We start from the raw sequence: 72,089 nt of genomic DNA on the forward strand, positions 1-72,089 counted from the left end.
TGATGTAGGTTTTTCTAAATAGTCAATGTTGTTAAAGGGGGAGCTTTTTATTTTTATTAAAAATTTGAACACTTATGCTACTGTGGAATGTTAAAACAAGTTTCTATCATCAGTTGGTGATGATTTCAATGCTCTTTATTTTTCAGATGTCAATTTTATTGCAATTTAAGACTTCTTAGGAGCAGCTACATCAACCACAACTTCCTGCTAGTTGTAGTGATGACTTTGCTGTTAACAACCACAACTCTTCTTCCTACCCGGTAAGAATGGCGAGGTAAGCCCATTTAATACTGCTATGGTAGATGTTGCTACTGCCATTTTTCTCGTACTGTTGATTGACCCAGTCACTCCTCATTAACCTAGTAACTCGGGCTGCATGATTGGTTTTTCTGAAAGAGTATATCTAATATCAAGAATTGCTAATTCTGTCCACATCAATATTAATTTCTTCAAGACCTAATCGTTCCTTCAAGAAATTGAAATAATAAAAGGCAAGAGAGAATTGACAATCTGCCAGTCATGGATCAATACTCTTATGTTTATTTTCTTTTACTATCTTTCAATAATGTAGGAGTAGTGGACTTGGATTGTTTTAGATGAGATACAACGTGCTATAAACCACTTTTATTTCATGTGATAGATTAGCCTCAATGTCCTCCTTTTATTTTAATAAAGCGAGAATATTGACAACTGTTAGTTTCTATTTTTACAGTCTTGTTACTACTGTCTACTGCTGTCACGGCTCTTACTGATGCCTACTGCTAGCACTGCTGTCTGCTGGCCTAGTACTATTGTATGTTGTTATTGCTACCTGCTGCTATCTGTTGTTACTACGTTTACTAATGCCTACTGCTGTTTGCTGGCCTGGTACTGCTGTCTGTTGACCTGATACTGCTGTCTGCTGGCCTGTAGCTGCTGCTATTTGCGCGCTGTTACTACTAGCTGCTGCTATTGCTGCTGTCTCTTTGCTACTGTGTTGACTTATGTTGCCTTTAGAGACCGAAGTTGATTTTCTTTTTGTTTTGATTATTAGATTGTTTAGCCAAACAAACAAATTGGTTTTTATGGATTATTTTCTTAAAAAAAATTATGAAATTGTATCAATTCAAATTATGGTCTATCGTATATTTTAGTTTCATATTCTTGGTTGTTGTACATGTTAATATTATTTTTATATTTAAAAAATAAAAAGTGTTGCATATTTTAAATAATGATAGTAGTACTTGTTGTTGTAATAATAATATGTTATTTATTAATTAATAATGTGTTACATTAGTTTATAAAAAGTGATACAAATGTCAAACAAAGTGTTATTATATGTCAAAAGATGATTTAAAAATGTTACCTAATAATCAATAAGGTGATACATTAGTTTGGAAAAGTGATACACGATGTCAGATAAAGTGTTACTATATGATTAAAAAATGATACTAAAGGTAAGTAAGTGTTACATAAGATATAATAAGTAACACTTTAAAAATGATACTAATAATATAAAAAGTGTTACATAAGAAGGTTTATAGTAACACTTTAAAAAGTGTTACCATATGTTACCCAAAGTGTTACATAAGATCTTAGGTAACATGGGCGGATGTATCACTCACTAAAGTGTTACCTATTGTCTATAATAACACTTTTACCATTTTATGTAACACTTTTTGGATGTTACTTAAGGTTAGTTATGTACTAGTGAAGTTATAGGTTGACTTTGTTTGACTTTACTTTCGTTTGATTTGACTTTTTAAGTTGACTTGTTTTGAATGGTTTGAAATTAGTCTTCCGCTATGTGTCTTTGATATTTGTCTTAGCCGTTTTCACGGTGGCGGTAATGTCTTAAAATTTCCTATTTTGTATTTTAGAAGGGAAAAACAAGTATTGTAAAGGAAAGAAATTTCTAGGGTGTTACAAAGTGGTATCTGGGAGTTTTAGTTGAGATTTTTATTACCACTAAAGCCAAAAACGTGTTTTAAAATATTTCGTTTTAAATTTGGCCAAGTGTTTATTTAATCAATAGTTTTAAAAAGTGAGTTATTTTATTTTATTTTTACTTTAAAGGACCGAAATTTTATTTTTAAAGAGGGGGTCCGAATTTCTTTTTTATTTTGAGAAAAATCCGAACTTTTTTTTTATTATTTTGGAGAAATCTGAATTTTTTTTTTAGTTAAGGAAATCCGAATTTTTTTTTTAAATAGGGTGTCGGAAATTTTTTTAATAGTGGCCGAATATTTTGGTCTTTTTCGGAAATTATTTTCGAGATTTAATTTAAAGGAGAAGTTAAAATTTTTTTTAGTTTGTTCATGTTGCAGGAAAGCGAGGATTAAGGTAAGAATTATGCGTTAAAAACCATGTTGGTGAACTTGGGTAGGAAAGAATTTGGGCATATAAGTAAGAAATAATCATGTTCTTGTATGCATTAATATTTAGGTTGTGATGTTTGATCATGTGAATTCATTGATTGGAAGCATGTAATTATGTGATTAGAAATAAGTGAGATTGTTTGATTGAACATTGAACCTAATTCATGCAAGAACTGTATTATTTTATTTTCTTTGGGAAGGGAATTCTTTTCTAAGTCTTTTCTCTTACAAGATGCAGATCTTCCCTAGCAAAAACCCCCAAATTGGTACTCTAATCAAGAAAGAATATGAACATCCTTTTGACTATGTCAAGAAAATTCGTTTATATTATTCCCATTTGAGCGATGTCCTAGGAAACAAGCATTATGACCTTCCTGATCGAGTTTCAGCTATGATTATTCATTTGTCTTCCAGATGAACCCCCATATCTTACTGTCAAAGCAAAGTTCTCTGATTTTTACTTACCTGGAACATCCCAAACTACTCCAAATACAAAGATTATTATGGACAGTGGTACCCTGACTATAGATACTTGATTTCTTACCTCGTTAGAGTTAAGAAATATCATTGCGAGCGCTTACACATTCCATATCCCAATTACTACTATGATAATCTAGCAGGGAATAATTCCCCTTCCACTAGCAATCAATCAGGAAATTCTTCTCCACCACAGGGTAATCAAGCAGGAACAAATGAAAGGCAAGAGGAAGGAGAGCTGATGGATGAGAGTAACCATATTGTTGATAGTTCCATTATGGAAATTCCAAATCCAAATCCACCCCTAACTCGAATCATAATTGATATTTCATCTAACGATGTGGAAGATGAATATTTCCTCCAAGTAGAATAAAATCCAGAGACACCTGAACCAATGGAGGAGGAAGATGACCCTGAATTCGATCCTGGAAGCTACAAACAATCGAAGGACAAGAGAACAATGTTCGAAAGGACTAGATTTTTGTAGTTTCATCTCTCTCTTAGGATTCTTAGTTTCATTTCCGTAGTTTTAAGTAATTCCTTTGTCAATATAGTAATAAGTAATATGTCCACAAGAGTCTATAACCCTATTGAGTTGCGTAGGTTATTCGAACTCATTTCATTTCAGTTTTCCATTCATTTTCTTACTCAGCAATAAAATTGTATTTATTTTCTTAACTCTGGAATTTATGGGAATTATTTTTATATATTATTGTGATGCTTTATTAAATGTATGGTTGGTTAGCAATCAATATTTGGTTGATCAAGCTGCAAATTCTGAAAATTGTAATTTTGCAATCTCAATTTGTTAGCTTAAAATTAAATGTGTATATATAAAGGGTATAAGTTGGTTAGATGGGTGTCTAACTTGAGAGCTAACCATGACCATAATTTATAAAGACCCCTTGTTGTAATTCAGGCGAAGAAAGATGGCAGGAGGAAGTGGTAACAACAATGATGGAGGAGAGCTGAGTGAGGTTGTGAGGCAGTTGGCAATGGTCGCCCAACAGTTAGCAAGAAACTCGACCAACAATGGAGATGTTCAGGGAGAGCTATTCAAGAAGGTGGCACAAAGCAAGCCACCGACCTATCAAGGAGAGCCTGATACAACAGTGCTGGAAAACTAGTTAAGGGAATTTGAGAAACTGTTTGGGGCAGTTGGGTGCCCAGAGAATTCGAAAGTGGGTTGTGCTACCTATTACCTCAGGGGTGAAGCTGACATTTGGTGGCAACAAAATGAGGCTACAATTAAGGAGCTACCCGGTTTAATAGGACTATGTTTCAGGAGAACGTTAGGGACAAGTTTTATCCTAGCTTTTTACAAAAACAAAAGGCTGAGGAATTTGCTAACTTAGCAATGGGAGAAATGTCAGTAACTGAGTATTACACCAAGTTCATTGAGCTGTCACGATTTGCCAAAAAGTCTGTTGCTACAGAAAATTCAAAGGCTAGGAAGTTTGAGAGTGGATTGACTACTGATTTACAACTAAAGCCGCGTGGACAAGAGTTAGAAACCTTGGATGAAGTGTATGGGAGAGCTGCACACCTTTATGCTTTGGAGTTGAAGAAAAAGAAAGAGTTAGCTGAGGTGGAAGGGAAGGAAAAGAGAAAGGAGGTGGGGCAAAACTCTAGGAACCCGTAAGGTAACCAAAAGAATTTTAAGAAGCAGAAGTACCACCATAACAACAACAACAACAACTTCCACAACAACAACAATTTCCAAGGTAACAATCGCCAAGGTGGGCGAAACTTTAATGGTGGAGCTAGGAACTCTAACCAAGGAAATAACAAAGGACCAAGGAATTTCTACTACAAGAGGTGTAGGAACGACCACCCTGGTAAGGACTGTGAGGGAAATCTGGTTACTTATCCCGCATGCAACAAGTTGGGACATAGGGAGTATGAGTGCTTCTCCAAAGATCTTAGTCGAAACAAGCAGGGAAATAATCAAGGAGGGGTTCAAAGGAACTTTTAAGGAAACAACAACTATTCAGGGTATAAGGGGGCATAGCAGAATGGAGGAAAAGCAACAACAATGGGAATAATCAGGCGAAGAGTGGAGCTCTAGGAAAACTGAATGTGATAAGTAGGCATGAGGCTGATTCCACGAAGGATGTTATCACTGATACCTTTTCTATTAACTCTACTCCTGTCAAAGTTTTGTTTGATTCTGGTGCAACTTTTTCTTTTATTTCAAAGGCCATTGTTTCAAAACTATCACAATGTTTGAAAACCGTAGATGTTATAGATTTACCTATAGTTATTCCTACGGGAGGGGTAGTACAGTGTACCAAAACTTTTAAGGATGTACCATTAGAAATCAAGGGAAAAGTGTTTCTGTCTGACCTCATCGAGTTTGGGTTAAGTGACTTCGATGCCATTTTGGGAATGGATTAGTTGAGTAAGTACAGTGCAGAGATTAGTTGTCGATCGCAGAAAGTAAAAATGAGTACAACTGAGAATGAGTTGGTAACATATTGAAAACATGGTGAAACAAAGTGCCCAAGGATCATATCTGTGTTGAAGTTGGCAAAGTATATTAAGAAGGGGCACCCAGTATATTTTTGTAGTGTGAGGAACTTAGAACATGAAGAGGCAGCCAAGCTTAAGGACATAGAAGTGGAGAATGAGTTTCTGGATGTATTCCCTGACAAAATTCTAGGAATGCCACCCAAGAGGGCAATTGATTTCACAATAGAGTTGGTCCCAAGAACAACACCAATTTCAAAGGCACCATATCGAATGGCACCTGCAGAAATGAGTGAGTTAAAGGAACAGTTGCAGGATTTGCTGAAAAAGGGGTAAATTAGACCAAGTGCATCGCCTTAGGGTGCACCAGTGTTATTTGTCAAGAAGAACGATGGAAGTATGAGGTTATGTATTGATTATAGGGAGTTAAATAAGGTCATCATAAAGAACAAGTACCCATTACCAAGAATTGATGACCTATTTGACCAGTTGAGGGGCGCATTCGTGTTTTCAAAGATTGATTTAAGGTCTGGATACCATCAGTTAAGGATCGCAGACGGATATATTCCCAAAACTGCATTTAGAATAAGGTACGGGCATTATGAGTTCACAGTAATGCCATTTGGGTTAATGAATTCTCCAGCAATCTTTATGGACTTGATGAATAGGGTGTTCCATCCATTTATGGACAAGTTTGTTGAGGTGTTCATAGATGATATTCTGGTGTATTAAAAGAATAAGGAGGAACATGTGGATCATTTGAGAACAATTCTACAAACATTAAGGGAGAACAAGCTTTATGCGAAGTTTTCCAAATGTGAGTTTTGGTCGAAGAAAGTAGCATTTCCTTGGTCACTTTGTGTCCAAGGATAGGGTAGAAGTAGATCTAGCAATGATTGAGGCGGTGAAAGGATGGCCTAAGCCAAAGACGGTGTCTGACGTTAGGAGTTTCTTAGGTTTAGCAGGGTATTATAGGCGTTTTGTGAAGGACTTTTCTAAGATTGATAAGCCTATGACCTCTCTAATGAATAAGGACAAGAAATTTGAGTGCGATGAGAAGTGTGAGGAAGCCTTCCAGCTCTTGAAACAAAAGTTAATTACAGCACCGGTGCTTACACTGCCAAATGATAGTGGGATCTATGATGTATATAGTGACGCGTCCAAGAATGGTCTGGGATGTGTGCTTATGCAAAATGGGAAGGTGATTGCATATGCATCAAGACAATTGAAACCTCATGAAGTAAACTACCCTACTCATGACTTAGAATTAGCTGCAATCATTTTTGCACTAAAGATTTGGAGGCATTACTTGTATGGGGTAAAATGTAGGATTTACACAGACCATAAAAGTTTGAAGTACATTTTCACCCAAAAAGATCTAAACTCACGCCAAAAGAAATGGTTAGAATTTACAACGGACTACGACTTGGACATACAATACCATGAAGGGAAAGCAAATGTAGTTGCAAACGCTCTAAGTCGTAAGACCAGTCATAGACTGAACACTCTAATAGTGGTTGATGAGTTGTGTAGGGAAATGAGGAAAATGAATTTAGAAGTGGTAGAATGGGGAGTACCAACGAGTATACTTGTGGATATGAGTATTCAACCAACAATATTTGATGGGATAAGGGAGAACCAAGCAGGAGATGTTAAGTTGGATAGGATTCGTGAGAAAATAAAGCAAGGGAAGGCTACAGATTTCAAAATTCATGAAGATGGAAGTTTAAGATACAAAGGTCGATGGTTTGTACCACAAAAGTGTGAAGAAGTAAAGAGAAAATTGATGGAAGAAGGTCACAATACACCATACTCGGTACACCCAGGAGAGGACAAGCTATACAAAGACTTGAAAAAGATGTATTGGTGGCCTAGAATGAAGAATGAAGTTGCGGAATTTGTAGCAAAGTGTCTAACTTGCCAAAAAGTGAAGATAGAGCACAAGAGACTGCAAGGAACCGTGCAATCATCGGAAATTCCTGGATGGAAGTAGGATGGTATTTCAATGGACTTTGTGACTTGCCTCCCAAAGTCAAAGAATAGGAATGATACCATTTGGGTCGTGGTGGATAGACTGACTAAATCTGCGGTGTTCATACCAATAAAAGAGACCTGGAAGATGTAACAACTTGCAAAGCTTACATTAAAAATTTTGTGAGGTTACATGAAGTTCTAAAGGATATTGTGTCTGATAGAGATTCTAGGTTTCTTTCGAAGTTCTGGAAGAGTGTTCAAGAAAACTTTGGTACAACACTAAAGATGAGTACATCATTTCATCCTGCCACGTACAGATGGACAAACTGAGAGGATTATTCAAACCTTGGAAGATATGTTAAGAGTTTGTGTCATTGACTTCCAAGAGGGATGGGAAGATAGCTTGGACTTCATTGAATTTTCTTATAACAATAGTTACCATGCAAGCATTGGCATGGCTCCATTTGAGGCATTATATGAAAGGAAGTGTCGCAGTCCTGTGTGTTGGAACGACATAAGTGAAACAATGATCTTAGGGCCTCAAATGATTAAGGATACAATAAGCAAGTAAAAGAGATTCAAGCGGCGCAAGATCGCCAAAAGAGCTACGCAGATGGAAGCGTAGAGAGGAAGAGTTTGAGGTTGGTGACAAAGTATTATTGAAGGTGTCACCGATGAAAGGTGTCATGAGATTTGGGAAGAAAGGAAAGCTTAGCCCAAAATATATTGGCCCATATGAAATATTACAGAGAGTAGGCAAGGTAGCTTATAGGTTAGCCTTACCTATGGAACTAAGTAAAGTGCATGATGTATTTCATGTATCTCAGTTAAGAAGGTATATACCTGACAAGTCACATGTGCTACAACCTGAAACAATTGAGTTAGATCAAAGCTTAACTTATGAAGAAAGACCTGTCAAGATCCTTGACAGTATAGTGCGTAGTACACGCAACAAGGAAGTTAAAATTGTTAAAGTGCTATTGTCTAACCAAGAATATGAGGAAGCAACTTGGGAAGCTGAATATGAGATAAAAGAGAAATATCATGAGTTGTTTAAGGTATGTGGAGTTACGGGGACGTAACTCGTTTTCTTTAAAGGGGGTAGAATGCGGTAAAATTTCGCGTTTTTTCCCTATATTTTTAGTTATTTTTTGTGCTTTTTGCACATTTTTAACGGTTATTTCGAGTAATTTTCATTTCAAGGAGACATTAAAGGTAAAAGTATGTCAAAAGAGTACATCAATATTATACAAAGTGAGGAAAAAGTTTGATTTTCGTTACCCAAGTTTCGGGACGAAACTTCTTTTAACGGGGGTAGACAGTAATACCCCGTATTTTTATACGTATTTTAATTTAAATCATTATTTTATGAAGCATTTAGATAATTTAAAATGAATTATTTATGGTATTTTATTAATTTAAAGAGAATTATTTTAATTATAGGTCCATTTTTATTTATTTAATTGTTTTGGAAATATTTATTTTATTATTTAGAAACTTTGGGGCATATTATTTTATAAAAGGAAATTTAAAGTCAATGGTATTTAAAGAAAGTCAAAGGACTAGTTTGAATAGGAGAAGGGGTCATTAAGGGTAGAAGAGAATTTAAGCTTAGGAGAGATCTAGAGAGCGGGTATAAATACCCATCTTATGAGCAAATTAGATCTTGCCCAAGGTGGAGAATACCCAAAGGTAAACTCTCTTTCTCTCATCTTATTTTCTCTCTCCTTTAATTTCCCCCTCCACCCCTTTTAATTTACACACATCACCACACACACACACCACCACCACAACCGGCCGCCACCAGCATAGGGCCAGCAGCAGCTGCAGCAGGGAGGTGGCGCCGACCACTCTCCCCTCCCCCTTGTTGTGCGTGTGTTTTAAATAATAATAACTGCTCTGCTTTGCTCAAAAAAAATAATAATAATAATAATAATAAAACTCTTCATTTGTTTTAAAATAATTCTAGCCTTGATTCAATTATAATTTTTGGGTTGTGTGATGATTTTTATGATGTTTGATTATAATTATTATGTATATAATTATAGGATTTAGTTTTGAATTAAAAAAAAAAAGCCCCAAATTGAAAACCCTAGGTTTCTAAATTAATGTGTGTTGATGGAAATTGATTGTAGGTGATTGAAACTATTAAATTAGATGTTTGTAAACATAATTACAACAATTTTACATGTTATTATAAAGCTGGAATTTTTATATAAAGGTTAGAATTATAATTCTTGAAAGGATTTTTAATTACCCATTAATTGGGAATAAAATTAAGGGTTTTAAATTAATTTTCATCTTGTTTTAGAGGGTTTATAAGTGATTTAAGAGTGGATATATTGCTAGAAATTTATATTGAATAGGTATTAATGTCTCTTTATAATTTTGGGTTGTAGGAGATTTCCAAGTGAGTGATTTTGTGTAGTCGTGACGATTTTGAGATCATATTCAAGATACGTTCGCGTACTTGGTAATTATTTAAGTGTATAGAAGCGTGCTAGGCTTTGTATAATTAATTCCGTGGTAGTATCATGTTAGGTGTGAATTAGAATTTGTGATTGGATTGATGCTGGTGATTGATTTATGATGTATGAATTATTTATGATGGATTAATGATTGGAATTAATTATATTGGCATGTTGAATATGAACTAAAATTTTTAATATTGGCATGATTGAGAGCATGTTTGATTAAACTAAATGTTTAATATGGTTTGGAATATAAAAAGGGAATTTTATTGTATTTCCTATAATTTTTATTGATGTTTTAAGCATAAGGATTGAGCTATCAAGTGTCTTAGTACACAGGAATAAAATGTTGTGCGGTGCCTATGTGCACTTAAGGTGTTCTAAACACCGAGGGATAAGATTTGCAGTGCTTTATGCACTTAAGGTGTTATTTAACACCAAGGTAGTTTAAAAAGGATTCAACATTAAATTATGTGGTCACTAATTATTCAAGAATTAAGTTGGTATGTTTGATTGCTTGAATGATTTATTATGATTGATTGTGTTATGGTTTAAGAGTCGTCACCAAGCCTAAAAATATGTAAACAGTGTAAAGTGAAAGAAATTACGCACCAAAACTCTTGGAACGTATATATCTCAAGTATGAACATATGGGGGGAGTTATGGGGTTTTATATTTAACCATGACTTCTACTGGGAGTACATGACGCTGTATTTTCCTTTTATTTATTTTATGTGCAGGACGTCCAATCACTTCATGTGGCATTTGCCTACTCGATTAGCTCCCGGTGTAGTTTACCTCAATTTATTTGGGTCAGAGAATTGGTAGGAAACCAGTTTGATGCGTAATCAAATTAAATAAGCAATTTATTTATCCATTTCTTTGTTGGTTGTGTTGTGTGCTTAAAAACAGGTGCAGCAAGGTAAGTTGTGTGTTGATAGGATTAAAGCATGTTAGTGTATACTGATTACGCTTATGTACTCAGCATTGCTGATTGTGTGTTGTGTGTTTGTTTGACCTTGTCTTTATCTTGGCCCTACGACAACCCATTTCTAATGGCGAGTAGTGGGGACAAAGCAAAGAGGAGCTTTTCAGGTGTGGAAGCATATTCATGATGGGCATGAGTGAAGAGCGAATCATATTTAGTTTTCATGAGAATGTGATGTGATTTGTTGCTTTAATTATTATATGTTTTGCTTGTGAGACTAACGCAAAGGCTTTTAAATATTTTATCTCGGTTTTATTAAGGGCTTACAATGGTTCCAAGTTATAGGTGGACTTTGTTTGACTTTACTTTCGTTTGATTTGACTTTTTAAGTTGACTTGTTTTGAATGGTTTGAAATTAGTCTTCTGCTGTGTGTCTTTGATATTTGTCTTAGCCGTTTTCACGGTGGCGGTAATGTCTTAGAATTTCCTATTTCGTATTTTAAAAGGGCAAAACAGGTATTTTAAAAGAAAGGAATTTCTAGGGTGTTACAACAGATGACACAAATCTATTAATTCGTGTCCAATTTGTATTGTGTATCGTATTGCGGTGAACTAAAATATACGTTATCTCCCGTTAGAATAATTACGTAGTACTCCCTCTCTCTGTTATTTAACGGTCTATATTCCATTTTTGGGTAGCCAAAATTATGGGCCTATTTCTATTTAAAGAGTGTATTTTTTGACAATATTACACTCTTTTTGATGAGTTGTCATCATTTTTTTTTGTACTTTTGACAACATTTCGCCAACAATTTATATTTCCCTCTCTTCAATAATTACCAACTATCTTTTCTTTCCCTCTATCTTTCTAACCCCACGTACGTATTTGTATTCCTAATCATTAATTTTAAGTAATCTACAACTTTTGTAATTTTCGTGAAAAAATCTTAATAGACCACTGGAAAAAATCAGAAAATCACAATTATTGTGGTACATATATTTTTTGTGGCTACACAATAATACTGAGATTAGTAGTACTAATGCAGTGTTAGTGGTCGATAATTCCAGAGTTTGAATCTGCGGTTGAACAGCTGAAAGGAGAAAGCGGAGAGCTCTACTCCATCTCTGCCGATCCTCTCATTCTCTCTCTTCAGCTTTACCATGTCTGACGAACCCTTTCTCACTCGCTGGAGTTTTCAGGTTACTTCTACTTGAATTTCATTTCTGTAATTTTAATTTTAATCTGGGTTTAATTTCTCAACAATTGCTTTGATTTTGACTTTTCTTTTCATTGATTTTGGTTGTGATTTTGGAACTTTGATGTTAGTGAAAATGTGGGGTTTTAATATGATGTTTGTATTTTTATTTGTATTTGTTATGATCATCATCAATTGTTTGTTGTTTGACTCTTGGAAAAAAATGGCAAAGTTTGACTGATGTAGTTGCCTTGGATATTGGTTGTTTGGTTGGTTGGTGCTTGAATTTTTGGGAACTTGGGGTTTTTTTCACTAGGATTTTAAGTTTTTTTATGATGCGAAGTTTGGAAGGAAGAGAGAGCCGAAGCCGGAGGAGGAGGATGCTGCAATGGCTAGTCAGAGCAACGGGAATACAGCAGCGAATGGAGGGACTACGACTCAGAATGGTGGGAGAAAGCGCGAGCTTGCCGTTTACGAGCAGTATAGGAATCAGGTCATATTCTTGTTTGAAATTATGTACATTGTATTAGTATCTATAATCTTTGTTTGTGATAATGTTTGGTGTTTACATTGATTGATAAGGTGGGTATCTATAACGATTTCAAGAGCCACGGTTGATTGATATCTTCACAAAATGAGTATATTATCCCTAACAATTTGTGGTTCTTCTTAGATGTTTGATAAAGTTGATTTTGTTTCATATTGATAGGCTAGTAATGGGACACCCTCAAATGGAGTTTCGGCAAATGGTGCTCAGGATAATACTGTGTAAGATTTTCTGCTTACTTGTTTGATTATAACTCTATATTTCGTCTTAGATGTACCAGACGATTAGGCAAAATTGTTATGAATTAAGGGTTCTTGTCTACTTCTAAGAGTTCGAACGATGCCCTTATTGCTTAGAGGATGAAGTACTGTTTGGCATTGCTAACAGTGACCCATACTCATACCACATCATAATGCTAGAAATCTTGCTAATTCACTGCCCAAGTGCTACACATCTCTCTATTTTAGTGCTGTAATTGCTGTTCATGTAGCGATGCTTTGACATATTCTGATGGTTCCTTTTATCAGTTATATAGTTGTAGCAAATTATTCTAGTCATGATATTCATCATATCTATTTTGTCTAAACTTAAGCTATAATTTAAACTATGTCACTAACAAAGATGTAAGTAAATATATAGAGAAACAAAAATTTAGAAGAAGATGCGTGAACAAAATTTGGACCCAAACTTCATTAAATTAGTCACATTTAACAAATGTTATTACTATGCTTATGTGGTTGATGAAATGGGTAATGATAGTTATTCGCTCTTGGTCTTGGATTCTCCTCATGACTTGAGTTAGGGATCATTTACTTGCATTATTGAATTCAAATCTACTTGTGCACTCTTGCCATGGTAGAGATTGTTCTTTAGTCTCAAGTTGGGTATCACTTTGCGGTCGTGGGTTTAAAGAATTAAGGGACACAGTGTGTGTATTGCTCCCCTTTGCAGATGCAAACTATGCCAAGAATTGTGTACTTGTTTGTTAAACTAGTTTGTTAGTTAAATACGCATGCCCTTCAATAAAAAGAAAATACAAGATTAATAATAAACCACTTAATATTGTGCTTGTTGCCAATTTCTTTGAATACCCAATTTTATTCCCATGTCTCAAATGTTCTCAGTTTGAAGCTACACCTGTCCTTATCTGAGGTTTAAAATTATGTACCCCCTTCAACAAAGAGAATATACGTAACTAATTAATGAACTTGTTAAATTTAATTTTAATTTTGAGTTCCTCTGAGGCCCTGAATACCCAGTTTAAATTTTCTCATCTCAAATTTCCTCATTTCGAAGCTACTGTTATTATCTGAGGTTTCTTTAGGCTATTTTTATTGATCCATTATCAACCCATATGTGTTACATGATTTTAATAGTCTGAATTCTTTAAACAATCACGTCCATTCAACTTGTGTTTTATTAAAGTGTTATGTCTATTGACATCCAGAAATGTAATTGCGCTTTATTGATTTCATATTTTCTTTTTGCTCAATGTGCTTTCCGTTTTTCTTTTTCTTGCTTCCCAGGCAGAAGCCCATGCTTCCTCCATTTGAAGATGCAGAAACACGTAACCTAGCAGAAAGTCTATGCAGGTGGCATTCAATTTTCAGTTTATAAACTTTTATGCTCTCTATTTTTTTTTTTTATTTAATTTTACATATATATGCAAATTTTTGTACAAAGAATCAGGTGTTCATTTATATAACTCGACTTTAGTGTCGTAATAATGAAAATACTGTGACACTTTTCTGTCTCATATACAATGGAAGCAGCATGTATAATAGCAAAAAATAAATAAATTTTGACAAAAGCTAAAAATAAAAAAAAGTGTGTAGCTTAATGTCTTTTAAAAAATAAAATTGTTTTAGCATTATAGGCTGCTTTGCTCATTACAACCTTTACAAAATTAGATTGTCATTTACAACCTTAAAAATTAATACATTTAAATTTTATACCATGTAGTAACTATTTTCGATGGTTGATTCTAAAATATTTCATTGTTTGTATTTCTACCATTTAACTGATTGACACGATAGCATCATGAACGCCATCAATGAAGTAATTTATTGGAATTAAACTACTAAAAACTCTAACAAGTATCAAATTCAAAATGACTTTGTATAATTTATTTTTAGCAAGGTAGTAATTGACCAAGTCACTTGTACAAAAGGCTATAAGTGACAAGTTTTCCTTTAAAAAATGATATTGGGCATCTCCTGTTGTAATTTTTTTTTCTTTTTATATTATCCTGATTTCATTATTTTATAAATGAAGCCACTTGTATGACTATGGGTCAAAGGTCATGATGTAATTGTTGTGCTTGTGTACAGGGACATTATTCGCGGGAGCCAAGATGTCAATTGGGAGAGCATAAAGGGTCTTGAGACTGCTAAACGTCTTCTTAAAGAAGCAGTTGTCATGCCTATCAAATATCCTAAGTAAGTCCTGAATAACACATATGGCTTAGAGAAGTCTAAACCTTTTAATTATTTGCGCATGTATTATAGGTGTGATATTATATCCTTCAATGCTGCCTAGAATTATTGATAGGCAAATGGATGTTCTGACGTGATGATGTAATTTAGCTATAATAAGCTAAACTAAATGCTTGATCTCCACTCTTAACATGGAAATAACAGGTACTTTTGACATTTATCATTGGTAGCCATTTTTTTTTCCCGTTTAGTATTGAACTTCTACGATTTGTCAAATGTGGTATTAATGATGATTTGTGGTTGTAATTCTATTCATTCTAACTTATTTAAACCAAGGCTAACATTTCAATTATTTTAAAAAAAGATAAGAAATAATACCAATTTTTCCCCCCCTCGCTTCTCCTCCTCATCCTTTTTTCTTCTCTCTCTCTCTTTCTCTCTCCCTCGCTCTCTCGCTCTCTTCAACAACGACTCTGCAACTCTTCCCAACTTTATTAATGGAAAACCCAGCTTTCAAGAACATAAATGGCGGCAAAATTATCCAGATGAAAGCAAACTGAGTTACCTGCCCAAGACATATACTGGTCCACAATAGCAGCTATAGTCCAAGTCTAGCACCATCCATTACAATGACACATAAGAAGAGTCCATAGGTAAGTAGCTCCTTCAGTCACATCCTAGACTAGAGCACAACTCAGGGCCACGATGTTGCAAGAACAATCTCTTAGGGTTTGCATTTGTACCAGTAGTATAACCTAGGGTAATACTCTGCTACTCATCATTTGGCGGGTGCCAAGCAAATTCTGGGTGACCTGTCTCAAGAAACTTTTCATAATCAATGGTGCCTTTGCTCAATGTGTATTGTAGTCCTTTAGGATCACAACTTTCATCAGCTATGACAATTAATTGGTGGCTTAAAGTTCCCTTCGCTGTTATCAGCCACAATAATATGCTTCCTTTGCCAAAGTAATGAATTCTTGGACGACTTCTGATGCAAAATGGCCAAGCAAGAAAGCAATGGCCTATGCATTAAGAAGTATATTGACTGTGTTCAATACAATCAATTATATCTCCTGGAATGTTTGGAGTGTTTATTGATACCTATTGGTAAAAATTTGACAAATTCAAAGATATTATAAATGATAATGCATGTAAGCTGTTTGAGGATATGCCTTAGAAATTTGCTTTTGCTTACTATGCGTTGATTTCTTTTTTTATTCGCTTTGTCGGAGTTTCAGGAGAGATAATTTGGGTTTTGGAGTGGTGGTGAACTGGTGATGGTGTAATGGTGGTGGGCAGGGAGAGAGGAGAGAGAAGAGGATTGCGACTGATGGTGGGTGGAAGATTTAATGGAGGAGAGTGAAAGTGAAGGTTTGTAAATGGTGGTAAAATTGAGTTTTGAAGAGAGAGGTGGGGATGAGGAGAAGAATTAATGAGTTGACTGTGGTTAGTGTAAGTTAGGTTTAACAGAAAAATTAAACAAAAACTTTCATTACTTATTTAATGTAAAAAATCAAAAGGCTTCCTATGATAATTGGAAAAAAAAAAAAAAAGGCTAATAATGATTAAAGTCAAAAGTACAGACTATAAATGTGGAATTTTCTTTATTTACGTGCTAGTAAAATTTTTGGTCAAAGTAGGCTTATAAGTTGTGCATAGGGTGAAAAAAAAGTTGTGCATAGGGTGAAGGGAGTATAAGTGTAGATGTTATTTCCTCCGCCACGGATTTGCAGCACCACCTACCTTATTATGCTTTCCCAGATTACTTGCTAGAATTCGTAAAAGGAAAGGACCCAAAATTTTTATTCTATTATTTCTCACGTGCTTTAAACCATTTTACTTTATACTTTCTAAAAAAAACATGAGACTAAAAAAATTGTTCCTCACACTCTAAACTTTTAAATAAACCCGGTTCACATTAATTTATTGTGGACCATTTATTAGGGGACACTGTTTAAATGTTGCTATGTAAACATAAAGGTTACTATGTTAAAATAAAGATTATTTTGTTAAAATAAAAGTCATTGGGTTATAACAAAAGTCAAGAGATTAATACATTTAATAATGAAAGTTTTAATATACTAGTTAATATGAATAATAAAGGTCAATTCAATATAATTTTGGTTGGCACATTATTGTGGACCCGAGGTTCAAACAAGTTTTAATAAAGGTCACTATGTTAAATTATGGTCACTATATTCAACATAATGTCGATTGACATGTGTGGACCTCAGGTTCACAATAAACCAGGTCAAATTAGTTTTTTCCTCCTCACACCCCTTATAAAAGCTATGGCTTAATTTCCTCTAACTATAACTGAAAATTGAAAAATATTCCACTGCAAACTAACTAAATTTAATTAAATTGTCAATTGTTTTGCATAAAAATTTGTGCCTTTCAAATTGGTGTGTCCTGGAGTACGGGACAATGGGAGTATCTTATTGGTTCTTTTGCATTTAAAAAGTTGCAAAACTTTTTTCCACTGATTTTCTTTGTAATGTACCTGAATCATTGGATTATATGCTATTAATCATTGTAATTGTTGAATGTTGCGATCTGTGTATAGTTGCTACCTGCCTCTATTATTATCTAATGATGGTATTTATACAAGTCTATGTTGTAAAATCTGGCTTTCCTATGTCACTCTGTGAATTTGACGGATGCATTTCAAAATAATTCCACTTTTTTTCTGCCTAATGTAAATATACCCATTATTTCTATTTATGAACTTCACACTAACTATTATCTAATTAGAATATGTACCCCTTTGACCTTCGCCATTATCTTCAAGTTAAGTGTTGCTATTTAGAAATTTGTGCATGGGTTAAAAAATGTCTCCAAATGCAATTTTCCTACTGATAAGTTGAAGTCCATGAATATCAAATTGACTCTCTTCTGTAGCGTTAGAAAGAAAATGTTAGTCGCACATAGTTCTACATTATTAATCAAATAACCTAATTAATACTAATGCAGCTGGACCTCTCTTGATAGATGATGTTCTATTTCTGATTCATATTTCATATTTCACATATGCTGATTGTTGTTGGCTTGTTTCAAGGTATTTCACTGGACTATTATCTCCATGGAAGGGCATACTTCTGTTTGGCCCCCAGGAACAGGAAAAGTAAGAAAAACTTCTGACTGCGGTTTTCTCAGTCTGCTTGATTATATTGTATGCTTTTGACCCCTCCGCAGTCTGTGGTTTTCATGTTGCTATTGCTTAGGGAATTAACGTTAAATGCATGGTGCTCAGCTAAGTAGTTTCCCTTGTGGTTTTTAAATGAATTGCAACTTCATAATTTATTTTCATTTCTTTTATAAGATTTTTATTTTTTTTTTGATAGAATTTTATTCTCTCTCCTTGGAGCAACTTTATTGGCATACCTTTTTTTTTTTCACTTTTGCCTCTCTTCTATGTCTGATTCACCTTTCGATGTGGGCAGACTATGCTGGCAAAGGCTGTCGCTACCGAGTGCAATACCACATTTTTCAATATTTCAGCGTCATCTGTTGTGAGCAAATGGAGGGGTATGTGAGAGAACGTTTCTTGATTTATATCACATTTACGCTTTTCCTATTATACTAATTGAACTGGAGGCTAATTCTAGCTGGATAATGTAAAACCCTGTGCGGAGTATGTAAATGACATAACAGAGTCTATGTTTCCTGCTTATCATGCATCATGAAGCATCCACTATAGTATTGAGTTTGTTGTTTGACATTTTTGTATTGACACAGGTGACTCAGAGAAATTGGTGAAAGTACTTTTTGAGCTTGCCAGGCATCATGCACCATCTACTGTTTTCGTAGATGAGATTGATTCAGTTATTAGTCATCGTGGTGAAGCACGTAGTGAGCATGAAGCTAGTAGGCGTTTGAAAACTGAGCTCCTCATACAGGTGACGTTTGTATGCAGAACTGTTTTGGTTCTGTTATTTCACTCATTACAACTCTATGAGTCAGCTCATAGAGCTACTTGTATTACTTTTGTTGTTAACGCAATTTTCTTTCTGGTTTGCTTTTAGTCTACAAAATGTTATCACATAGAATAAAGTCAAAATCAAATTAATTAAGATCAACTTTTTGAAAAAGAGATAACTAGGCCTCATTTCTTTATTATAATAGCTGCAGTAACTGTCAACTTTTAATAAATTGATGTACTAAGATTTGGCTCAGAACTTTTGTTTGAAATATTTTTATTTCGAGTTTTAAAGTTAACTCTTTTACTGGATTTTCAATCCCCCAAAGGCCCAAACTTTTCTTTTTGGTTTGCTTTTATTTTTCAGAATTTTCTCTAGTCTCTGTGTACTCAAACCATATATACAGCAAAAATCTTTTTCCAATGTATCTCCCACTGTTTTCCTCGGGCAGAGTTCCTATAACAAATGAAAGATAATAAGTAAATGAAAGGAAAGGAAGGAAGAATTTCTTAGCTGTTTCATCCCACTTGTTTTCTTTATTGTTGTCTTACCTTCTCTTCTCTCTCCTTATCTTGGAACCAATTTCTCTGCTCCAACAGATCCATTTCATCATAAGCTCAGTACAAGTCTACAAACGTTTAAGGAAGTCATTTTGTGTTCAAAGAACTAGGCCATAGGATTTGGAATATAACATATATAAAAATGGCCTCTTAATAAGAAATTCACTAGGCCCATATTGTATTGTGCGTGCTGGATTTATGTTTCTTGTCACAAATGGTCAATATGGCCCCTTGCTCCTTTCAGATTTAGCAGTCCGCATAAGCCCTGTGAACATTGAAGGAGATTTCTTTTGCTGATGTGTTGTGTGAAGAATGATTGTGTCTGTTCTCTGTGATTTCTGAAACCTTTCACTGCAATTTTGCTTTGCAATACTAATGTGGGTTACAATCAGTTCTTTCCATATAAAACATGCTGAGGAATATGCTATATAGGCAATGCCTAATGTTGTCTTATACGGAAGCAGATTTCTTATCCTATATTCTCAAATAATTTTAAGATCTATTTTACTCTACCTATGGCAGATGGATGGCTTGAGCAAAAGCAACGAACTTGTTTTTGTCTTGGCTGCAACAAATCTTCCTTGGGAACTGGATGCAGCTATGCTACGGCGACTTGAGAAGAGAGTATCCTCTGTTGATTTGAATGTAGTTAATTTGTTGTTTCGGCAACTTTACTTTGTCATGAATTAGTTTAACATTGGTTTTTGGAGCTGACTTTCTGAATAGTACACAATGCTTGTCAAATATAATTAAAATATAATAATTCTGTGTAGTTGCGAATTTAGGTCGTCTAGAAATTGACAATCTACAGGTGAATGTGGATCTTCACACACTAGTAGATAGGATGTGTGGCACTTGCACCTTTTTTCATACAACTTTACATTGTCTTTTATTGAGAGTTTGAGACTAAACTGCAAAATGCCATAACAGTACCAGAGTTATTACTAAGCTTTCCTTGACAAGATTGGAAAAGATACTTGTACCCCTTCCTGACCCGGAAGCACGAAGAGGTATGTTTGAGGAACTTCTGCCATCAACACCTAATGATGATCAAGTTCCATATGATGTAATGGTGGAAAAAACCGAAGGATACTCAGGATCAGACATAAGATTGGTGTGCAAAGAGGCTGCCATGCAGCCACTTAGGCGATTGGTGACAGTCCTTGAACAGAAGACAGAAGTCATCCCTGAGGATGGTATGTAACTTTCCATACCTTTGGTCTTGATGCTCTGTTGCTTTTCAAAACAACTTGTGTTTCCTTTTTTATCTTAACAATTACTTATTGCACAAATATTAAGAAATTAGCAGTGCGAGTGTTGATTTGGTGAGTGGGTGTAAGATTAAGGAGGTTTAAGTAAGAGAGATGAAAAAAATGGGTGGGTGTAAGAAAAAAGATGTTAAGGTAAGAGTAAAAAAAATGGGTGGGTGTAAAAAAATGATGGATAAACTAAGAGAGAGCGAGTGAAAAAAAAAAAAAAAAAAAAAGTTAATACTGCAGCATAAGAGAGGTAAGGTAGTAAAAGTGATTTGTCAAAAATGGAATAAATTGATAGGAACTTTATAAACCTATCAAAATGGAAAGTTTTAAGATTATTCAGAAACAGGGATGGCATTTCTTAAAACGCATGTGTTGTGTGACCACGATTTGTAGAGAGCATTGGGTTTTCCCTAGATGTAAGAATGGTTAGTGAACAGAATTGTTTTATTTTCCCTTAATCTCCATGCGAGATAATTGAAAGGTAAAGGGAAGGAGAGTGCGTTTATTGTATCAGATCTGATAAGAGTGTCAGAATAGATATTCTTTCAATGGTAGGGCCGAACTGATATTTTTACTGTAAGCTTGCCTGAAGCTTGTGTATGGGACTTGGAGGAGGCATGATGACTCGTAAACTTGTAAAAAAATCTTATTAGAAATTGTCCTCTCTCTCCCAAATAAAATGCCTGTTTCTTTAGTGGGAAAGCAAATTTTATGTCTTCTACTCTAATCTAACGCCTAACATATCACATTTTCCAATTTGTGGAGGCAACTGGTTGGTTCAGGGTAATATCATCCATATTTACCTTATCACATTCTCCAATCTGTGGAGGCAATTGGGATCATAGTAACATAATGCAGTGGAAGAAAACCCTTTGTATAGTTTTGATGAAGCTATAGCTACTATCTTTTGAAGTCCCAAATTTGACAGAGTGGAAAATTTTGTCCATGACACTTGTCATGCTCTATGTACTCATTGATCTCCAATGCTTTTTTATGTAGAATTGCCTCCAGTTGGACCAATTGAACTCAAAGATATTGAACTGGCCTTGAAGAACACCCGACCATCAGCTCATCTACATGCACACCGTTATGAGAAGTTTAACGAAGATTATGGGAGTCACATAATCCAATAAGAGCTACAACTCAAATCATCAAAATGTTGCACATTTGATCACAGTTGTGTTTCACTAGGGGAAATTGCAGTTTGTATTTATGGCAGGTCGACTCAATATCAGCTGAATTTTATGGAGTTCCCACCTTGGTCTCAAGGTTGCGAATTGGGTCGACAATTCATTCCTTATTGTAGTTTTTGGTCCAAGATAAAGGCCGAAGGGTCCATAAATTGTTTTTTTGAACTCTTAAAAAAATCATCAATTTTATTCATGAAAATTTCTAAATTGTTTAGTGCTTATTTTTCTGATGTTGGATTCCTGTGATATCGAATCCATTTAGGTTGCATTTTGGTATTAAATGAATTTATATATAATATCAACTGTAAAAATTGGAATATTCAATTTTTTTTGTTTGGCAAGCAGTTGAAGTTGAACTTTGTAATTTGAAGTAAATGTCCACTAGTAGGAGTAGTAGGAGACAACAACTACAGGAAATCTCTTTTCTGTAACTCATTGAGGAGTAGATTTGATTGGAATTATTACACTGAGCCAAGCTTTTTTATTTTTTGTTTTTGTATTACATTATGTAATATTATCATTTATTATGGGGGTTGTTAACCACTGCCCTCGAATCTCCGATTAACGCCCACTAAATAAAATTTATTTTACGGATTTACCCTCATATATAAATAAAAATTCACCATCACAATTCACAAACATAATATCTAACCCACCCTATAAACCACCACCACCGCCACCTCATTTTACCACCCACCACCACCACCACCTCCTTTTACCACCACCACTACCTGATTTTCGCGCGGAAATCCTGAGGAGGGATAAGGGGAAGGCTGTCGTCGATGGCGTCGCCGGAGGCAAGTTTATTTTTTTTTTTTTTCCGGTATGGGCTAAAACGCCCATTTTTTTAGATTCACTATGGCGGAAACACCTGGAAATTTCGAACCACCACTGGATGTTGTGGAGATAGTGGTTGATCATTGGGTTGTATGGTACAGGGTAGACATGAAACAATTTGTCGTTTTGACTACAAATCTATTTTTTACTTGAATTTTGTTCCAGCTCACTTTGTTGCAAGTAAAGAAACAGATGTACATGTTGATGCCATATGAAGCATCAACATTTTCTATTTCCATTGCATGCATGCCAAAGGCGATTTAGCAAAGTTGTACCTGTAGAATGTGGTGAATAAGGAGCAAGAGACAATTAAGAAGGTTCAAAGTTTCAAACCTTTCAAACAAACATATTGAATGAAATGGCAAAGAAGCATTATGAAAGTAGTCTAGATACAACACAGAATCCCTACCCCAGTTCCATTTGAACCCCCCAACAAGGTCGAAGACAGCCAGAAAGCAGAGAATGTCTACAGCAAAGAGCCCAAGGATGTAATTTAGAACTATATGCAAGCAAGAATCCCAAATACTGTGACAAAAATGGATCAGACACTAACTGATGCCTATGCACTTTCTGATAGCCTACAGATCTTCAACGGTATCCCTTCAGAGAATCGGCAGTCTTCCCGGATCTTGCATCAGTCCAAGCTTTAGCAATGGTTTTCTTCATTTCCTCATCCCCTTCCTCATACATATTCTGCAAAATAGAGGAAGTACATGTTAATGCAAATATCAAAGCCTATGAACTTCAGAAATAATTCAAAGTCATTCTTGTAATCTCACTAAATCAAGCCCAGAACAACAGTATAGCTTGCAGGATTGCCCATTAATCAACACCATAATATACAACAATGTAAAGATTAGATATATACCTTCATCAGATCCATTATGCCAACCATAGGATCCTTTTCCTTGTCTAGATTTGGCTTCAGCTACATTAACCAAAACCAAATAAATAAGAAAACCACACATAACAATACTTAAATATTAAAACTTTAACATGTGATTGGAAATCATTTTCATAAAATTGATTTAAACTTTCACCACCATTGTACTTTGAGATTCTTAGTCAACAAATATCATTCACAGCCCAAATGGCATGCTATATAAAATGAGGAAAATGGTAATATGTTTACATTATAGTTTGACAAGGGAAGTCTCATGCCACCCTTTGATCAATATCCACGATCAAAGGGTTAGGGAAGTATCATGCCACCCTTTGATCCATGTATGAAGTCTCATGCCACCCTGAGCATTTCAAGTTCATCGTGGATATTGATCACCACTTAAAAAATTAAAACCACTACTAAAGTACTCCATAGTAATGAAATTATATTCATACATGGTTAGGGAAGGAGCAACATACCATGAATCGTATGATATAAATTATTTACAAAGATATACTACCTCTGTTACATATTAGTTGCAACTTTGGGGATTATTTGTGAGATATAAAATATTCCAAAGTTGCAACTAATATGTAACGAAAGTAGTAATTGATACTGTCTATTAAACAAGTCAAAAGGCTAATATGAGACAGTACAAAAGTCAGCTTCAAAACTTTAGAAAGTCGCCTATGATTTTGGAGCATAAAATTATGGCCTAACATTTTGGGATGGAGGGAGTAATTTACATCATAGTGACAGAAAATTACCTTGTCCTCTTTGTAATGCAGATCTTGCCATTTCCCTTTCGAAGCTTTGACCAAATGTACAATTATCCTTGTGGGCTTGACTATGACCTTGGTTTGGTCTGGAACAATATCTTTACTCAATTTGGGTATGGCAAATTGATAATTTTTCCCCTGAACATCATGAAACTTGAACTCAATAGAATTTGGGCTAATGTTTTTCTCCATCTTTTCTTCTTGCACTCCCTCTAGAGACAGATGTATCTGCAAGATGCAGATATGAATATCAGTATCCAGATTTAGAAAGATCTGGCTCAAATACTTGAGGGTCATATATGGAAAGTAACTCGTCAGAGATCAATAGGTGTAACAGAACTCAAAATTTGTAATTACTCTTCATCTACGAGACCTAGGTTAGGACTACTAATAAATAAAGAGCACAAAGATGGGCTATAATGAGGTGGCATAAGGTTTATAAAAAATTTCTACCTTGAGAACAAGGTGCAGATCCTCACCTTTACTTTATCATTGTCCTGTTCCCAGCTGAAAGATGAAAGAGTAGAATAAGTCTGAGTTGGAGTGTAAGGCACCTTTGTCGTCACCACAGGAATTGGAGTAGGATGCTGGGGAGCTGAAGAAGAAGCTTTTTCTTTTGACAACTATGCACGAAAAATGTCATAGACAATCAGAATCAAAACAAAGATGAATACACTAAACCTAAACTGCTCAGATTTAGCTCAAACACATCCCAAAAAAAAGCAATAAGATTAAAACAATGAGAACATAAGGTAAAAATCAGTCAAATTGTAATGACTAAACAAGGTAAAACATTAGTCAAAGTTTCCCATTCAATTCTTTGAGATTAGAACAAGGCACCTTATTCGAAAATTAATAAGTCAAGGAAGATTCACAAATAAAAACATCTTAAAAAAAAAAAAAGAAAAAGAAAAAACATAGCCAAATTGACGTACTTACATATTAATGAATTAAACCATAGCTTCTTGCCTAAAAATCACACAATCTTACTTCTTATGATTCCATGGAAAATAGATCTAATGGGTGTATAACCAACAGTAAATGAAGCAAATTACCTTAAAATGATGATTTAGCTATCAGATAATTTGAGATTTGTACTCATGATTTCCCAAGAAGGTCATTTAAACTGTGTATAAGGTAAAATATCAAGATGAAAGACATAAAATAGATAATGATAGCCCCTAAAAGCAATCTTATAATTCGGCCTTTCGAATGATACTGCCCAATCACACATTGGCCTTCAGCTACCCAAAAAATGGCTAAAATCAATACATGATAATGATAGAACAAATATACTCTTCAACAGTCAACTATTGGTCACAAGCAGCAACTAAGTTCACAACTCTAACTCCATACGCCCATACTTTGCCAATGCTTGCAACAGCGGAAAGAAAGCACTCATAGCCAAATATATTCTCAAATCTCAATTCTATATGTAGAATTCTGTAGCATACTCGGATTCTTCATATTACATCAAGTATCCATGTCGAATCATGGATATAAGTAGGAAACTTTGTTCCTTCATTTTTGACCAAAATCATGAATTCTTCACACAAAATAGTCAGACACTTGACACGTACCCATGTCAGACATGGGTACTTGAGTTTGAGCAACATTGCCCAGCCTGTAACACTATACAAATATCAAAATTAGGTTCTTATACATTATTGTGTGGACATGGATTAGCACACAGTTCGAAATAAGAGAAAGGCCCAAATGATACCATATCAACATAATGATGTTAACTGAATTCTAATTCAAATTTCAATGAAAATAAAGAAATCTATCTTTGAATAACATTTCTAAGAATGGAGGGAGTATAAAGCCCAATTAACATATTTAACAATTAAATAATCCATGATCCAAGCTTTTAGCAACCGCATGCTTCCTGCAATGACTAAGTTAATTGTCAAGGAGTCCCTACTACTATGGTCCTCTTAAGATAGTCATGGTTAGACTAACCTATTTCCCAAGGTCCTTCCAAAGCACACATCCATCCCATGGCCATGGATATCCATGGTTCCCACCAATGTAGGATCCATAGCCGGTGTATGCTCGTTCTTTCATGGGGCGGTCTCCATAGTCTCCACCACAACAGATGACAGATTTAGTATCATGAAGCACTTACTTGGCATTCAAGTAATGAAAACCCAAGGAAATAATATTCATTAACCTAATGAAAATGTCCATGTGAATAAGAAATAAAACATCTATAGGAGTATTGTTTGTTCCACTAATTCACCCAGTGATCTACCATTTAAAATTGTGAAAAGAGGATCTGACAGAGTGACACTACATGGTCTATATCCAATTCCACAAGAAAAACAGAATTGAGGGACCAAGTGGAAGGAAATGAAGAATTGATTGACTACTATAGAAATGTTTGGGTTTGCACAGCTACATACTTTTTTCCCATATACAAATATATTCTCAAGGTGTTCTAAACCAGCAGACTTTGGCACTTTCTTTGATTAAGTTGAATACATGTCACTGATGTCAGCCACCAAAGTGGTCTCGGACTTTGGTTTTAAGAAAAGCACTTATTGATCTGCAACTTAAATTATTAAAGGTGTTTTTTTTTTACATGATTTCGACATAATTTATGTGAAACTCAGTTAACAGAGCAGATATAAGACTTAAGTTTGATAACATTTATATTGTCAGAGGAAAATTGCAACGTAAAAAAGTAACATATGGTATTCCAAATTGTAGAAAAAGCAAAGTGATTATAGGAAGGAATGACCGATAGTAAATGAACAAGTGGCATTGAAAATCTATATCTAAAGCCTTTTAATATCCTAAAAACTGAAATTATTGTCACTTTAATGTACCCAATCAAATTAAGCATTCTTTATTACCAGATTATTTATTTTTGGTGCTTCATTCAACTCCACTTGTCTCCACGAATTTCTCCCAACGGCAAAAGCCGTCAATAAAACTCCGCCAGCGGATTTTTACCGCTGGTTAAAGGAGGAGGGTTTCGGTAGGCCAGTGTAAAACTTTGTCACATCCCATGATACGAGCCAAACTGATATTTTCGTTGGGGCGTTTCCTACTCAGCGACGCGCTGCACTTCCTAGACCCGAGTGTAGTGATAAGTATGTAAGGGTTGCTAGGTCGTCGCCCGGAAGCGACGCGCCACATTGTCCGAGTGTGGTGTCAAATGAGCAAGGGCGTGCCATTAGGGCGTTCCCTACTGAACGACGCGCTGCACTTCCCAGACCGGGTGCGGTGATAAGTATGCAAGGGTTGCTAGGTCGTCACCCCAAAGCGACGCGCCACATTGCCCAAATGTGGTGTCAAATGATCAAGGGCTTGTAGTTGGGAACAGGAGGCACTACAAGAAAAAGGCCAGATTCCGACGGACATCTTCCGACGGAAACAAAATTCCGTCAGAATTCCGGCGAATTTATATTCCGTCATAAATTTCCGACGGAATTCCTACGGAATAAAAATCCATCGGAATATATGGGCATGCCGACGGAATTTTCCGTCGGAAAATGCATATTCTGACGGAAATAAAATCCGTCGGAAGTTTCCGACGGAATATTCCGTCGAAACATTAATTTTCCGACAGAATTAAAATCCGTCGGAAATTTCCGACTGAATATTCCGTCGGAAAATTAAGTTATTCCGTCGGAAAATAATTAAATAATAAAAAAAAACAAAGCCTTTAAAACCTAAAAAAACCCTAAACAAACCTTATTTCTCTTTCTCTCTCCCCGCCTGCCTTCTCTTTCTCTCTCCTCTCTTCTTTCCTCTTCCCCTCTTTCTCCTTCCTTTCCGGCGTTCTCCTTGCCTCGGCGCCACTCCTCTTTCCTCTTCCCCTCTTTCTCCTTCCTCTCCTCTTCCCTGTTTCTCTTTCCTCTTCCCCTCTTTTTTTTCGTTTCGATTTCTTTGATTGGCAACTCAAGAAGATTTGAAGAGTTTCAATGAAAATCAAGGTTTTCATGTCAAATTCGACCATGAAAACTCTAGATCAAGAGTTTTCATGGTCGAATTTGACCTTATAAACCCAATTTCGGCGTTTTTTTTTTTTTGTCAAATTAAGGTATGTTTCTCTTTTTTTTCTTCTTAATTTTGATTTTAATTAAGTTGTTGATTTTTCTGATTTTTTGGAAATATATGTTGGTGAATTATGGATTTTTTTTATGTTTTTTTTGGTGTTTTCGGTGGTTGTTTTGGGTGGTGAGGTGGGTTTCAGTGGTTAGGTGGGTTTCGGTGGTGGTGAGGTGGGTTTCGGTGGTGGTGAGGTGTTGTTTTGGGTGGTTTCGATGAGGTGGGTTTTGGTGTGGGGAGGTGGGTTAAGGTGGTAGGTGGGGAGGTGGGTTTCGGTGGTGGTGAGGTGTTGTTTTGGGTGGTTTCGGCAATGGGGGCAGGTGGTTGGGGGTTAAGGTGGTAGGTGGGGAGGTGGGTCTGGTAAGGTGGTAGGTGGTGGGTCAGGTGAGGTGGTAGGTGGTGGGTGGTGGGTCAGGTGAGGTGGTAGGTGGTGGGTCAGGTGAGGTGGTAGGTGGTGGGTCAGGTGAGGTGGTGGGTTGTGGTGGGTCATGGTGGTGGGGGTGGTGGCGGCGTTTTTTTTTTATTTAATTATTGAATTTTCTGACGGAAATTTCCGTCGGAATATACCGTTTCCGACGGAAATTTCCGTCGCAATATTCCCCTTCCGACGGAATTTTCCGTCGCAATATTCCCCTTCCGACGGAATTTTCCGTCAGAATCCACTTCAACTCCGACAGAAAATTCCGTCGGAACTTTGCGACGGAATTTCGGTTATAGTCAAAACCAGCTTCAACAGAATGTATTCCGTCGGAAATTTCGTCGAAAAAGTGGCTTCCGACGGAATTTCCCTCGGAAAACGTCGAATTTCCTACAAAGGCTGTTCCGAGAGACAATTTCCGACGGACTGTTTCCGTCGGAAAACCCGTCGGAATTCAGCTGTTTTCTTGTAGTGAGGGAGCGTGGTACGAGTGCACGTGGGATGAGGGAGCGTAGGAAAAAGGACTCTAGTTTGCGGATTAGTTCTTGGAATGTGAGGTCTCTTACGGGAAATTCAACAGAAATGGTAGAAATGATGAAGAGAAGACGCGTAAATATCATGTGCCTCCAAGAGACAAGGTGAACAGGAAAAGGAGCTCGAGGCTTATTTTTGGGGTATAAGGTGTGGTACGTTGGACAAGAAGCGAGCCTCAAAACTAGAACTAGGAATGGTGGAACTAGGAACGGAGTTGGTGTGATTCTTGATGAGAGGTTGTCAAAAGAGGTAATCGAGGTCTATCGGAAGAATGATAGGTTGATAAGGGTGAAATTGCTATGTGGCAAGGAGATTGTGAATGTTATTAGTGCTTATGCTCCCCAAGTTGAAGAGAAACGACAATTTTGGGAGGATTTAGACGAGGTGGTTAAGGGTGTCCACCACTCATAGATATATATTGGAGGTGTTTAAATGGGCACGTTGGGGCAAGTCGAAATGGCTATATTGGAGGTGTTTAAATGGGCACGTTGGGGCAAGTCGAAATGGCTATGAGAGTGTCCATGGAGGCTTTGGGTATGGGCAGAGGGACGCAGGTGGTGAAGCTATTATGGATTTTGCCAAATCATATGATTTAACTTTGGCTAATACTTGGTTTAAGAAGCGGGATTCACACTTGATAACTTTTCGGAGTGGAGCAAATGCTACACAAATAAACTTCCTACTCACAAGGAGCACGAAGATGCAAAGTTGCTTAAACTGCAAGGTCATCCTAGGAGAGAGTGTGGTCACCCAACACCGGCTCTTGGTAATGACTATTCATTTAAAAGAGAAGGCGAAGAGAAAAGGAAGACAAGAGGAGCCAAGAATAAGATGGTGTACTCTAAGGGATGCAAAGGCTAAGGTTTTTACAGAAAAGGTAATTAAGGAGGCGGATTGAGATGGAGAGGTGGATCCAGACATGTCTTGGTTACGAATGAAGACCTGAGAGTGGCCAAAGAGGTCTTAGGGGAATCAAGGGGAAGATCTTTGATACAGAGAGATGAGATACCTCGTGGTGGGATGAAGAGGTGAAAGCAGTAATTAAGCAAAAAATGGATTGCTATCAAGCCTTGGGAAAATGTAGGAGTGACGAAACCTTTGCAGCGTATAAAGAGGCTAAGAGTAAGGCAAAGGCAGCTGTTCGCCAAGCAAAAGAAAAGGCTTATCAGGAGGTTTATGAAAAGTTTGACTCCAAGGAGGAAGAAAAGATCATTTATAAGATGGCAAAGAGAAGATAAGAGGCAAGAAAGGATATTGGCATGGTGAAGTGTGTCAAAGATAAGAACCAAATGGTACTAGTACAAGAGGAGGACTGGAAGGGGTACTTCGATGAATTATTTAATGGAAGCCCCTGGTGTACTAATAGAGGTGTGGAGGTGTTTGGGTAAAATTGGTATTGATTGGTTAACAAACCTTTTCAACAAGATATGGAGGGCTACAAGGATCCCGCAAGATTGGAGGCACCTCCTTCCATCGTAGAATGAAAATGAGGAAGGATGAAAAGGCGGATTACTTATCCTCCTAGACTTGGTGCCGATCTATTAAAAAAAAAGAGACGCTAAAGATTGTTCTAACTATCGAGAGATCAAGCTTATGAGCCACACAATGAAGTTGTGGGAAAGGGTGATTGGACATAGGTCGAGGGCATGCACAAGCATTTCGGAAAACCAATTTGGTTTTATGCTTGGGAGATCTATTATGGAAGCAATCTATTTGATAAGACAAATGATGGAGTTTTATAGGGTAAAGAAAAAGGATCTTCATATGGTATTTATTGATTTAGAAAAGGCATATGACAAGGTGCCAAGAGAGGTACTTTGGTAGGCAATGTTGAAGAAAGGTATCCCACGAAGATACGTGGACCTGGTTAAGGATATGTATCGGGATGTGTCAACAAATGTGAGGACATGTAGAGGGTTGACAAAAGATTTCCCTATTACAATAGGATTGCATCAAGGGTCTGCATTAAGCCTTTTTCTTTTTGTAATGGTTTTAGATGAAATAACTAGACCAATTCAAGATGAGGTTCCATGGTGTATGTTATTCACAGATGATATCGCTTTGGTAGATGAAACTAAAGATGGGGTTAATGCCAAGATGGAGCAATGGAGGCAGAGGTCGGAATCTACAGGGTTTAAGCTAAGTCGGAGTAAGACTGAATATTTGGTATGTCGTTTTGGTACCCAGTACAAGCAGAGTTTGGATGGAAAGGATTTGACCATGAGTGAATATTTTAAGTATCTTGAGTCAACAAGATGGTGACATTGATCAAGACGTGGCCAACAGGATTAAGTTAGGGTGGCTTAAATGGAGAGCGGCCACAAGAGTGTTACGTGACCGAAGCATTCCCTTACAGTTGAAGTGAAAATTTTACATGCTCTATGGCACAGAATGTTGGGCATCTAAGAAGGAGCACATTAAAAAGATGGAGGTTACGGAAATGCGCGTGTTAAGGTGGATGCATGAGAACACTCTAAGAGATAGAATCAGAAATGAAGTTATACCAAGAAAGTAGGTGTGGCAGGCATTGCAGATAAACTAAGGGAAAATCACCTGCGTTGGTTTGGGCATGTAAGACGGAGACTCGAGGGTGCACCGGTGCGGAAGTGTGGAAGAGTGGGACCATGGAGGGGTTAAACGAGGGAGAGGGAGACCGAAAATGACTTGGTTGGAAGGAGTTAGGAAGAATATGAAGTGTACGGATTTACATGACGATGAAGCATTGGATCGTAAGGGATGGGGGAGGAAGATTTATGTTGATGACTACACGGAATAAGCAAATTTGGTTCATGTTAGCCGACCCCACTTATGGGATTAAGGCTTTGATTGATTGGTTGACAAAAGCCGCAATAAGGTGTTCATGTCTAAATTTATTAAGGCCAGTGTGGTGTGGTCTATTTTTGTATTTTCTAATCTGATATGCTTAATATAGTCTGACTAAACTTTAACCGCAAGTTTACAATGATGTATAAGAAAAAACATTAATATGTGGGATCTTGATATTCAGATCAATGTGCACACTGCACAATATATAATCATCAAAAAATTATCAATATGCAATTAGAGAAATATAGTAATAAGTAAATGAATGTTAATAGTTCTTGACTGGTCAGATTAGAATATAGTAACAAGTTCTTAACCATTAGGTAAACAATCTAAACTAATCATTTATAATTGACCATTCAAATTTAGCAGTACTTCAAATCAGTAACAAGGCATTTAAACTGTTCATCTATACAAACTAAAAATTGAATATTATATCAATAACAAATCTTAATATATGAACAAAAGCATAGACAAGTTCACAATCATTTTCTTGATTTCCTCAAAAGCAAGAATTGATTCCATAACTGTTAAATCACATTTAAACTTGAAAATTAAACTGAGCTTGAATTGCATTCATCGTTGAAAACTGAAAACAAATATCAATGCAATTGTATCTTAAATACACATAAACAGCAAATCAGGAAAAAATATATGAAAATTTGAAATTGAAATTTCGAACACAAAATTCAGACACAAACAATTATTCATTTTCTTTCAAAAAAAAAAATTCATAAATTCAAACACAATAACCCTAGAAATCAAAATTTACTTCAAATAACATATAAACATCGGAAATTTGTTAAAAAAAAGGTAAAGAAGAACCTTTTCTAAGTTGTGAATTTCAGAGGAAATGAGAGAAATAACGCGAGGTCTCTTAGCAATGGATTGCAGGTTGCGAAGCTCTTCCAAGTCCAGTGAAAAATCATCCGCCATTTTTGCTTGATTCTTCTCTCAAAAATTCAGGGTTAATTTGAAATGAGAAAATTGATTGAATTTAGAAGATGATGATTGATGAGTAGAGTAGAGTAGAGAATAGTGAAGAAATTTCTAGGAGAGCCTTTAGTTTGAAGTTTAGAGTGTAGGTTCTTCTAGAGGATTCTTAAGAAAATGATACAATATTGGATTTTGGTGTATACGTGTTGCACTACTTCATTTACTGCTTAGGTGGTCAAGGCTCAAGGGTCGAGCCAGTAGCCAGTAGCCATTAAGCATTAGTCCATTAGTCTATTGTCAAACAAATAAGGATTACGTGAACACATCGTTCACATTATTAAACAAGGAAAAATAAATAGTAATAATCTAAATTTTGGCTCATTTGTTCAAAATAATCTCAACTTTAGAATCCCCTTTAATAAACCGAACTTTAATTTAATTTTTCAAACGGTCCGAAGGACTCCCAACCGATTATTTAATTTGTTATAAAAAGTTACCTGACACGTGTCGGCGTGTAATTAGCAAAAAAATAAAAAATATTAAATTAATTTTTTTTTTTTAAATAATTAACTAAAAAACCCACCAGCCCAACCACCCTCCCTGCCCCCACCACCACCGTCCAACTCTCCCCCATTCTGATCCCCGCCCCCATTGCGCCGTGCCCAGACCCACCTCCTTCCCCGCGTCGGCGCTTCCCTCCCCCTACCCCTGCTTCGCCTCTAAACTACCAAAGCACCACCACGAAACCCCCTTTCCCTCCCCCGAAAAATCCCTAAAAACCCCTCCCCTCACCGCCTAAAGCCTCCAACCGCCCCTCCCCCACCTTCGAAACCCTAGCATTAGGGGCGACGCAAGGGTAGGGGAAGGGGAAGCGCCGGCGAGGGGAAAGGGTGGGTCTGTGCACGCAGCGCAGTGGGGGCGGAGGGCAGGGGGGTGGCTAGTGGTGGTGATTTTTTTTAAAAAAAATTATTTGGTGGTTTTTTTTTAATTATTTTTTAAATAATTAGTTATATTTACTTTTTTTTTTGAAACATAGTTATATTTACTTAGTTAAGTTTTGTTTAGTAACTAATAATTTTTTTAAGTATTAATTAGTATTTTTGACCAATCACGTGGTGACACGTGTAAGTTAATTTTTATTTTTATTTTTTAAAATTTACCAATTCACCCGGTTTCTGATCACTTCGGGCCATTAAAAGAAAATTCATATTAAAGTTCGGATTATTAAAAAATAATCAAAAGTTGGGATTATTTTGAGCGAATTGAGCAAAGTTGGGATTATTTCAGTCAATTTTTCTATTAAAAAATCCAGAATTATAAGCTTATTTTTTGTTGCTAAATGTTATTAATAACGTAATAAAAAATTATGAAAATTAAAGTGTATATATGAATACGAATTACATAAGAAATCATTTGATTTTTATTCTTATATATTAACACTTACAGAATGTCAAAGTTTAGCCAAATCAAATAATCAGATCACATCTTATCAAGTACTTCAGAGTATACATTCACATAGGCTAAAAATCTCTCGCCTTTCCTCTCCTCCTCTCTTCTAGGGTTTCTTCAAAATATTGGTCGTTTAGGCCGAAAATAGTCTAATTTCTTCGGAAATTAGACTATTTTCGACCCTTTTCCCTTAATTTTCTTTAGTTTTGCAATTTAGGTTTCAATAAATCTACACGAGTAGTGTAGATATTCGTCCGTCTCCCTATGGTGGAGTCGTTAGTTTTTGTTAGTTTAGTTGTTTGTTTATGTTTAGAGTTGTTTGTGTGGTAGGGTTTATCAAAAAGGTAATCATCTTTTGCCCTATTGTAAGTTCGCTGGTAAATATTTGTTCGGAATCGCAATGGTTGTCAAGTTTTCAAATGCGTTCAAGCGAATCAGATGAAAATCATCCTTACGGCTACAACAAATGGTTAGACTGTCTCTCCGAAAGGCTGTATATTCCAGCGATGTGTGCGAGAGATGTACCACAGTGCAAGATTTTTTCAACGATCGTAGTTTTAATGAAGGAACCCTAATTTGATTCAATTTTATGTATTTATTAATTTACATTTCATTTGTAAATTCCCGATGACTTTTTATTAATGAGGTGATTTGTTTAAAAAAAAAAAATTACTTCAGAGTATTTGGTTGATAAGCAAAGATTAATAAGGTGATGACAGAATAACTTCATATCAAATTAGATATGCAAAGATATATAATAAGGTGAACTAAACATAACCTTATTGTAGGGTTTCGTAGTGACCCACACTACGCGGAATGAAACCCGCCAAGACCCGCCCCCATAATAAATGCAATTAACAAGCAAACATTAATTAAAACACAAGAAAGGATAAAAGATTATACCTTTGACACGTGCTTCGCTCAACAATGAGCTCTTACTTGAACCCCGAAAATACGAGACCTCCGACGGGATCGTACCCTCGAACCCGACCCGAGCGTCCTAAGCCTCGAAGGTTAGTCGAGGCCTAGACAAATAAAACTAAGAGTTTTACGAATTCAAGGTTTACTCAAATCAAGAGTTGCCTTTTCAATTCTACTCAAGTGTGACCTTTCCTAAATACCCAACTCTTGGTATTTATAGGGAAATGAACCCTTGATTTTCATTTCCCAACCAATGTGGGAGAATGAATAAAATTGATAATTAATTTAATTCCAAATTAAATTAATAATCAAATCAATCACAATGCAACAAGTGTCAAGGGGAGAGAGAGAGTTAAGTGAGGACCAAAAAGAGGTGGGGGGGACCATTGCCTTGCTCCCCAAGGCTTTGCCCATGCCTTGGTCCCCACCCTCACAAAACCGGCATAGGGGGCTGCTGGGCTAGCAGCCAGCTAGCATGCCAGCTAGCGCTGCCAGCTAGCACCAGCCAGCAGCCTTGCATCCCCAGCCAGGCTATGCGTGCTGGCGCTGGGTGATGCTGGCGCTGATGCTACGTGCTAGTGCTAGGCGCTGCTAGCTGCTGCACTGGCGCTGACCCTTAGCACTCCCAGGCACTCGCACACCCTTCGCATGCCTACGCACAGCCAGGCCAGCATGCACTAGCACTCGCACACGCATATGCACACGCATAGGTGTGCTGTGCTTGGTGCATGGTCTGCGATGGTGCCTACGCACACGCACACACGCAAGGATGCCTGGCATGGTGCTGCTGTGCGAGGCTGCTGTTGCGATGGTGCGAGACACACACGCACATGCACAGGCGCAAGTGCCCAGCATTGCGATGGCTGTGCTTGGTGCGTGTGGTCTGCGATGGCGCCTAGGCATCCAGCCACACATGTTGCGGTGCTGCTGTGCCATGCGAAGGCACGCACACACGCACATGGTGCTGCGATGGGCAGCCTAGTGCGCCTAGCACTCATGCCTCGCCTAGCACACCATGGTGCGCCTAGCACACACATGGTGCGCCTAGGCTTGCGATGAGCTAGCCTAGCCTAGCAGTCCACATGGCTAGGCCAGTGCGACGCTACGGCTACGCTCATACTTGTTGCTTGTGATTTTGCGACGCTCGGCCTCGACGCCCTAGGCTCGATATTCGACGTCTGTATTCGTAAAACTCCGTCGACTCATTAAATCCTTCGGATTAATTCGTCGTCTCGGATCGGTTGTTCGATTGGGTTCGACCCGAAGGGTTCAGTTAAGATTAAGCTGTAATATTAATTAAACTTAATATTACCGATCGAAAGCGGCCTCCACTTAGGCATTCCGATCACTTGACCTTACTGAAGAATTAGCTCTGTAATAATTCTGAACCCTCTATCAGAATAATACACTTGTTGGAAGGACACCATTCCTTTCAATCTCCCACTTGTCCTTCCGGACAAGTGTGCATACAGTGTATAGCCCATTTCCTATGTCACTTAATTTAATGTCTCTTCGTGAACTATAAAGTAAGATTCATCGTCATCCTTACTACGTTCAGAAGTGTTTCTCGATCTCCGAGTTCAACTGTCAATAAGCAGATAATTTCTAAAATCCATCTGAGCACGGCCATGCATTTTCACAGTCTCGCTCTTCGAGCGGCCTTATAAACAACAAAGACATATTCCCTATTGTTGATAGGGGGACATTCCCAGTCTTGTACTGTAAGTTTCTCTTAATAAGAGGACCTAATCTCCTGAGTGTTCCCGTTATGATCCCCAGTTACGACAAACGTTAAGCAACATCAAAGAGACTAGTACTCAAACAAGAAAACTTCACAATACTCATGGTCGAGGAAACGAGTTCCGATAGCTATAATGAGAAATGTACTTATAACAATTTTGAATCTCTTAAAGTACTCTCATAGGTCGATACAGTGCAGTTCCAAACTGGCACTTGTGCAAATGATTTATGACCATCATGTCCTTGCAGCACAAGAAACGGTGTTGTAAATCATACTACACACTAATCTCTGGTGGTTATCAATCGTCCATCATTTAGATGACCTTGATTAGGGATAACTTTCGATTTAAATATTCAATGTTCACTTAACAGGTGTTTCTTTATCCAAGATATGGTCTTGATACCCTGTTTTGAATATTTCCATAAATCGAATGGACTCATTATTTAATTTTAAACCACAATTAAATAGTAATGGAGTGAATGATAATTTTGCACAAAATTAATTACTCCATTAATGAATGGTTTCAATACAGTGTCTTACATTAAAACATCTAGTTTAATTAAAACACATGTATAGGGAATTTCAAAGCCAGTCTCCGATGTGCTTGATTCCCATTGCCTCAACGTATTTGTTGTGTTTCACTTGAGGCAGAGGTTTAGTCAAAGGATCGGCCACATTATCATCCATGCCGATCTTGCAAATTCTGATTTCACCTTCGGATTTCCATTCCCTTATCATGTGAAATCGCCTTTGGACATGTTTGACCTTCTGGTGCTCTCTTGGCTCTCTAGCCTGAGCGATAGCTCCATTGTTGTCACAGTAGAGATCTATTGGACCCTTGATGGAGGGTACAACACCAAGTTCACTGATGAACTTGCAAATCCAAACAGCCTCCTTAGCAGCTTCTGAAGCAGCCAAGTATTCGGCTTCAGTTGTAGAGTCTGCAGTTGTGCTCTGCTTGGCACTCTTCCAGCTAAACGCTCCTCCATTTAGACAGAATATGTATCCTGACTGTGACTTTAAGTCGTCTCTATCAGTCTGGAAGCTAGCGTCGGTGTAACCTTCAATAACCAGGTCTTTATGGCCACCATAAACCAGGAATTTATCCTTGTTCCTTTTCAGGTACTTCAGGATATTCTTGGCCGCAGTCCAATGCGCCTCTCCTAGGGTTTGATTGGTATCGACTCGTAGCACTCAAGGCATACGATACATCTGGCCTGGTACATATCATGGCATACATGATCGACCCAATTAGCGAAGCATATGGAATATGATCCATTCTCTCTTGCTCAACAGGTGTCTGTGGACACTATTTCTTGCTGAGAGTTACGCCATGGGACATGGGTAGATGCCCTCTCTTGGTATTCTCCATGTTGAATCGTGCCAATACTTTATCAATGTAAGTACTATGGCTCAATCCAATCATCCTCTTAGATCTATCCCTGTAGATCTTGATGCCCAATATGTACTGTGCCACTCCTAAGTCCTTCATTAAAAAGCACTTTCCGAACCAGCCCTTTACGGACTCCAGTAATTTTGTGCTGTTTCCAATGAGCAGTATGTCATCGACATATAGGACTAGGAATGTGATGTCACTCCCACTGACCTTCTTGTATACACAAGATTCATCTGGATTCTTAATAAAACCAAACTTGCTGATGGCTTCATCAAATCGCAGATTCCAACTCCTGCTGGCTTGCTTTAGTCCATAAATGGACTTCTTAAGCTTGCAAACCTTTCCAGCGTTGCTCGGATCGACAAAACCTTCTGGCTGTGTCATGTACACAGTTTCTTCCAAAATCCCATTTAGGAAGGCGGTTTTGACATCCATCTGCCATATTTCATAATCGTAATATGCAGCAATCGCTAGAATAATCTGGACAGACTTTAGCATTGCAACCGGTGAAAAAGTTCATCATAGTCAATCCCGTGGACTTGTCTATAACCTTTTGCCACCAGTCTAGCCTTGTATATCGATACATTTCCATCCTTGTCCGTCTTCAATATGAAGATCCATTTGCAACCAATGGGTATGTAACCCTCGTGCAAATTCACCAAGTCCCAGACTTGATTTTCAGACATGGAGTCCATCTCGGATTTCATGGCCTCTTGCCATTTAGCAGAGTCGGGGCTCGTCATAGCTTGCTTGTATGTCGTTGGCTCATCTCCATCCATAACTAGGATGTCTTGATCATCGGTTAAGACAATACCAAGGTATTTGTCTGGTTGAGATCTTTGCCGTTGTGACCTACGAAGGGTAATGGGTTGAGCATTTACATTGTCTGTTTGATTCTGACCAATCTTCTCAGCTGCTTCCAAAGCACTTATATTGTCAGTTTTATCAGGTTGACATTGTTGCTCGTCCTCTCGAACTTCATCGAGTTCGATTTTCTTCCCACTTGTCATTTTGGAAAGGTGTTCCTTCTCCAAAAGACACCATCACGAGCAACAAACACTTTGTTCTCGGATTTATTGTAGAAGTAATACCCTTTGGTTTCTTTTGGATATCCCACAAAGAAACACTTATCCGATTTGGGGTGAAGTTTATCCGAAATTAATCGTTTGACATATGCTTCGCATCCCCAAATCTTGAGAAAAGACAACCTAGGAGGTTTCTTAGTCCATAATTTATATGGAGTCTTTTCAACAGCTTTTGACGGAGCTCGGTTCAGTGTTAGTGTCGCGGTTTGTAGCGCATGTCCCCAGAAAGAGATAAGAAGTTCACTAAGACCCATCATTGATCGAACCATGTCTAACAAGGTTCGATTCCTCCGTTCGGACACTCCGTTCCATTGAGGAGTTCCGGGAGGTGTCAACTCTAAAAGAATACCATTTTCTTTCAAGTGATCATCGAATTCATGGCTCAAATATTCGCCACCTCGATCTGATCGAAGTGCTTTAATTTTCTTGCCAAGTTGATTTTCAAATTCTTTCTAAAATTCTTTGAATTTCTCAAAAGATTCAGATTTATTCGACATTAAGTAGATATAGCCATATCTACTAATGTTTGTTAACGAAGTTGAATTCTTAGTGGTCTTAGTTTAAGAAGCGGTATAAACTTTTGTCTAATCATATGTAAAAACATACAATTTCATTGAACATATATTTGCAAGACAATTTTGAAACAACTATTGTCAAAGTCTTACATTCAAAATAACTAGGTGTCCAACACCATAGATCATAGTATGTTCAAAAGCATGATGAAAACTAGGATTAGTTTAATTACATGTCATAGACAAAATAGTGCATGCAAGCACGACCGAAAAACCATCTTCGTCGTTTACTTGTCCTTGCACCAACACTTGATAAGCTTCTCACTTGGTCCTTGAAAAGGCAACATAAAGTGAGTCATACTTGGTATCTAATACCTATGATAAGCTTAATTCACAAGTGTTTAGGAAGATACCTGAGGCAGATGCTCCATTCCTCTCCTCCTCTTCCCGAAAGAGCTTGCATTCTCTCTTGTAGTGGCCTTGCCCACCACAATAGAAGCAACGCATCTTTGCCTTGACCTTCTTGAACTCCCTTCTCCTTGCTCTTAAGGGCCTCTCGGTCATTTCACATGCGGTGGCTCGGCTGAGTAGTTGCACCACCTCCATTAAGGAGCGTGTCTCCTTTCCTACAGCTATATGCACTCTAAGTGCATCATAGCCCGAGTGGAGTGAAGCAAGCAAAATATGACCAGCCATTCCATCTTCTAATGGAATTCCGAGGAGTTCCATGTGCTTGAAGAGCCTAGTCATTCTTGCCACATGGGGTCGGAGGGGCATGCCGGGTCTCAATTTGGCATTGTAGACCTTGGTCCAAAGCCTATGCCTTTCCTTAGCAAGACATCCCACGTTTGGTGGCTTTATCCTCATGTTTGAGAGTGACCTAGTCAAGTCAAACACGAGTCCATCAAAGTTGCCATTGTCACTCTTGGTGACTCTTACATTGACAACGTCCTCAAGTGCTTTGAGGAACATGTTCGGAAGGTAGGAGGAAAGGCTTTCCTTCCAATCTTCCGGGATGGAATTTGCCATAAGTCGTGAGACCTTTTTGCAATTGGAAGACCATTCTTCATGAGCCTCATCGGTCATGATCCCCTTGGCGAAGAAGCTTGGAATGGGAGTATCAAGAGTGTACTCCAAGGAACAATTCCGGAGAGTTTTCCTGAGTTCCTTCTCCCATTCCTTGAAGTTGACCAAGTTTAAGGAAAAGACCAACTTTTCGGGGAGTTCCGGGTACATTTGGTTGTTGTTTGAGTTACTTGCAGACATTGTTCTACAATTGAAAGAATTTGAAATGAAAAACCATTCATAATCCAATAAGTTTGAAATTTAAGAGCGTTCATGCAAATTTTCAATCTTATTGAGCATTTTATCCACGCATTAATAAAATTGTCCCTTTTAGGCGAGAATAAAATGATTCCAAGATCCCAAAGATCAAGAAATGGTTAAGCATGCTTTGGCTTTTCTTAATCATTAAATATCTTAAGGTAAGCAATCCAATTGCCAATAGCTCTAAGCTACTCTCGGTTTGATAAAATGTCGCATCTAATGCATTGTTGACATTTTATCTCTTTTGCCACGACATCGAAGGACTCCTTAATGATATCGTTGAGCTTAACCAAGACAACTTGTATACCTAGTATACCTTACGTTCCTAGGGAAGTAGTTATGCCTCTCTTTGGCGTAGCCCATCACATACGCGCATTAGTTCGGTAAGTGTTGTTCTTGGAACGGCAAATTTTAGCTCAATATTATTAAGGGACCTAGGGTTTCTATATTGGTTGATTTAAGTGAACTTAACTAATCGTCGCAACATATGAAATCCTAGACATGCATCTAACATTCATATATAACAATAATATATATAAAGCATAAATTGATGCATTTGGCAACTAGCATGACCCCTTGAAATCTTCAAATCTTCAAGGGTCTTCATCTTGGCTCGTCTTCATCGAAACGCCGTCTTGAGACATCTTTGCCAAAATGAAATAACTAGCTAGTACGACTGAGATTAATCTAAAGTACAAAAATACTTAACGGTTCGCAGATCGTATTTAGATTTACAAAAATACATAACGGAACGCAGTCCGTATTTTCTATCCTAGTCGGGCCCTACTAGTTGCCTTTTTCAATAACCTGTTTTGAAAACAATTTTTCATTCACCCATTCACTATTTGTGAATGACCCATGCATATTACGAAATACACAATTAAACACACAAAACTAGTAACTAACTTAGGTGGTTAATCCGATTAACGCGCCTAATTAAAACTAGTCAAAGTTGTTTAATCCATTATTTCTAAAAGCAAGTTGCTCAAGTAATCAAATAAGCTCCCACTAAATTCCGCATCCATACTTAATCAATCCGATTAATTAAGTTGGCTTAACCCATAATTTGTCAAAAATCAAAATTTTGCAAAAGCCAGAAAAACCGAGGTCTAACCTCGTTTAAAATAATTACATAAATTATTTAAAACGACAAAATTTTCACAAAATTACATAGCTCAAAAATTAAGCAAACTAGCCACAACCAAGCATGATGCATTGCGCACCATGGCTGCTAGGCAGCAGTGGGCTGGCTGGCTGGGGCTTGCTGCCTCGCTGCCAGCAGCAGCACAAGCTTGCCAGCAGCCTACGCCACACACGCACCAGTAGCAGTATTTGAACTTCATGGATTTTAATCAACCAAAATGAAAAATCCAAACTTTGTTCAATATGGAATTTAGGGTTAGAGTTTCAATCATTTAAACTTTTAAAGATTAGATCTTTAACATACTTGGGAACTAAAATTGCACATTCACATCAAACATTCACACATTAATGCAATTTATTTGCATAATTGTGAAAAATCAAGTTTGTATGACAAATATCATATCAACTCAAGCACTAATTAAAACTCCATAATTATGCTTAAGGATAATTAAAATGGCAGTAGATTAGGGATGCAATAATGCATTTAATCTAACCTTGTAATGCTTGCATTAATCAAGGCTTAAAAAGATTTAAAATTTTCATTGAAAAAACGAAAAAAACCCCAAAAACATGGGTTTCTGGTTCGAATTTGGCTTCTAGACAGTTCTCAAATAAGGTTGAATCTGTTTTAGAATGTCGATTCCACCCAAAAATACTATTTTTGAGCCAAAATCTGGGTTCGACAGCCAAATCGATAAAAATACGAGTTTTAAAATTAATTAAAACGAGCTTCTAATATAATTAGAAAAGCAATACCAGAATTTAAATCTTACTTTAAAACACCTTAATTAATAAATAATTGTAAAAATTAAAAGGAGCGTGGCTCTGATACCAGTGTAGGGTTTCGTAGTGACCCACACTACGCGGAATGAAACCCGCCAAGACCCGCCCCCATAATAAATGCAATTAAAGAGCAAAACATAATTAAAACACAAGAAAGGATAAAAGATTATACCTTTGACGCGTGCTTCGCTCAACAATGAGCTCTTACTTGAACCCCAAAAATACGAGGCCTCCGACGGGATCGTAACCTCGAAACCGACCCGAGCGTCCTAAGCCTCGAAGGTTAGTCGAGGCCCGGACAAATAAAACTAAGAGTTTTACGAATTCAAGGTTTACTCAAATCAAGAGTTGCCTTTTCAATTCTACTCAAGTGTGTCCTTTCCCAAATACCCAACTCTTGGTATTTATAGGGAAATGAACCCTTGATTTTCATTTCCTAACCAATGTGGGAGAATGAATAAAATTGATAATTAATTTAATTCGAAATTAAATTAATAATCAAATCAATCACAATGCAACAAGTGTCAAAGGGAGAGAGAGAGTTAAGTGAGGACCAAGAAGAGGTGGGGGGGACCATTGCCTTGCTCCCCAAGGCTTTTCCCAAGCCTTGGTCCCCACCCTCACAAAACCTGCATAGGGGGCTGCTGGGCTGGCAGCCAGCTAGCATGCCAGCTAGCGCTGCCAGCTAGCACTAGCCAGCAGCCTTGCATCCCCAGCCAGGCTATGCGTGCTGGCGCTGGGTGATGCTGGCGCTGATGCTACGTGCTAGTGCTAGGCGCTGCTAGCTGCTGCACTAGCGCTGGCCCTTAGCACTCCCAGGCACTCGCACACCCTTCGCATGCCTACGCACAGCCAGGCCAGCATGCACTAGCACTCGCACACGCATATGCACACGCATAGGTGTGCTGTGCTTGGTGCGTGGTCTGCGATGGTGCCTACGCACACGCACACACGCAAGGACGCCTGGCATGGTGCTGCTGTTTGAGGCTGCAGTTGCGATGGTGCGAGACACACACGCACATGCACAGGCGCAAGTGCCCAACATTGCGATGGCTGTGCTTGGTGCGTGTGGTCTGTGATGGCGCCTAGGCATCCAGCCACACATGTTGCGGTGTTGCTGTGCCATGCGAAGGCATGCACACACGCACATGGTGCTGCGATGGGCAGCCTAGTGCGCCTAGCACTCATGCCTCGCCTAGCACACCATGGTGCGCCTAGCACACACATGGTGCGCCTAGGCTTGCGATGAGCTAGCCTAGCCTAGCAGTCCACATGGCTTGGCCAGTGCAACGCTACGGCTACGCTCATACTTGTTGCTTGTGATTTTGCGACGTTCGGCCTCGACGCCCTAGGCTCGATATCCAACGTCTGTATTCGTAAAACTTCGTCGACTCATTAAATCCTTCGGATTAATTCGTCGTCTCGGATCGGTTGTTCGATTGGGTTCGACCCGAAGGGTTCAGTTAAGATTAAGCTGTAATATTAATTAAACTTAATATTACCGATCGGAAGCGACCTCCACCTAGGCATTCCGATCACTTGACCTTATTGAAGAATTAGCTCTGTAATAATTCTGAACCCTCTATTAGAATAATACACTTGTTGGAAGGACACCATTCCTTTCACTTATCACAAAGTCACTACTACATTTTTGACCAAATGCAACGGCCTAATAAAGGCTAATACAACGGTCATTTAATTGCCGTTGCAATAGAGTAGGCTAATGCCTCGGATTTAACACTAATGTTCTTAGAGGTAGAGCTAATGCCACGACTCTAAAGAACCGTTGCATTAGCCTAGCTATTTTAACAAAAAAGGGAGTTGATGCAACAGTATGTGATTATTGTATAATGAAAAAATTTGAAGCGCGCGGAAAATTTCAGGACTTCCCTCTATTTTTTTGCCCAAATATTTTGAACCCTTACACGTGTTACTATCCTAAGGCCTACAATAAAGAAAAATGGAAAAGTAAAAGAACTCTGTACTACCATTTTCTCACATTCTCACGTTTTCCCTAATTCTTCATTTTTGAGGCCATAATTACTTCCAAATTCTGAGAGGAAAATTACAGAAAAAAATTACTTTAAAATTCTAAGAGGAAAATAAGCAAAGAAATCTGAGGAAGTAGATGAAGGCGGCACTCAAGCGGTGGTGGCTGATAGCGGCACTCAGGCGGTGGCTGACGGTGGCTGATAGCGGCACTCAAGCGGTCTCTTTTTCGTCTTACATGTCCCTTCCTTGAGCTGATTGCTCGAATTTCTATTCAAGGTATACAACGAATTTTCGTTTTTGAGATTGCTTAATTGGAATTTTGTTGTTGCATTTTGTGGTGATTAAATTTGAAGTTTTTGCTTTTGTGTTTGGGAATGTGTATTTGATGCCATGAAGATGAAATTTCTGCTCTCGCAATTCTTGGAAACGGCTAATGGGTTTCTTTTAGCAATATTGATTTTTTTTATTTTTTTATTTTTGAAACCTAGCAGTACTGAATATTGTATTTGAGTAGTCTAATGGGGCTTTTTGGGGGAATTTCATATAAATGGATAAGAAGATATATTGATTTTACTTAGTTCTTTGTATTTGCGAATTATTTTTCTGAATCTTGTTTTTTAAGTTCTGTTGTGATTTTACAAAGAGGCAAGTAACTTTAGACATTGATGGGTTAGACATTTTTACTCCAATGTGCTCTCCTATAAAGAGGCATTGTTTTGAGACAGTAATAACCAATAAGAGGGTCTGTTGAAGTAACAATGCTTGTGGTTTGAGACAGTAATCAGCATCATCTCAAAGGCCAACTATTGCATTGTCTGTTGAATAACATCCTTAATCTTCCTCCAATCTTTTTTGTCAATCTTATCAGCATCATGTCCTCGGCTCTTTTCATGAGTATAGTTCTCCATATCATTATTTGCTTTGGCCTTACGCCTTTTTGTGACATCCTCAGATTTTTATCTTAGTTGAAGCCATTGACTCTATTGTATCGACATATATTTTGAAATCCTCTATTGTACCGAGGACATGATGCTGATAAGATTGGCAAAAAAGATTGGAGGAAGATTGAGGATGTTATTGAACAGGCTAGTAAATTTGAATACACGATATAACACTAGATTGTCAAAATTGACTCAATGATTAAAGAAAAAGGCTTTTGAGAAAGCTCAGAAGCCCCTTTGAGATTTTAAGGAACTAACAGCATTGAACAAACAAAATGATTTCCCCTTATAGTTTTACATTACCTTGTATATAATCTACTCTTAAATACTCTTGTTGATTTGATATATAATGGTTGTTAAAGTCTGGAACATTAAGTGTTATTAATATGCATATTGTTACTAATTTATAAGTAGTGTTCCTAAATTTAATGCCTATTGTTCCTAAATTTAGTGTTCCTAAATTATATGTATAAAGATCATTATGAGTGAAACGATCAAGAACTTACAACAAATTTCCTAAATTTTATGCCTATTGTTCCTAATTTACCAAATTAACACTAATTTCCAATAGAGAGGTATTTGTTACAATTTTGAAATTGTGCTTGTTGTTTCTTACGTAAATCCTCGAGAATATATTTAGGAATATGCATATAAATTAAGAACAATAGGAATATAAATTAGCATATAAATTAGGAATATTGTCATTTGGTTTGAAAGATAGAATCGTATAATCATACCATTTAACATAGCTTGGATGCTTCTATCACACAAAGCCATCTCATAATCATACAATTTTTAACATACCTTTTCTTTGCCCTTAGCTTGACTTGATGCAGCCGGAATCATACCTTTTCTTTGCCCTTAGCTTAACTTGATGCCCGGAGGAGTAACTGGGCTGTGGGATGTGTATCTGAGACAGAGGTGGACCTTGAGACATTAGTTGAATCACTAGAATATCTTAAAGAGTATGACTGGATTGAGCAAGATTATTTGGTATAACAGTTTCATTCTGCTTTTGAAATAGAATTTGGTATAACAGTTTGGAACATTTGGTATACAGGTTTGGAACATTTGGTATAAAAGTTATACAGGTTGACTGGACATTTGGTATAAAAGTTTTAGGGAACTTGGTATAACAGTTTGGAACATTTGGTATACAGGTTTGGAACATTTGGTATAAAAGTTATACAGGTTGACTGGACATTTGGTATAAAAGTTTTAGGGAACTTGGTATAACAGTTTGGAACATTTGGTATACAGGTTTGGAACATTTGGTATAAAAGTTTGGAACATTTGGTATACAATTATAATGATGAAAGAGACAAACAGATATGAGATCAGATTATAATTTGTTGAAAGAGACAATTATAATTCGTTTGTATGTTTGCTTTGTGAGTGAAATATGTCAGAAAAAAGTATTAAAATTTGATGAAAGAGACAAACAGATATGAGATCAGATTATAATTTGATGAAAGAGACAATTAGCTATTTGAATGGAAATTTAACAAGTCGCATTTATCAACTTCCTCAGCAGGGACCTTTACTTTGCCCTTTGCCCTTTGCTTGACTCGATGCAGTCGGAGTAACTGTTGGCTGGGAAGGCTGTGTTGATGCCTGAGACAGAGGTGGACCTTTAGACAGTGACTGTGTTGGCTGGGAAGGCTGTGTTGATGCCTGAGACAGAGGTGGACCTTGAGACAGTGACTGTAATTGTGGCTGCTGTGAGGGGTTGGTTGCTGCAGTAGATGTTTGTGCTACCCCTTTGTTTTCAGTAGGTGTTGGTTTTAGAGGCCTGAAACACTTCTCGTTCTAACAGAGAGAATGACGACAGAGGTGGACGATTAAAATTTGATATGAGATCAGATTAAAATTTGATGAAAGAGACAATTAGCTATTTGAATGGAAATTTAAAAAGTCGCATTTATCAACAAAAAGATAGAATGATACCATTTATTTATGGATGCTTCTATCACACAAAGCCATCTCATCTTTATTATTGCGAATCTGCAGTATTCCTACTCATTGAGTTGGTCTTCTGCTTCCTGGCCTTAGCAGCAGGGACCTTTTCTTTGCCCTTTGCCCTTTGCCACTCATTGAGTTGGTCTTCTGCTTCCTGGCCTTAGCAGCAGGGACCTTTACTCGATGCAGTCGGAGTAACTGTTGGCTGGGACAGAGGTGGACCTTTGTGTTGGCTGGGACCTTTGTGTTGATGCCTGAGACAGAGGTGGACCTTGAGATAGTGACTGTGTTGGCTGGGAAGGCTGTGTTTCATTTTTTTTTTATTTTCTTGAATACAATTTGTTCATTATTTGTCAAGAATGGTGAACGTAGGTGCAACAACATCATCACGGTGCAACAACATTTGTACAATGATAGGATCATTGATGCTAATTTATAAAAACTAAATCGTTATTACAACCTACTTCAAGCCTTCTTGGTACCAAAACCTATACTTTGTGCATTTATTAGATCAATTAGACACTGTGATAACTGAAAGCTATATCACTATAAACAAGACTATGATAACTTGTACTCTCACTTGTACAAGTTAACCCAGCCTTCCCACCACCAAGCTATATACAGTCTGACAATTAAAATCTAACCTTATTGAAGAACCCTAAAAACCTGACATAAATTGAGTATAAATTGAGAATTTAGTTTTACATTACCTTGTATATAATCTATCTTGTATATAATCTCAATGGAGAATTTTTAGTTTTACATAATTTAGTTTTACATTACCTTGTATATAATCTATCTTGTATCTCAATGGAGGATTTAACTTGTATAATCTATCTTGTATTTCACTGGTAAACCTACCTAAAGAATCAAATTTAACTTTGTGCGTGATGGATACTCTAGTGGCGAGACTCTAACAAAATCTTCCCCAAGAAGCTTCACAAAAATAGATCAAAGTAGTGTGAAAGAGACGCTTCTTCTAGTACCGACGTACAACACTGTATTTCTAGAGCTTGAGATTGAGCAACAAGCAAAGGACACACGATATTTACGGTGAAGATGAAGCCCTTGATGTAGCATACAAGTTGTTAAAATTTGAGCAAGATCGGAACACGGATGAGCTTCGATTGGAAAGACCACATCAAAAGTCAAATAAAGAAGCTTCTCTAATAAGTATTAACAGCTTTGGCAGGCGACTCCTCAGTGGACCGCTTGCCAAGAATGGCTGCGCGGAGTTGTGCGGCTACTTTCTTGAAGGCCGAAATTTTGGCATTCCATGAATTGTTGTTCAGGCTATATACTTTCGCTTCGTTAATGAAAATCCTGTCATTTTTATGCTTTTGAACCATCCAAAGTATCTTATAATCGTCATTTTCTCCGTCGTACCCAAACCCAAACCACACAAAACTAACAATGTAGTCCGCAGAAACTTCAGCTTACGACGAGACTTAGTAAGAGGATTGAACAGGACAACACCATTTTTCGAAACATCGGAGAGGCAAACAACGCCATTACAGGAGCCAAACAAGTTGAGTTTCTGGGGTTGCAAAGGGTTGCAAAGGGTGATGGATTTCGAAAAAACGCCATAACAGGAGCCAAACAAGTCTCCATCACCCTTTGCAACCCTAGAAACCCAACTTGTTTGGCTCCTGTAATGGCGTTGTTTGCCTCTCCGATGTTTCAAAAAATGGTGTTGTCCTGTTCAATCCTCTTACTAAGTCTCATCGTAAGCTGAAGTTTCTGCGGACTACATTGTTAGTTTTGTGTGGTTTGGGTTTGGGTACGACGGAGAAAATAACGATTATAAGATACTTTGGATGGTTCAAAAACATAAAAATGACAGGATTTTCATTAACGAAGCGAAAGTATATAGCCTGAACAACAATTCATGGAAATGTGTGCAAGGTATACCATATTATCTACTTCTATAAAGATCTCCATGGTGTGCTTGTTAATGGAGTTTTACATTTTATAGTTACTAAGGAGTTGGATTTTCAATTGATTGCTTGTTTTGATCTTCGAACTGAAATGTTTTCTAAAGCTCGGCCAAGGAAGAACAAATTGAAGTAAACAGATTTCTAAATCTATATTACTAGCATTTCCCTTTTGCCTGATCCAAATTTTTGTTATGAGTTTTACACACGATATTGATTGCTTGTTTTGATCTTTGAACTCATACACTTAATGTTAGATTATAAGGCCGACTGTTGGCCTCATTAGAATAAGGCCGACCGTCGGCCTCATTAGGCATTAGAATAAGGCCGACCATGTTCTACACAGGCCACCTGCCAAAATTTCGGCCTCCAAGAAAGTAGCCGCACAACTCCGCGCAGCCATTCTTTACTTAGAGAAGCTTCTTTATTTGATCTTGCTCAAATTTTAACAACTTGTATTGTATGCTACATCAAGGGCTTCATCTTCACCGTAAATATCGTGTGTCCTTTGCTTTTTGTTTATGCTTGTTAAATATCAACAAGCAAAGGACACACGATATTTACGGTGAAGATGAAGCCCTTGAAGATGAAGCCCTTGATGTAGCATACAAGTTGTTAAAATTTGAGCAAGATCGGAACACGGATGAGCTTCTTGGAGGTGATTAAATAGCTTGGATGCTTCTATCACACAAAGCCATCTCATCTTCATTATTGCGAATTTGTAGTATCCTACTAATGAGAATGTTGAATGCCAGTGTCCTTTCCTATATCCTCACATATCCTAAAAGCACATCAGTTTTCAAATGCCTTTAACTTAATTGGAGTATATAAATGCTAGCCATATTTGGTCTAATTTATTGCCTTTAACTTAATTGGAGTATATAAATTCTTTGGTCTAATTTAGAGCACTAAGGCAAGAGCACATCAAAAGTCAAATAAAGAAGCTTCTCTAATAAGTATTAACAGCTTTGACTGAAGTCGAGGATTTTCTTCCAATACTGCCAGAGGATGTTCTCTTCATGATGAACAAATTTCAACAACTTACTTCATCATGATGTCCTACAAATGCCTCTCGAGTGGTAACAATACTTAAACACTAATGATGTCTACGGATATGGCTTTGGTAGAAAATAGTTATTAATAGTTGGTTCAATCGAGAGGCAATTAATATCTGTTATGTCTTTCTTTCTATACTTTGGCATGTCAAACTTACAAGCAATGTATAGAAATATCTATTATGTCTTTATTTCTATACTTTGGCTTGTCAAACTTACAAGCAATGTATAGAAATATTGAGACTATATTGATCACCTTATCGATCCCACACCATTTTCTCAAAAAAGCCCATTATAAGTTTTTTGCTTTACTATGTCACGAACAGAAGCTACATCCTCAAGTTTCCTAACTTAAAGAAGAAGTTTAATCGTAATTAGACTATAGGCTTACAAGGAAACAATATTGATTAAACGAATATATGCTCATTGTTCATAACATGTTAAAAAAAAAAAAACAAATATATTCTCATTGTTCATAACATGTTCCTAACTTATATGCTCAATGTTCCTATAAGTAATGCTCATTGTTCATAACATGTTCCTAACTTATATGCTCAATGTTCCTAACATATAAGTAATGCTTCTAACAAAATGCTCATTGTTCATAACAAAATGCTCATTGTTCATAACAATGCTTAGAACCCACTCAAATTTTTCACATCCCTTGTGCCTTGTTTCAGGATTGTAAAACTTGCAAGCCATGAACTTTCATGGCAAGAGGAAACCCACAATCGCATCTCTTACCCTTCACTACAACCATTATGCTGCAAATTTGAGAAAGAAAAAACGAAAAAACAAAATTAGGGGGAAACCCTAAATTTATCGTGAAAAAATTCAAACGCAGTACCACATCCACAATTAAACTAAGAATTGCAAAATTAATTGATTTTTGGAGCAAAAATTTCAAGAACTAACCTTGCTGCTCAGACGTTATTCAATGGAGATAAGCGCTGCTCTTCAATGGAGACGTTCTTCAATGGAGAGAGATGAAGACAGTGAATAAAAAGGGGGGAATTTAATTTGGGTAGAAAAGTTACACTGCAAATAAGTTAGGAAATATAAGTTATAATTTAATTGATATAAGTTAGGAAATATACATTTGTTCATTGTACTTTTTTATTGTAAGTGTAAAAAGTTTTATAGAGAAACAAAGAGAAAATCCCAGTAAAAGATAGCTTTTTTCAATGCACTAGTAATAATAGTGTAACAGTTTTTTTTGGTCTATAACCCCAATTGTGCTTCTTTCCCAATTCATCAGATTCTACTCTCGTCTCCCTTGATTACTCGGTAAGACAAGGTAATCGTCTAAATATTAACGTATGCTACTGTCCACCGCCTCCAGTATTTTCTTTGAATGCTATCTTGATGAGGTTGCCTCGATAACCGTAGATTAACAATTTACAAGGGATGTGTCCTCCTCTACCCAGCCAGACCCCAAGGTTAGGAAGCAAACGACTAGGGATGTGTCGACTCCTGCCAACGCTAGGAGACAGACGGACGAGAGACAAGGAAGGACTCCCCAACGTGGGGCAAGGAACCCCGGTGTCCTCCTCTACCCAACCAGACCCCAAGGTTAGGAAGCAAACGACTAGGGATGTGTCGACTCCTGCCAACGCTAGGAGACAGACGGACAAGAGACAAGGAAGGACTCCCCAAAGTGGGGCAAGGAACCCCTGCCACCCCGGGCAAGGACCTGCAGATGCCATCTGAACCAGGTCCGGCTCGAGGGGCATCTGCAAAGATACACGGCATAAAAACAGAAAACCAGCTGCCTAAAATCAGAACAGAACGATCCCTATGCTAAATTGATGCTAAATTGAATTTTAAAAAACATAAATCAATCTAACAATTAGGAAGACGAGAGTAGAATCTGATGAATTGGGAAAGAAGCACAATTGGGGTTATAGACCAAAAAAAACTGTCAGACTACCCATATTCCTTAATTGGACCAAATGTTAGCCATATTTAACATACTTGTTTTTCTTGTTAATTCTTACCCTTAACATGGCAGGGGTAATTTTTACCCTTGGGTAGAAAAGTTACATTGCAGATAAGTTAGGAAATATAAGTTATAATTTAATTGATATAAGTTATGTTTTTCCGGACAAATTATCCTTATTTTTATTATTTTTACTATGAAGTGATTTTTATTAACTTTAATTTCTTATCAATCAATCATCAATAACTATATACTAAAAGACACACCAGCAATGACACGTGTCATTTCTGGTGTGTCCCTTAGTTTTTTTTTTTAAAAAAAAATTCATTTAGGAAACAAATCTTAAACAAAAATAAAGTATAACAAATTTATACATAAATAAAAGATTTGATGTATCCTAGACAATTATATTTGAATATTTTTATATAATATAGTGTATGAGAAGCTCCAAGAAAATAATATTTTTATATAATATAGTGTATGAATTACAACACCAATTTACTTTCAAAAAAAATTAAAATAGAAATCTATTTACGGATTTTAAAATGATGCCCAATAACAGTACCCACAATGAAACCCAACAACCCTACCCGGCAGGAAAATAAAGTTGATTTCATGATTCAATGCATGTCATAGCTTCAGTCTTCAAAGCCTACCTTTAATAACTCCTCTGTCGGTCATTTTTCTTCAAAGCCTACCTGCAAATTTTGATTGTTTTGAGGCAAATTTTTTTCTTTCGCCAAAAATTTCTTCAAAGCCTACCTGCGAATTTTGATTGTTAGTATTTTTTTCTTTGGCCAAAAGATTTGATTTGATACCATACCAAATGCCTGTTGACAGCAAATTTATAAACACTTTTGAAATTTTTGGGAAAAGGAGGAGAGAACACGAAGACGAAGAGGTCACATCCGAGGTGAATTTTTGAAATTTTTTGTTATTGATTGGTTATTGAATTTTTGTCATCTGCATTTTTGTTTATGAATTGTGAATGGCATTTCATTGTTGTCGTTGATTGTTTTTTTTTTTTCAGGTTTTTTGGCTGGTGATAATTTTTATGAATTGTGAATGGCATTTCATTATTGTCGTTGATTGTTTTTTTTTCGGGTTTTTTGGCTGGTGATAATTTGGAGGTTTGGTATGTTGGTTGTTTGCTGATAATTGTTATACTATGTCTTGCCTGTTTGTGTTGCTGATAATTGTTATACTATGTCTTGCCTGTAAAGCAAATTTCTTTGTTAATGCCCTTCATCCTGTGTTTCTGGTTTCATGCCAGGGCTTCTGGTTTCATCAAGCTCTGCCATGAAAGCTGGCACAATTAGGAACAATGATAGAACACTGGAACGATAAGTACAAAGGTTTGGAACATTACGTATATGTACTCAAGTTTGGAACAATGAATATAGGATCAGTAAGAGTTAAGTTAGGCGTAATTAGTGTTGAAGTTAGGATCATTTTTTATAATGATCAGTAAGAGTTAAGTTAGGAGTAATTAGTGTTGAAGTTAGGATCATTTTTGATAATCTAATAAAATACAGAGTAGGCATACCTATTGTTCCAAAACTAACAACTTAATGTTCCAAAAGTATAAACCTATTGTTCCAAATTCATACTTAATGTTCCAAAAGTATAAACCTATGTTCCAAAAGTATAAACCTATTGTTTGTTCCAAATTCATACTTAATGTTCCAAACATAAATGCTTATGTCAGAAAAAAGTATTAAAATTTGATGAAAGAGACGAACAGATATGAGATTAGATTATAATTTGATGAAAGAGACAATTAGCTATTCTGCAGTTGTTGTTTGGTATTGTTAATGGTTGTTATTGACAGGCCTTTAGGTTTTATCAAGCTCTGCCATGAAAACTGGCACAATTAGGAACAATGAATAGAATGATGAAATAGACAATTAGCTATTCTGCAGTTGTTGTTTGGTATTGTTAATGGTTGTTATTGACAAGGCTTTAGGTTTTATCAAGCTCTGCCATGAAAACTGGCACAATTAGGAACAATGAATAGAACACTTCCATGAAAGCTGGCACAATTAAGAACAATGAATAGAACACTGGAACATTAAGTGTATAAGTCTGGAACAATAATTACTCAAGTTTGGAACGATGAACATAGAAGTTAAGTTAAGGTGAAAATATTGTTCTATGATTGATAATTGATAATCTGCAGCTGCAGTTGTGATGATGAATTTGGAGGTTTGGTATTGGCAGGGATTTTTGGTTTGGTTAGTTAGTGTTGATTGGTATGGGATTTTTGGTTTGGTCAGTTTGAATGATTTTGTTCCTCTCTTTCTAGCTACGCCCAGCACAAAAACGAATACGAAAACCAAGACGAAGTGCTTCAACCGGTGACCTTTTAAAAGTAAGTTTGGAATAATTCCTAAATGAGTCCATATTTTAATAAATGAGTCCATCTATTTGAAATGCTGAGCATGCTGTTGTTGTTGTAGCCCTCAGGCAATCTGGAACCCCTTGCAAGGAATAGGACCAATAGTGGGTCGAGTAGCTCCAAGAAGAGTAGCTCTTGGGGCAAAAGAAATTATTGCGTAGAGCCTGACTTGAATGGACTCTTGAAGAGAGTTGCAAACGAACTACTTTTAGTAATGCAGAGTAAAGAGTGTTCTCATTCAGATATTACAAAGGCAAGCTTAGTCTATAATAATCTAATAATGAGAAAGAAACTTTTGCCTGTCTATATATTCCAACAAGCTCCCACGAAGTATAAGGCTCAAATCCTCATAGCTCACATACACGCATTCCCTAAATTATTAATAATCTAATAATTAGATTAAACTTTACTATTGTAAGTTTATTAATGTTATATGGAAGAAGTTTTCAATTTGATTTTCAAAGTGATTTTTATACAATTTTGGAACAATATGGACTCATTTATTATAATGTTTGGATTACTTCAGAGGGGAGACTCTATATTGGTGGTGGGAAGGCTAGGTATACAAGTGGGAGTGGAGCAACACAACCTTGAGTTTCAGAGGGGAGGGGGTTACAATGGTTGGATAGGCATTTAAATTAAACAAAATAAATTAGGAACAATAGGCATATAAATTAGTAACAATAGGCATAAATATGTACCAAACAGGAACAACACTTAAAAACATCATAAAAATGTCATTTATCATCCAAGTGCAATTTTTTCACGAGACATTGAATCACATTTAAACAGATGTGAAGTGATTCAGCTAATGTCTCTTCGCTGGCTCTCGTGACTGAGAGTGGTGGACTGGGAGCTAGAAGGCTGGCTCTCGTGACTGAGAGTGGTGGAGTGGCTCTCTTGGCTTGGTGTGGCAGGCTGTCGGCTCTCTTGGCTGGGTGTCGCAGGCTGGCTCTCCTGGCTCAGTGTGGGACCTTGCATTATTAAACTGGCATCCTAAAACCACAAGCATTGTTACCCTGCAAGGCAAAACACATTTGATTAAAGTCGCAAAACAAATATATTATTAGAAAAAAATATATGCTCAGAGTCGCACCTTCAATGGGCAACACCAGTATTGAAGGCATTTGCACAATTCCTCAATGAAACACAAGCAGGCAATGGAAATTCAATAAAAGAATTTAAAATAGTAACCAAACAAATGCAATGGAGGAACAATGATAATATGGAAGGCTGGGTAAAAATTACCCCTGCCACGTTAAGGGTAAGAATTAACAAGAAAAACAAGTTAAGGTTAAGAATGTCAATACCTAAACTCTTCTGTGTCCATTGATCCAAATTGATCCAAAATTGACCCAAATAATCTGCCACAGTTCGCAAAATCTTTCCGTAGAAATAATCCCTCTGAACCCCTTAGCCTCAGAGTTTTCTTCTCTTGGAAGCTACATATGACTCAACTCACATTTTAAGCTTCTCTTGGAAGCTACATATTACTTAACTCACATTTTAAGCTTCTCTTGGAAGCTACATATGACTCAACTCTAATAAGTAAATAAAGTGATAATCCCTCCGAACGTACAAAATGAAGCTTTCATATTGAGCTTCCCTACTTTTAGGGGCCCCAGCCGCCTGAAATCAGAAGTGTCGGGGTGGGCAGGGTCCTTGCCCCACATGTTCCAAACATTTATACCAAATGTTCCTTCTTTGGAAGAAGGAAGGAAAATATATTACTTTTATAAAGAGTAACAGCAAGTAAAATATATTTTACTTTAAAGAGTAACAGCAAGTAAAATATATTATTGGTTAATTGTCGAGTTATAGTAGCTTGATTGTGTATGTGTTATTCAACGTTAACAATTTGTTGACTTTGTTGTTGACTTTGTACAATATTAAAAAAATTAAAAGCACTTTTTTTTTCCCTTTCCTTCTTCCTTATCGTTTTGAAAACAAAAATGAGTTTATTACACAATAATCAAAAGGTGGGATTATTAGCAGCGACCCGATTAAAGGTGGGATTATTAGAATCAAATTTTCCTTTATTATTTGCTTTTCCCATAAAATGTGAGTCACTGAGTTGAGGGTTCATTTTTTTCCCATAAAATGTGAGTTGAGGGTTAAAAAAACCGGTCTTTTTCTTTTTCCTCGATCTCTCCTCCTCTCTCACTGCCTCTCTCTCTCCTCCATTGAAGCGTACTTGAAATTCTCCTTGAAGGGCTGTGAGGAATTAAGGTATGTTCCGGAGGCTATGTTCAAAGGTTTTTTTCTTTAATCATTGAACTAATTTAATTAATTAATTAATTAATTAAAATACTCAATTTAATTTAGGGTTTTAATTTTGATAATCGAGTCAATTTTGGTTGCTAATCAGGGTTTAGTTTGTGTGAGGAATTCTACACAATTATAAGTCAATTGTCAATTTTAAAAAACTCAATTTAATTTAGGGTTTGTTTTAATCGTTAATTAAAATACTCAATTTAATTTAGGGTTTTAATTTTGGGGTTTTAATTATCAATCGAGTCAATTTTGGTTGCTAATCAGGGTTTGGTTTGTGTGAGCAATTGTTTAATATGGGCAAAAGGTTTTCTGGTAGTAAAGTGTTGTATTTGGAAATTTTGTAAATCTTCCAAATACAACTCTTTACTATCCCAGAAAACCTTTCTTATGCATTTTGTTACAAATTGGGGATTTTTTGTAAAGCTGAAGATTGGGGATTTTTTTCGCTAATTTACTTCTCAAGTTCTCAATTTGGGGATTTTTTATGCTATTTCGTTTAGTCTTCATGATTTTTTAAATATGGTTATTTCATTCTGCATTTATCATGTGTGTGTAGCAGACTAGCAGTATATTTCATTCTGCATTCTCCATAATGCTCCTCATAGGCTTAAATCCTTAAAGTTTATCATGGCATACGTTAAGTCTATATAATGGCATACTTGTGAATTCTGTCCTCATGGCATGAAAAAAGGACCTTTTTAGTGATAACTCATTGTACTTATTTTAGTGATAAGAACCGGACTTTACAATATTCTCATTTCATAATGACATTAAGCATATGATATACAGTCAAACTAAGTTGTCATATTAGTTTGCAATTTAAGCGTTCCATCTCTTTTGCTTTGTCTACTACCTCTTTGATGTGCGTGTTTTCTTCGCTCAACAAGATTTTCCCACAGAATTCCATCCTCAGTTTTGCCAAAAACGATAAGGAAGAAGGAAAGGGAAAAAAAGAAGGAAAGGCTACAACAAACATTCAGTATATGAATAAAGATCATGGAAGAGGATATAAATTAGGAACATTAGGCATATAAATTAGGAACATTAGGCATATAAATTAGGAACATTAGGTATATGAAGATCTGGATTAAGGAACTTACATAATTGCCTGCTTGTTAGGAATTGTGCAAATGCCTTCAACAGTATTGCCTTCTTGGGTTTCATTTAGTAATTGTGCAAATGCCTTCAACTTCAATACAAAAAGTAAAGTTAGTTACATGGACATTAGGAGTTTGAACAAGTTTTAAGAACAATTAGAATTTAGTTTTACAGAGTTCTTACAAATGTTTGTGGGAAGTCCTCATACTTGCTTTTAAATGAAACTCCCCTTTGGCAGCTTTTTATTGTCAATCACCTCTAGTTTTTTCTCCATAAAGTTGATGCAAAACAGGTAGTAATGATTATATGCAGGTACTGGGAAGAATACCTATATTACAATATATAAAATGAAATAATAAAGAAAGTAATCTCAGAGTTTATCAAAGGTAGTGATCTCACTGAAACGGACCTTGAATGCTATATATCTTTCATCAACTGTCACGGTCCGAGATGAAAGATAGGACTGTAGCGAATGCATACTCAACAACCATTTTTTCACCGGATACCAACTTCACCACTCACAAAAAACAACAATTAAAGTTCTCACAAAAAACAACAATTAAAGTTAGGAAATATATAAGTTAGACATTGATATAAATTAGGAACAACTGATATATAAGTTATTAACAACAAACTTACACTGCAGATGGTCCAGTAGCGAATGCATACTCAACAACCATTTTTTCACTGATATACAAGTCAGGACTATTGAAGTATGGACTGCTGGAGGAGTCTTATGGTGCTAGAGGAGTCTTGTGGACTGGTGGAGAAGTTGGCTGGTTTGTTGGAGATTGAGGAGTCTTCTGGACTGCTGGAGGAGTCTTATGGACTGCTGGAGTTGGCTGGTTTGTTGGAGATTGAGGAGTCTTCTGGACTGCTGGACAAGGAGAAGTAAGCTGCCCAATGTTGGCTTTCATGGCAGAGCCTGGCAGTATTACACAAGATGAGCTGAGCTTTCATGGCAGAGTTTGATGAAGTCATGGGAAGGGCATTAACAACACAAACAGAGAACAATACAAACAGAGCCCCAACCTCCTCCAGCATCTGGAAGATCAGTTACAACAACTGACAACATCGTTGACTCCTTATCAGTTCCAAACCTTTGTACTTTTATTGTTCCAGTTCAGACAAAATTATCTGGTTATATTTACGAAAGTGCTACCAGCAATTGCTAATTAGATCTTATACAAGTAAGCTGCACAAAATTATCAGACAAAATTATCTTACACAAAAGTAAGCATGCATATAAAAAAACATAGAAATGAATTAGCAAACTAAAGAGTTTAAGATAGAAACAAGGTAATGTAAAACTAAATGTAAAACACTAATTATCATAAATGCACGTCTGTTTTGCTTTGTCAATTAGCTCTTTCTTGATCGTGTTTTCATTGCTCATCAAGATCTTCCCACAGAATTCTACCCTTAGTTCTGCAATTTTAGCACGCTGCAAAGGCTGCAACAAACATTCAATAATGTTAAGTAAAACAATCAGGAACAATTAAAATGTTTTGTTAATTTATTGTAAGGAAAAATAAAATGTAAGGAACTTACATCATCTTTGCCTATTCCTATTTCCCAAAGTGAGTCATCTTGCCCTTCATATGATTCCATGTGTTTCAGGGCATACACTTCACAGTCGTTGATATTATCATTGTTCCTCCATGGTATTAGTTTGGTTACTATTTTGAATTCTTTTACTGAATCTCCATTGCCTTCTTGTGTTTCATTTAGAAACTGAGCAAATGCCTTCAACTTCAATACAAAAAGTAAAGTTAGTTACATGAACATTAGGACAGTTTTTAAGAACAATAATAATTTAGTGTTTTACAGAGTTCTTACAATTGTTTCTGGGAAGTCGTTATACTTGTTTTGAAATGAAACTCCACTCCCTAGCTCTCTGTTGTCAATCACCTCTAGTTTCTTCTCCGTAAAGTTGATGCAAAACAGGTAGAAATGCTCAAACACAGCTACTGGGAAGAACACCTATATTGGAAACAAAAAGTGCTGTTAATGTATTGTAAAATATATAAAATGAAATAGTAAAGGAAGTAATCTGAAAGTATTTACCAAATCAACTTTATGAAAGGTAGTAATCTGAAAGGTTTCCATTTCTTCACTGAAACGGGGCTTGAATGCTATATATCTTTCATCATAAGTGTTTTTTGATTTCTTGAAGTAAGACTCGCCGCATAGTATTTCCTTCGGTATTGAAAGTATTGAAATGACAAGACATTAGTAACATTAAGTATATGAGTTAGGAACATTAAGTTAATAAGTTAGGACAATTAAATGTATGAGTTTGGAACAATACCCAGCACTCAGTAGTGCAAAAAAAATCTATCTCTTGCACCAGGTCTTCTTCTCTTGTTTTCCATGTTGAGTATATATGCATAGGAGTTAATGATGTTGTACAAAACAAGATTGTTATCTTGCAGTGATTTCATGTCCTGCCTGTTGATGTAGTTTAATGGATCTCGGTATAGCTCCTCACTTTATTATGCAGCACATACAACAACAATTAAAGTTAGGAAATATATAAGTTAGGCATTGATATAAATTAGGAACAACTGATATAACTTACACTGAAGATGATGATCCAGGTCCAGTAGCAGATGGTCCAGTAGCGAATGCATACTCAACAACCATTCTTTCATTTTTTTTATTGTCTCAAATACAATCTGTTCATTATTTGTCAAGAATGGTGAATGTAGGTGTCGTGGAAGATTTTGAGGGATCCTTTTTTCTCTCTTTCTTTGTTCTATCACCTCCTCTCTTTTTTTTTCGTTTTTTTTTTGTTTTGGGAAGGAGATTTTTTTTTGTTTTGGTTTTCTTCATTCTGGTTTTCTTCAGTCTGGAAAGGATGCAGGTTCTTCCCACCACCTTCATTCTGGGAAGGGGAAGGAAAATAAAGTTGTGAAGCATGGAGTGTTGAAGCTGTAAAGTTGAAGCTGTGAGTTACTTCATTGTGAAGCTGAAGTGGAGTTACTTCATTGTGGAGTTGATTGTTCTTGGCTTGTATCTTTGATTGTATCTCTGATAATTCTTCATTAAGCTCTGCCATGAACGCCGACTCATAAAAAAGATGTTCCTGGTATTTGATAATCTTGTAAACAATTATGGTCTCCAATTCTTTTTGTATTTCTACATCTTCAAACTTGTTAATGAAAGCATACACATCAGACACATTTTTTACCAGCGTTGCTGCCATTGTTGAAAACTGGGCAAAGTAATCCTTCAATAAATAGGATAAAGGAGTGTAAAAGTTCAATTATAAAGAAGAAATATGAACAACCGTGTTGAACAATAGGTATGTGTTAGGAATATAAGGAAGAAACAATAAGAACAATAAGAATTTATCTTTGGAACATTAAGCATTTATGTTTAGAACATTAAGTATTCAGTATATAGATTTTGGAACATTAAGAAATGAAAGAGTAATTTACCCGTGTTTCTGAGGATGCAGTTGGTGTATTCTCAATCTTTGTCTTTTCTGGTATCGAAATTCCGTCAAGAACAATTCCTCGACCATAACCTCGTTCTAGTTCAATCTTCATCCTTGATTGAATCATGTCTTTATTCCAAACAGAGGTTAGGGGAATTTGCCTTGGAGGATTAGCATCTCCTCTTTTAAGTCTATCAAAATAGACAATCTGATTTTAAGCAATATAAGAAAGAACAATATTGTTGTAAATTAGGCCACTCAAATTCTGTTTAATTTCCAATAATTTCAAATTTCACTGTCTACAAGCACGCAGTCTACAAGTGCCTATTGTTCCTAATTTATATGCTTAATGTTCCTAATTCATATTTCTATTGATGTTCCTAATTCATATTTCTATTTTTAATGGTAATTGACTAAAATACCCTCATTTAAAAATTATTAACACATAATAATACACATATTTACAAATTATTATAACCCTAATCTAACTTAATTATCTAACTTTATTCCTCAAAAAAATCAGAATCAACTTTTTTCATCTACCCACCATCTCATCTCCCCACAATCTCTCTCCTCCATCTTCATCTCCCCACCATCTTTTCCTTAATCTTCTTCGATCTTCATCTTCTTCCTATCATCATCATCATCTCTCATCTTATTACTTCTTCATCTCTCCTCTCATCATCTTCTTCGTGGTTGTGGGTGGGTGTTGGAGGTTTGTGGGTGGCTATTTCGTGGTTCGTGGATGGTTGCTTTGTGGGTGGGTGTCGATGGTGGTGGTTTTGGGCGGTTCGTGGGGGTAGTTTATGGATGGGTTTGATTTTTGGGTTTTAGATCTGGTGGTTCTAGGGTGGTGTGTGGTGGCGTGTGGCGGTGGTGTTGGGTTTGAATTAAAAACTTCGATTTTCTGGGTTTGAATTGGGTTCTTGCGGTGGTGTTGGGTTCGTGGGTGGCAGATTGTGGTTGGTGTGTTCTTGGGTTCGTGGGTGTAGATCGTGGGTTCTTGGGTTCGTGGGTGCGATGGGTGGTGGGTTGGTGGTATCGTGGGTGCGGTAATGGGTGGTTTCGTGGGTTATTAACCTTCCTAATGCAAAATCTCTTTTTATCCTTTAAGAAACATCATTGGTATTTTCCTTCACTACTCTTGTCATTTTCTCCACGTCCACTTCCCTTCTTCGTCGATGAACCTTCCATGAATGTTTTTTTGGAACTTTTGAAGATGTCTAAGTTTATTTTCTTAAAGTTATGTGAAAGAAAAGGGTAACATTTGACATAACTTTAAGAAAATAAACTTAGACATCTTCAAAAGTTACAAAAAAAACATTCATGGAAGGTTCATCGACGAAGAAGAAGGAAAGTGGACGTGGAGAAGAAAAAAAGAACATTCTAGAAAATGACAAGATTGTGAAGGTTAGAGTAGTGAAGGAAAATACCAAAATGACATGATTGTGAAGGTTAGAGTAGTGAAGGAAAATACCAATTATGTTCTTATTTAGAGCCTTATTGTTCTTATTTTTTTAATTAAAGTTTGTAAAACCAGTAATTGGTTTCTATATTCAACCCCCCAATTATATAAAAATTTAGGGTGTTTGAATGTAGAAGCCAGTTACTGGTTGTACAAACTTTAATTATGTATTTGTGAAGCAAATAAAGGATGGTGGATCCTTCAATAAAACAAAATAAATTAGTAACAATAAGCATATTAACAAGCGTATTAACTTAACATTGCGTGCTCGTTGTGAATTTTATATCGGAACACGGATGAGCTTCGATTGGAGGTGATTTGTGAGGCTGCTATTCTTACAAGAGCGCCTATAGGGCGAGAGCACATCAAAAGTCATCAAAAGTCATAGCTCTTTATAACTAAGCTTCTTTATCTGACTTTTGACTTTTGACTTTTGATGTGCTCTTAACGCTCTTGTTAAGAATAGAGCAGCCTTACAATGATCCTCCAATCTTGCTCTTGCCTCACCCGTGTTCCAATCTTGCTCAAATTTTAACAGTGCTCATCACCGTTTTGATTGTCGTTTTCTTACATGATGATAATTCACTTGACAATGAAGTGAGCTCATCATTATAAGCATTTGCTTTATCCTTAATGGCTTCAACAAAAGCCTTTTCCTATGCTGACCGCATCGCCTTTTCCTCCTCTAAAAGGTATTTGCACTGCGTATGTGATATGACTTTTGTACTAAGCTTAAGGCCCCGATTGGTTTGTTTGGTTTGTAAAGGGAAATTACTTTCCTTCACAATACAAGGGAAGCTATAAATTGTTATATTGAGTTTATGACTCATTTAAGCTTCTCTTGGAAGTAGTAATATTAGAATATATTTTGACTCTATTGTATCAATATATATTTTGACTCTATTGTATCGTTCAAAGAAAAATATTTTGAAATCCTCTCCAATTTCTTCAAGTCAAGGCAACCTCATCAAGATATCATTCAAAGAAAAATCATCTGAAGATGAATTGGTGAACTTCAACACCATAAAGATGATTTGGTAGATGAAGATCTATCTCAACAATACCGTATTTACTAAATCATCTTTAGAATAAGTTGTATTAAAGTGTCCAGTTATATGTTGTGTGTTTTTATTGCAAATTGTATTTTTAGATCTTGGTAGAATTCTGCAGTAGTCTCTCCATTTTCGCCTTGTTGATTAGCATAAGATGGATGAGAAAATCAATAGACTTTGTTTTTCCCTCTATCAACAAGAAAAACTTGCTAGTCTTCTCAACATAACACAAGTGACTAATATTACAGCCATGATGTTGGAAAAACTCGTACAAACCATGAGATGAATCTGTTGAAAACCACTTAGTCCATGGCTCATGTGCATCCTTGTTAGCTAGCACCCATATGTTGTTTTGCCAAGGTGAAACATCAAAGATACCTACTGATCCTCCAAGAAGGAAGATAAACCGTAGAGGCTTTTCCCTCTCCCCTGTTCCATCCTATGGCAGTTTAACAAAGGTAAATGCCTCGGTGCCCAAGTCAAATGACGCGATATAGGTAGGTCTCCTATCAACAAAGAATCACCACTTTAATATAGGTAGGTGTCCAATTTAATTAGCCTAGGGGAAGTCTTAACAACCACCACTTTAATTTCATGTAACAAAGAATCACAACCAAAAGAAGAAGACAAACTATGGCTAGAATGTTCATTTCTTAGAATGTTAATGCTAGGGTCCCATAATTGAAAAACAAGAGGGGAGTGCAATCTACCCAGAAGAACACCCCATTCGCGTAACCCTTGACCATGATCCCTTCACTTAAGTATATAGTCTTAATAGATATACTCTTAAATGAACTACTTCTCCGGAATCTTATTTCCTCCTTAACAACGTTGTTCTTTTCGGTTTTTTCCACTGTAAGTAGCTCATTATTTTGGTTGGTGTTGAAGAGGTTTGCAATTTAGTCAAGTTCCTAACTCGATTGCAATTTTTTCACTAAAAATTGGCCTATGGAATCTTAAGCTTTTTCACTAATTGGCTAGCACATGATGAAAGGGTAGAACATGGTAGTGGGAGACCTACCCATATCGCGTCATTTGACATTGAGGCATTTACCTTTGTTAAACTGCCAGAGGATGGAACAGGGGAGAGGGAAAAGCCTCTACGGTTTATCTTCCTTCTTGGAGGATCGGTAGGTCTCTTTGATGTTTCGCCTTTGCAAAACAACATATGGGTGCTAGCTAACAAGGATGCACATGAGCCATGGACTAAGTCATGAATCTGTTGAAAACCACTTAGTCCATGGCTCATGTGCATCCTTGTTAGCTAGCACCCATATTTTGTTTTGCCAAGGCGAAACATCAAAGATACCTACTGATCCTCCAAGAAGGAAGATAAATCGTAGAGGCTTTTCCCTCTCCCCTGTTCCATCCTATGGCAGTTTAACAAAGGTAAATGCCTCAGTGCCCAAGTCAAATGACGCGATATAGGTAGGTCTCCTATCACTAAAGAATCACCACTTTAATATAGGTAGGTGTCCAATTTAATTAGCCTAGGGGAAGTCTTAACAACCACCACTTTAATTTCATGTAACAAAGAATCACAATTTGCAATAAAAACACACAACATATAACTGGACACTTTAATACAACTGATTCTAAAGATGATTTAGTAAATACGGTATTGTTGAGATAAATCTTCATCTACCAAATCATCTTTATGGTGTTAAAGTTCGCCAATTCATCTTCAGATGATTTTTCTTTGAATGATATCTTGATGAGGTTGCCTCGACTTAAAGAAATTGGAGAGGATTTCAAAATATATGTCGATACAATAGAATATTCTAATATTACTACTTCCAAGAGAAGCTTAAATGAGTCATAAGCTCAATATAACAATTTATAGCTTCCCTTGTTTTGTGAAGGAAAGTAATTTCCCTTTACAAACCAAACAAATCACATACGCAGTGCAAATACCTTTTAGAGGAGGAAAAGGCGATGCGGTCAGCATAGGAAAAGGCTTCTGTTGAAGCCATTAAGGATAAAGCAAATGCTTATAATGATGAGCTCACTTCATTGTCAAGTGAATTATCATCATGGAAGCAAACGACAATCAAAACGGTGATGAGCACTGTTAAAATTTGATATCAAAAGTCAGATAAAGAAGCTTAGTAATAAAGAGATTCTCTAATATCTTTATTTATTTTTGCAGCTCACCCCGACTGCATAAATTAATCTTTGCTTTGCAAGTATTTAAAGATAAAGATCTTGCTCAATCGAAGCTCATCCGTGTTCCGATCTTGCTCAAATTTTAACAGTGATTCTCTCAAAGCAGAATGAAATTCTAGTGAAACTGTTATACCAAATAATCTCAAGATATGACAGAGGTTAAAACTGTCACTAACAGTGATTCTCTCAAAGCAGAATGAAATCCTTTGCTTTTAAAACTGGATTGAGCAAGACATTAGCTCAATATGACTGGATTAATTTCATAGCTTTTGAAATATGACTTGAAATATGACACGATAGTAATTTGAAATATGACTTGAAATATGACACGAAAATATTGTTTATTTTCGGGATGTTCATTAATTCTGTTGGATTAAAAGAAATGTTATGTGGCCTAGGGGCTTAGTGAAGGTTCTAGGCCCTATAAATAGGGGACTTAGCCTTCATTTGAGGCATCTCAGAAAACACTAGTACACTCTTTCTCAAGCTATCAAAAAGCATTCAGTTAACATTCTCTTATCTTCTCACATTCTCTTAGCTTTCGTTGCACACTCTTGCTTAAAAAGCATTTCGGGGTTAAGCCTTGACTAGCATCCAAGGGAGGGAAGTTAGTGGGGCATTTTTTTTCAAATCCACGCACATCATTTTGGTCGAAAATTGGTTATCGAAACTTGAGAGAGATATAACCAAAATGATGTGCTGGATTTGAAAAGAGATGCTACATTTACAAGTACCTAGTGTCAGTAAGGCTCTTGATTCTGATTCCGAAGGAATTGTGAGTGAATGCACAAGAAGCAGGTATATGGTCTCACTTGAATGCACAAGAAGCAGGTATAAATGGCTTTGATCAACCTCCTTAACTTCCTCAGTTCTCCTTGCCTCATTCCTCCTTAATTCTTACCTATCCTTCTCCACCACCATAAATGGCTGCTGAGTAGGATACTGCAGATTCGCAATAATGAAGATGAATAAATGGCTGCTGAGTAGGATACTGCAGCTTCGCAATAATGAAGATGAATAAATGGTATGATTCTATCTTTAATTTGAAGTCACAGATGGCTTTGTGTGATAGAAGCGGATAAATGGTATGATTCTATCTTTAAATTTCCATTCAAATAGCTAATTAGTCTCTTTCATCAAATTTTAATTTGCCACATTGCATTATACTTAATTAGTCTCTTTCATCAAATTTTAATTTGCGCGCATTGCAAATTAAAATCCTAATGTTACCTAGTCTCTTTCATCAAATTTTAATTTGCGCATTGCATTATATACTTCATTTATGAGTTTGGAACTGTATAAACTTTTGGAACATTAAGTAATTAGTGTTGAAGTGTAACAGTTCGAAAAAGTATTGAAAAACTTTGGAACAATAGTGATCACCATATCGAAGCCACATCATTTTCTCAAAAGAGCCCATTATAAGCTACATCCTCAAATTTCACTTCAATTTGGTTGAGACATTCCAGTTAGGAGTCAGTTAATTACTTTGGAGGTAAACTTGAGGATGTAGCTTCTGTTCGTGAAATTAATAGTTTAGTAGCTGAAAGCAAAAAACTTACAAGACAAAACTTACAATGGGCTCTTTTGAGAAAATGGTGTGGGATCGATAAGGTGTCAATATTGTCTCAATCTTTCTATACATTGCTTGTAAGTTTGACATGCCAAAGTATAGAAAGAAAGACATAACAGATCTTTCTATGACTTTAACAATAACAAATAAATCTCTGTAAGAGGATATAGCTACTTGTCTCTTTCATCAATAGGTTAATACTTTTTTCTGACATAAGCATTTATGTTTGGAACATTAAGTATGAATTTGGAACAATAGGTTTATACTTTTGGAACATAGGTTTATACTTTTGGAACATTAAGTATGAGTTTGGAACAATAGGTTTATACTTTTGGAACATTAAGTTGTTAGTTTTGGAACAATAGGTTTATACTTTTGGAACATTAAGTAATTAGTGTTGAAGTGTAACAGTTCGAAAAAGTTATGTACAATAATTGAAAAACTTTGGAACAATATTGATCACCTGATCGGAAGGCTTGAAGTAGGTTGTAAAAACGATTTAGTTTTTATAAATTAGCATCAATGATCCTATCATTGTACAAATGTTGTTGCACCGTGATGATGCTCGTGTTAACAAGACTGCACAAAGGGTTGAGATCATTGATAGTGATTAAGAATTGATCAGGTTTTGGTACCAAGAAGGCTTGAAGTAGGTTGTAAAAACGATTTATATACATTCTGATTCTGCTAAATCGCTGACCTTAACATTCTTAAGACATTCCAAAGTGAACAAATTGTTAACGTTGAATAACACATACACAATCAAGCTACTATAACTCGACAATTAACCAATAATATATTTTACTTGCTGTTACTCTTGCTGTTACTCTTTAAAGTTGTGAACAACAAGTATAAAAGAATAGGCAGGAACAATAGGCATGATTTTCCAAACTTTTATACCAAATGTTCCAAACTTGTATACGAAATGTTCCAAATCTGAATCTGGAAAACTTCATTGTACTTATTTTAGTGATAGATGGAGCATTTGTTCAATATAAAAGTTCAATAAATTTTATGTCAAATGTTACCCTATTCTTTCATATAAATTTAAGATAAGAAAATAAAGATTGTGAAGGTTAGAGTAGTGAAGGAAAATCCCAATGATGTTTCTTACACGATAAAGAGAGATTTTGCATTAGGAAGGTTATTGTTTGATAATCCAGGAAGCAGAAGACCAACTCAATGAGTAGGAATACTGCAGATTCGCAATAATGAAGATGAGATGGCTTTGTGTGATAGAAGCATCCATAAATGGTATGGTTCTATCTTTTTGTTGATAAATGCGACTTGTTAAATTTCCATTCAAATAGCTAATTGTCTCTTTCATCAAATTTTAATCTGATCTCATATCAAATTTTAATCGTCCACCTCTGTCTTCATTCTCTCTGTTAGAACGAGAAGTGTTTCAGGCCTCTAAAACCAACACCTACTGAAAACAAAGGGGTAGCACAAACATCTACTGCAGCAACCAACCCCTCACAGCAGCCACAAGTAAAGTCACTGTCTCCAGGTCCACCTCTGTCTCAGGCATCAACACAGCCTTCCCAGCCAACACAGTCACTGTCTCAAGGTCCACCTCTGTCTCAGGCATCAACACAGCCTTCCCAGCCAACAGTTACTCCGACTGCATCGAGTCAAGCAATATATAGGTTTAGTTAAGATCTATCTTAACTAAGATGAGATGGCTTTGTGTGATAGAAGCATCCATAAATGGTATGATTCTATCTTTTTGTTGATAAATGCGACTTGTTAAATTTCCATTCAAATAGCTAATTGTCTCTTTCATCAAATTATAATCTGATCTCATATATGTTTGTCTCTTTCATCAAATTTTAATACTTTTTTTTCTGACATAAGCATTTATGTTTGGAACATTAAGTATGAGTTAGTTTATACTTTTAGAACAACAGGTATATTTTTGGAACAATAGGTCTATACTTTTGGAACAACAGATATATGAGTTTAAGTTAGGAGTAATTTGTGTTGAATTGTAACAGTCACTGTCACTGTCAAGCAAAGGGAAAAGGGCAAAGAAAAGCTCCCTGCTGCTAAGGCCAGGAAGCAGAAGACATCAAGAGTCACCAGTCACTGTCTCAAGGTCTTATACACAGCCTTCCCAGCCAACAGTTACTCCGCCAACATCAAGTCAAGCAAAGGGCAAAGGGAAAAGAAAAGCTCCCTGCTGCTAAGGCCAGGAAGCAGAAGACATCAAGAGTCACCAGTCACTGTCTCAAGGTCTCATACACAACCTTCCCAGCCAACAGTTACTCCGACTGCATCAAGTCAAGCAAAGGGCAAAGGGCAAAGAAAAGCTCCCTGCTGTTAAGTATTTTTGAGGGTAAGGTATTTTTATGAGGGTAAGCTATTTTTATGATAGAGTAGTACTTGGACGAAGATAAATTTTCATTTTGGCGGCCAGAAATGCAGAGCATGCTGTTGTTGTTGTAGCATCCTGAGACCGATCAGGATCCTGAAATTGTCCCACGTTTTCCACTTGCAAAGAAGAGGTCCAGTAGTGGGTCGAGCAACTCCATTCAGAGTAGCTCTTGGGAAATTTTAAGATATTTGACCCAAATGCATGTAGACTTGTTAAATTTCCATCAAAGATGGCTTTGTGTGATAGAAGCATCCAAGCTATTTTAAATGGTATGATTCTATCTTTTTGTTGATAAATGCATGTAGACTTGTTAAATTTCCATTCAAATAGTAAACTGATCTGTAGTGTTACCACTTGTTACAATTTTGAACAATTTCCATAGAGCTTACTTTTTTCTGACAATAATTACATGTTTGAAACATTAAGCAGTATGGGTTTGGAACATTAAGCATTTATGTTTGGAACATTAAGTATATGAGTTTGGAACAATAGGTTTATACTTTTGGAACAACAGGTTTAGATTTTTTGGAATTTGGATTAGCTTTTGAAATATGACTAAATATGACTTGAAAAAATTCCATGGTTTAAATACTCGCCACCTTGATGAATATGGACTTCCAGTGTTAAACCATGAATTTGGATTTGAAATATTAATTCCATAGCTTTTGAAATATGACTTCAAATATTAATTAGAATTCCATATTGTTTATTTTCGTGATGTTCATTAATTCTGTTGAAATAATGAGTAGGATACTGCATAATCGCAATAATGAAGATGATAAATGCCAAGGAAACACGATAAATGCATGAATTCCTATTGTTTACTACTTAATGAACATTTATGCATGAATTCCATATCACTCACATTTTTTACGAGTGTTGCTGCCATAGTTGAAAACTTGGCAAAATCCTTCAATAAACAGGAGAAAGGAGTGTAAAAGTTCAATTATAAAGAGCATTAGGATAAATGCATGATAAATTACGCATTTATGTATGGAACATTAAGTAGAAAATTA

The 72,089-nt window shown here is 36.6% G+C and overlaps 2 protein-coding genes and 1 pseudogene across 2 annotated transcripts; 2 read left to right on the plus strand and 1 right to left on the minus strand.

Moving 5' to 3' along the window:
* The first annotated feature begins 7,951 nt into the window (after window positions 1-7,951).
* On the plus strand, window positions 7,952-10,596 carry LOC110728642. Its single transcript, XM_021908286.1, has 2 exons — window positions 7,952-8,335; window positions 10,489-10,596. The coding sequence occupies exons 1-2, from the start codon at window positions 7,952-7,954 to the stop codon at window positions 10,594-10,596; spliced, it is 492 nt and encodes a 163-aa protein (XP_021763978.1).
* Window positions 10,597-11,687: 1,091 nt separating this feature from the next.
* LOC110728552 lies at window positions 11,688-22,003 on the plus strand (annotated as a pseudogene).
* A 926-nt stretch (window positions 22,004-22,929) lies between these two features.
* LOC110728553 (calcyclin-binding protein-like) lies at window positions 22,930-33,226 on the minus strand. The gene is made up of 5 exons (XM_021908195.1): window positions 32,942-33,226; window positions 24,762-24,905; window positions 24,271-24,510; window positions 23,489-23,548; window positions 22,930-23,313 (listed from the first exon to the last, which is right to left on the minus strand). Exons 1-5 carry the CDS (start codon window positions 33,050-33,052, stop codon window positions 23,209-23,211), a joined length of 660 nt encoding a protein of 219 aa, XP_021763887.1. The 5' UTR covers window positions 33,053-33,226; the 3' UTR covers window positions 22,930-23,208.
* Window positions 33,227-72,089: the final 38,863 nt, after the last annotated feature.

This window comes from Chenopodium quinoa, unplaced genomic scaffold (genome assembly GCF_001683475.1).
Source record: "Chenopodium quinoa cultivar QQ74 unplaced genomic scaffold, ASM168347v1, whole genome shotgun sequence".
NCBI classification, from domain to species: Eukaryota; Viridiplantae; Streptophyta; class Magnoliopsida; order Caryophyllales; family Amaranthaceae; genus Chenopodium; species Chenopodium quinoa.

What these genes read in the sequence shown, in the direction of transcription:
- LOC110728642 (XM_021908286.1), top strand. Translation starts at nt 7,952, where the DNA reads ATGAAAGGTGTCATGAGATTTGGGAAGAAAGGAAAGCTTAGCCCAAAA. An exon ending in AATATCATGAGTTGTTTAAG is followed by an intron (nt 8,336 to 10,488) that starts GTATGTGGAGTT and finishes TTTTATGTGCAG; the next exon opens with GACGTCCAATCACTTCATGT.
- LOC110728553 (XM_021908195.1), bottom strand. Translation starts at nt 33,052, where the DNA reads ATGGCGGATGATTTTTCACTGGACTTGGAAGAGCTTCGCAACCTGCAA. An exon ending in TGCATTACAAAGAGGACAAG is followed by an intron (nt 23,549 to 24,270) that starts GTAATTTTCTGT and finishes TGGTTAATGTAG; the next exon opens with CTGAAGCCAAATCTAGACAA. An exon ending in GCATAATGGATCTGATGAAG is followed by an intron (nt 23,314 to 23,488) that starts GTATATATCTAA and finishes TCTATTTTGCAG; the next exon opens with AATATGTATGAGGAAGGGGA.